Source organism: Hibiscus syriacus, unplaced genomic scaffold, assembly GCF_006381635.1.
Source record: "Hibiscus syriacus cultivar Baekdansim isolate YM2019G1 unplaced genomic scaffold, ASM638163v2 tig00111097_pilon, whole genome shotgun sequence".
In the NCBI taxonomy this organism is placed as follows: Eukaryota; Viridiplantae; Streptophyta; class Magnoliopsida; order Malvales; family Malvaceae; genus Hibiscus; species Hibiscus syriacus.
Window position 1 is genome coordinate 554,844 of NW_024062982.1, and position 59,612 is coordinate 614,455.

At 34.6% G+C, this 59,612-nt stretch overlaps 2 protein-coding genes and 2 pseudogenes across 2 annotated transcripts; 1 reads left to right on the forward strand and 3 right to left on the reverse strand.

The window, feature by feature from the left end:
• Positions 1-5,997: 5,997 nt before the first annotated feature.
• LOC120153013 lies at positions 5,998-9,945 on the reverse strand (annotated as a pseudogene).
• Positions 9,946-21,727: 11,782 nt separating this feature from the next.
• LOC120153014 lies at positions 21,728-23,594 on the reverse strand (annotated as a pseudogene).
• Positions 23,595-33,118: 9,524 nt separating this feature from the next.
• LOC120153019 (pentatricopeptide repeat-containing protein At1g25360-like) lies at positions 33,119-35,487 on the reverse strand. The gene is given in 2 exon segments (XM_039165050.1): positions 33,119-33,873; positions 33,876-35,487. Coding segments are annotated over 2 exon segments (2,346 nt in total). The 5' UTR covers positions 35,467-35,487.
• A 631-nt stretch (positions 35,488-36,118) lies between these two features.
• On the forward strand, positions 36,119-59,147 carry LOC120153016 (transcriptional corepressor LEUNIG_HOMOLOG-like). Its single transcript, XM_039165046.1, has 11 exons — positions 36,119-36,534; positions 36,842-36,882; positions 37,017-37,114; positions 37,299-37,408; positions 46,711-46,991; positions 47,097-47,172; positions 47,310-47,421; positions 47,960-48,009; positions 48,101-48,343; positions 55,104-55,108; positions 59,021-59,147. Exons 2-11 carry the CDS (start codon positions 36,851-36,853, stop codon positions 59,145-59,147), a joined length of 1,134 nt encoding a protein of 377 aa, XP_039020977.1. The 5' UTR covers positions 36,119-36,534; positions 36,842-36,850.
• Positions 59,148-59,612: the final 465 nt, after the last annotated feature.

Below are 59,612 nucleotides of genomic sequence, written 5' to 3' on the forward strand. Positions count from 1 at the left end.
CTATAAATAGATATAAAGAATCTTTTTTTGAAAGCTAGCTTCGAATGTCAAAGAAAACATTCGACCAAAGGAGATGTGGAAATCAATTTGAGTATCTAGAACTAATCCAAATTATTCTAATTGCTACTATTCCTCGGAAATTGAAGTGATTCTTCTAGGCTTCTGCCATATTCAAACTGCTAACACTATTTCTTGGAATAAAAGGGTTGTTTTTGCATTAAAATGTCACAACTCGATATCACATTCATACCTCAACTTTCCAATGTAATGTTGTTTGAACTTGAAATGTTGTCCGCATTCATAGAAATGATATACTCCGTATCAGTAGTCTACGAGTTTTGCAGAAAGAAGGAATTTCCCATCTCAACTAGCAGGGCTGCAAAACAGAACAAATACAAGTTCAGAACGGTGATCCTACATGCAGTATTACCTATTAATGGTAAAAACAGAAACAAAAGTGTTAGGTAACACTTTTTCACTTCGAGGAGCTTAAACATTCAAACTGAAAGATCTAAAAATGCAGGAAACTCTACTGTACCGAACAAATACAAGTTCAGAAGAGTTACTTCAAACGGTACCTAGGAAGGATTCAACGGAAGATTCCCGATTGTAGCTGAAATTCAAGCGCTTAGGGCTTCAGAGATGCTTCTGCGGTGAAAAATAGACCATAATTTTTGAATGAAAGCAAAAATGGACCAAACAGTAGGGAATTTAGGGATCGGCAGGACAAACTCGGGGGGGTATGTGGACGCTCGAACAAATGGGGAAAGATTTTGGGGGTGTTACAAATAAGTCAGAGCAAACGGTTTGTTTGGGTAAACGTTAAAATTTGCGGCGTTTATGTTTAAAAATGCATTTAAAGAATACATTTTTCGCAACGTTTTGATAAAAAAACGCCGCTAACGTAAAAGTATTTTGCGGCGTTCTTCGAAATAACACCACTAAAGATTACATTTATTGCAGCATTTTTTAGAAAAAACGTCACTATAAATGAACCTGCGACGTTTTTTAAAAATGCCGCTAAAGTACAATCTATAGCAGCGTTTGGGTTTAAAAACGCCACTAATTTATGACTCTATTGCGGCGTATATTCAACCACCGCTAACAAACCACTTTGTACAACGAAAATGCCACTCTAGATTTTATCCTATTGCAGCATTTATATTAAAACGCCGTTAATGTACAATTATATATCGGCGTTTGTTCGAAAAACGCCACTATGGAGGAACCTATTGCGGCGTTTTTGGATAAAAATGCCACTAAAGAAGAGTTGAAATGATTTAGGAATCGACCATAAAAAAGCATATATTTATCATTTGGCGGCATTTTTTCAAAAACGCCACTAAAGTACACTCTATAACAGCTTTTTTGTTTAAATACGCCACTAATTTAGACTCTATCATGGCGTTTATATTCAAACGCTGCTACAGTACAACTATGTAAAGGCGTTGTCTAAAAATGCCCTAAATTACAATACATTACGACGTTTGTTGATAAAACGCCACTATAGATTTTACCCTATTGCGGCGTTTATATAAAAAAGCCCCAAAAAGTTATGGATATAGCGTCGTTTTTATCAACAAAACGCCGCTAATTACCTTATTTATATAAGTTTGCTTCATTTTAAATATTCTATTATGCTCTACATAAACTAACTTTACTATTTACTTACCTAATTAACAACAACCATACATTTTTAAGCCAGAAGTTATGCATAAAAATACTTAACACAAAAGACATTAAATTTAGAAAAACATTAAAGTTATACATAAACAGTCTTTACCATATTATTCACTATAATTTAGTCTCATTGCTCCTTCGTCAGGAAATGACGTAGGAAAGATGTTTTCCTTGTTGACGATGCATTAAGTTTTTCCTCCGGGTAAACTCTATATGGAGAAACTCTTCATCCATTTCACCAAATAAATCCCCTACATCCGGTTCACCAAGAAGACTCCTTGGGTTGCTTTTGTAATTGAAGATTCTTTCAACGCCACACAGCTACCAAATTCGGTTGTAAACATCGGGTATTTATCAACTCCTTTATCATCATTCTGAATAAGCTTCGAACATCCTACATACGTACACTCTATGAAATTTTAGAGTATAAAATAAAAATATAGCGGCAGAAACTTTCAGCGATTATTACCTTCAATTAGGAGATCAGTCATGGAAGGCAAGTTCGGAGTTCCATTCGGATCATCATCTAGTTTGGACGGCAAGTTCGGACTGATAGCCTCCCAACGATAATTTGATCCTCGTTAGAGCAAATACGCCACGTGGACATTCCGACGATAATTTATCTTACTCAAGGCAAAACCTACTCTTTTTACCAAAGCTATTTTTTTCTATTCGAACCAGCAAAACAATGCTCCCAACCAGTAAACCATTAAAACATATGTATAGATATGGAAAACTATTATTTTTCAATTACGTTATCTTTTAATGTTATCCCCATTTTCATAATACTAAAACAATAAATGAAAAAATTCAGTAGTGAGAGAAGGATCAAACCATGCAACCGTGAGATAACTGTTCGTCGACGAAGACCCGATTTCGTCGTCGGAGAAGACAGAATACCACGTCGCTTGGAATCGTATAGTGTCGTTCTTGTACCAGAAAATCCCTTTTCAAGATAGCAGTGTTGAAATAATTTTAGGGGATCAGGAAAGAGAATAGGGGACCATATATTACCCTGTGGCGATATTTTTAATTTAAAACGCCACATAGTTATGTATATCGGCGTTTTAATAAAAAAAGCCACTATAAACAACATATTACGATGTTTATCAAAACACACCACTACAACTGTTTTATAGCGCATTTGTTACGCAAACGCCACCATATCTAAAATTTTTGCGGCGTTTTTCTAAAACGCCACTAAACACTACTCTTTTGCGGCGTTTCTTTCAAAACGCCGCTAAATTACTAGTTTTTAACGGCGTTTTTGAGAAAATGCCACTATAAATAAATCTATAACCGACGTTTGTGCCATAACGCCGTAAAATTACAACTATATTACGGCGTTTTTACAAAAAAATGTAAAACGCCGCTAAAGTATCATTTGTGGCGTTTACAATATAAACGCTGCTATATCCCAAAATATTATGGCGTTTTACTCTCCAAACGTCGCTAAAAATACCGCTACAGAACACTTTTGTTGTAGTGAATATCCCTTGAATTGATTTTTTATTTAATAATAGGTAAACTACGCATTTAGTACCTAAACTATTGGTTTTGGTCTGTTTTAGTACCTAAATTTCTATTTTTTCAAGATTATACCTAAAGTTCAATTTTATTTCATTTTTAATACAATGCCGTTAAAACTTAACATGTTTAGTATCTAAATTATCAGTTTTGGTTTGTTTTAGTAGCTAAACTTTCAAAATTTTCAATTTTTTAAAAACGTTAATTTGACATGATACTAAAATAAAACAAAAACTAAAGCTTTTAACACATGGTACAAAAACTAAAACTTTTAACGATATGGTACTAAAATGAAATAAAATTAAACTTTAGGTATGTTTTAAAAAAATGAAGTTTAGTACTAAATTGGATCAAAATTGATAGTTTAGATTCTAAATGTGTACTTAACCTAATAATATAATAAATAATTAAAATATAATTTTAATATATTGATAATATACCTCTTATGCATTATGAATTAGATATTTAAATGTTATTATTAAAATGAATTTTATTTTATATGGTATCATCTAGTTCATTATTATACATATAATTATACATCATCAATGTATCAAATTTCCAACTATTATTTGTCTGAAAAAAGGATACAGAGTAAATATTCATGGTTTGAGTTGACACAAACTTACATATTACATCAATATATAATGGGTCAAGATTTGAAATATGAATTTTTAAATAAATAAATATTTTTATTATAATGAAATTTTATTAAATAAATATAAACCGTAACTATTAATTTAATTTTATAAAATTTAAAATATTTTTATAATATTGTTTAAAAATATTTTATTATATTACTTCTAAATATGTATCACTATAATTAATTCCAAAAGTAAATAAAAAATAAACTATTTCTAGCTTAATATCCCAAAACAACTGATCGCCACTGCATGCTACTCTGCTTAAAAAACAGGTTTGAAACACAGCTAGCTAATCAAACCCTAAAATATTATGTCAGCACAGACGAGCTAACAGCTAATCACTCGTGTATACCGAATAACTTCACCGAAACTCCGAACAACACTACTTGGCCCCATGCAAGGGGGAGGGAGGGGGAATGGGTCTTTTCACCATTAAAACCAGAGGAAAGGCCCACACCTCAAACCATGTATCATCATCCCCATCATTCAAACACAACCCTTGTGGGGAAAAAAGGAACAGACGTTCAGAACGACCCACATTGTCTCTCCAATAATGTCAGTCCTTTTTTTTTTCGTTAACGTGGTGACCGTAATCGCTATTATGGTTTCACCAGCTCCATTAGCCGAGGCTCGAGCTGTCTTTGTTTCGGTGACTCGCTCGTCGATAATGGCAACAACAACTACTTAGCCACTACTACCGTGCCGATTCTCCTCCATACGGCATGGATTATCCGACGCACAGACCGATAGGCCCTTCTCCAATGGCAACAACAACTACTTAGCCACTACTATCCGTATAGTTTAGGTACTATACGTGTTAAGTTTTAACGGCGGGTACTAAAATGAAATGAAAACTAAACATCATGTATGATTTTGAAAAATTAAAAGTTTAAGTACTAAAACAGATCAAGACTGATAATTTAGATATTGAATTCTATTAGAGGATGTAATCGCACACTGTTAACTCTCGATTCATCCATCAATTCTAGTTTTTTTTACAGGTTTCGTGACATCAAAGGTAGCATGTTGTGGACAAGGACCCTACAATGGACTAGGATTATGCACCAGATACTTTTACGCCTTCTGGGACAGTTTCAACCGCAGTGAGAGAGTCAATCGGTTGATCGTTCAGCAGTTCATGGTAGGATCTACCGAGTACATGAATCCAATGAATTTAAGCACCTCATGGCCATGGATTCATCGACATGATGGATTGATTGGGGGGTCTCCTTCGAAAATTTGAATTTCTCATAATTTACGTATTTGAATTTTATAGGCCTGTCCACTAATTTAAAATTTTGTGTTTATCTCTTCATATATGTTTAGTATTAGGATATTTGATATAATGTCGTTATCTTATGTTTTATCGTGTCGTATATTTAAAATAATTTGTCATTATATAAAATTTGATGTTTTAATTATATAGTGTTAAGATAATATATTTGCATGACATGTTTAATAATCATTTTATTTTAATTATGGAAACGTGAACTAACTAAGAAATCTTTAGCTTGAGAATTGAGGTATGTCTTATAGGGGTTGCTGCTTTGGCTTTGTCAAGAAGTGAGGCTTTTCTTGTTTTTTCTATATACCTTTACCCACTCAAGTCATGCATCCATTTAAAGATGGTGTGTATAATAAAGTATAGGGTAAATTTACGAATTGATCACTTTCTTTTATATTTTATTTTTTTATTCACTTATATTGTAGATTGTTATGTTTAGATATGTAACCTAACTATTGGGGGCCATGCCCTCCCCCACCCCCAATTTAAAATAATATAATTTAAACTCTTGAGATTTTCAAAAAAAATTAATTTGTCCCCCTCAAAATTTATAGAAATTTATATTAAACTTTATTTTTTTAATTAACTCCCTACTATAATATTTAAAAATACTCATTAAGTCTCTCAAAAATTAAATTTTTTTAGTTAGATCCTAATTTTTTAGAAAAAATGTAAACTAAATCCTTAAAAAAATTTAAAAATTTTAATTTAAACCTTTGAATTTTAAAATTTTTTAAGTTACCCCAAAATTCTTTCATCAAGTTACATTTCTACTTATACAATATAAAATCAACTCTAAATTCGATTAAAATCTCGTCATAAATAACTAAACAAAGGGTTGAGTTAGACCAAAGTTCTGAGAAACTACCAACGTCCAATCGCTGAAAGCAAGAAATCCCCGGTACCGCCTGGGGGTGGTGGGGGGGGGAACCGCCTTGCAACCTCCACCTGAAACGAAGGGACAAGCCGAAAATCCTATAACCACACATGGAACGACAAAACCTTCTTACGCTGAAACCCTAGCAGGGAGTAACGCTGCAAACCAGTCTAGTGTTTACACGGACGAAGAGGATGACTTCGATATCCAAGACGAAGACATATAACCAGTTGTGTTGATGGTATACCAGCCATTCAATTTACCCAATGAGCCTACAAACTAATAGAACAGAGCATGACTAATACGATGTGCTAAAACTCCTAGGGCGGAATATCGGCATTAACGCACTTTCTGGCAGAGCATACGCACTGTGGAAACCAAGCAAATCGTTCAACCTAATGGACTTAGTAAACGGATATTTCCTGGCAAAATTCAAATCAATCGATGACTATGAACGAGAAATAGCAGAGGGTCCCTGGATGATCTACGGCTAAAATCCACAATCCAACCATGGACAACACAATTCAACACATCTCAATCGTACCCGGAAATAGTAATAGCCTGGATTCGTCTCCCCGACTTACCGAAATATATGTACCGGAAGAAAATTCTGAAAAGCACCGGAAACCTAATCGGATAATTAGTCAAGCTAGATTATCACACCGATAAAGCTATGCACGAAAGATTCGCAAGTATGGTAGTAAATGTCGATCTGAACTAACCCCTGACATCCAAAATCATAGTTGGCAACAAAGTACAAATCGTGGAATACGAGAACCTGCCTTTCTTTTGTTTTACCTGTGGACGCTTCGGACACCTTAAAGACTCTTGCCCAACTACACAATCAACTCTGAAGCAAGCCATGACCATAGATCAGACACAAGCAGATAACAATACTGATCATACAACAACACAATCGATCGGTTATCACACAAGGAAAAGGAAGCATGCAGTCGGAAAACAAACCAGAAGAAAAATACGGACCGTGGATGGTTATGGAAAAGAGAACAAAACGACCATTCAAACCAAGAACAACCAAACAGGAAGCAATCACAGGGAATATAGCTTCAAACTCAAGATTCTCGGTATTGGACAATGAGGAACCCAACCAGGAACCAATAAACTCCAATCCATCAAAAACCAAGCTACCTGACGATAGAAGCGCATCCTAGGGAGACACCCACACAAATGACCAGACAGGGAGGACAGCTACAAATAATCTCAAGAAGTCGTTTCTAAACTTGGATTGACAAACTCCTATCGTGTAGAAGCAGAAGAATTCTTCGACTAAATTTGGCTGCTATGGAATGACTCTATCTCGGTTGATGTTCTAGCAACCCGAGCGTAAAAACAACAGAATATCTCTCAGGTACCATTACATCAAACTCACAACCTTAGTTACTAGCAGGTGACTTCAACTCCCTCTTAGAAGATAATGAGAAAATAGGAAGCCACAGAAAAGGTGTCAGATGCAAAAACTTTTCAAATTTCATGGACTTCCATAAACTATTTGACACGGTATTCACAGACCCTAAGTTTACCTGGAAAAAAAGTATAGTTTTGGAACGATTAAACCGGATGATATGCAATAGTGTTTGGCTCACAATGGCCCCTATGTCTATTGTACACCATCTTCTTCGTGTACAATCCGACCACAGACCCCTACTCCTTAAAACGATAGAAAACAAAGGTAAGTCTAGCCCTCGCCCCTTTAGGTTTCTTGGCCCTTTGGATGGCCGGTCGCGCTTAGAGAAGAAGGAAAAGAGGTTTGTCCATTTCAAATATTTGGGAAAATCACGCAAGTCCCCCTGGTTTAGCGTCCTTTCACATTATAGTCACCTGTTTTGTGGGTTAATCACCCATAACTCCCCCTACGTTTTCCTTCTTTTTACACTTTAGTCACTAGGAGCCTCATTCGATGCTTGTTTCTGATTATGTCATTATGTTTCGTGTGTTTCTATTTAATCACCACGTATGCTTTTGTGTTTATTTTAAGTTAGTTTGCTGATTTTATTTTATTTTATTTTGGTCACTGATTCTTTAATAATTATTGCTTATTAATATTCGAATGTTTATACGACCTTGTGGTGACCCGATCCGGGTACGATCCACATTATTATGGTCCAGAATCTATTAACTCCTATTTTTTTTTATTAATTGTTTGAATTATTATATGACCTTGTGGTGACCCGATCCGGGGTACGATCTACATTATTATGGTCCAGACTCTACTAACATTTCTAACACTAACCGTTAATTACTAACATCTAACAACTAACCACTAACTGCTAACTTTATATTTATTTATTCATTTTATGTTCGAACTATAGTATGACCTTACGACGACCCACCTCGGGTATAACTCACATTATTTACGGTTCGGGTTAAATATTAAAAATTAATCACTAACATTTTATTTTATTGCTCTTTTATTTTTGTTATTTAAATTTATGCACATTTAATTTTCTACCCTTCGTTTTTTATTTATTTAATTTCAATCCTCTAATTTCATTACTTTAATTTTCTATTTTATATTTTTTCCTTTAATTTTCATAACTTTAATTTTAGTCCTTTAATTATCGTACTTTATTTCATGTTTATTTCATTTTAGTCTCTTAAAATCTAATTATTAAAATCTTCTGAAATTTCCTAATTTAACTTTAATTTATGTTTTCTTTTATTAGTATGTTATTTTACGAAATTACCGATATTCAGTTTATATTCAATTTATGCCAACTTTGGGGAGGCGTACATTTCTTGTTTAAAGGAGAAATAGATGAGATAGACTTCTCCTTGGAGGATGTGCAAATCTCGCGATTTCTTCTCAAATCAAGGAATGTTCTCCAATAATTAATTCGAAACAAATTATTCAATATTCAATAAATGGATCACACTTTAAATATTGATTCGAATTTTTTGCTTTGGGCATTGTGAGGATTCCGCATGTGAAATTATTAACGACTTTCTTCATTTATCCCTATATATATGTATTCTTTCAATTATCCCTATATATATATACATCTCTTATTGTCCCCACTTGAGCCTGTAGTATTTAACCGTAACCAAAGATTACCCTCCAGACCAAGGGTAAGATGAAGGAAATCTGCTTACAAGAATGAAAGCCATCAATCCATCTAACATAATATCTACAACCATTTGGTCCATCAGTCACAATAAGCAACTTGAAATTGTCATTCCATAAAGATATAACAACATTATCCTTTTGAGGATCTCCTTTGGTGAGAAATTCTAATTCATCGTCACTAACTTGAAATTAAAAACATCAATTTTACTAAATATACACAGTAATGTATCAAACATAAACATTGAAATCGATTACCTTGACAAAATCAGCTTCATTCCATATGCTCTTGATTCCTTCTCTAGCAGCCTCATGGGATGGCCACAAAGGCAAGCGAACGTTTGGGTCATAAGAAAGCAAAACGCCAGCCTGCTTAGCGGCTTTCATGGCGGCCAAGTGAGCTGATTTGCATGGCTCTGATATCAGACTTGTGGATCCGTAATGGAAAATCTTGGCTTGCCTGATGAGATCTAATTTTAACTCCGACTCTTTCAACAACATGTCGGCACTAGGGTTCCGGTAGAACATGAATTCTCTTTGCCCGTCTGTCTTGAGTGTAACGAAAGCTAACGCGGTCCTTGCATCTTTTTCGAAGCAAATTCCTTCGTTGTTCACTCCATTCTTCTTCAACAGGTTCGCCAACATGTGACCAAACACGTCGTCTCCGACCTTGCCGATGAAGGCAGCGTTGCCGCCGAGCTTAGCGATGGCACACACAACATTAGCGGGCATGCCACTGGGAGCTTTGATGAAGGCGTAGGAGTCGGCCAAAGAAACACCGGCAACGTCAGGCACGAAATCAATAAGCATACGAGACGATCATAGGACTCTTTTCTGAATTGTTGTTGTTCATCTTGAATACTAATTTCAAGTTTCAATCTACGTTTGATGTTGAAATTTTAACTTCACACACACTAATTTATAGTTTCAACCTATATATGTTTAGAGTTTGACTTCAAGTTGAGATCTTATATTATTATTTAAAAAAATCATCCTTAAATCTTGTAAATCTTTTCAGTTATTTCTTTTATTTTCAATGATTTTTTTTAATCCAATTTTAGATATGTAATCTTCTTTTGCTTTAACTTATCTACCAAATCAACATTGTTATTATTTAGTTATCTTTTATATCCACTATTGTCATAATTATCTGTTTTGATTTATATATGTAAATGAATTATTTATTTTCAAAAACATTTAATTTTTGTAAATATTTTTTACTATTATATTATAATTATTTAATCTTTAAATTTGATTATATAACAATAAATCATCAATGAATCTGTGATGTCATTTATTAAAAATAAAACTATTATTTTTTAAATGATGACATTATCTGATTTAATGATAGATATAAAAATTTATGTAAATCGTTTTTTTTAAATAAATCTTAATTAAAATAAATAAATAATACATATACTATTGGTGTATGTATCAATAAAAAAAATTGAAAGTATTTTCTGTTTCTAGTTGACATTCTTAAATAATTTAAATTTTAAATGGTATTAGTTTTTATAAAAATTAATCATAAACTTTAAAAATAATTTAGTGACAAAAACATATTAATAGTAGAAATTGAGGAGATTTTTACGAAAAAGAAGAGGAAGTGGATAGTCTTTAATTTAAAAGTTTTAATCTCAACCATTAAACTTAGTCGAGATAATCTCATTTGTTACATTTGTTACTATTTTTAGGAATTATGCTATTAATGTCTGTATCTTTTTCTTCTTCCATTTCTTTCTATTGTTTTCTTTTTGCAGTTTAATCATATTGTATTTGTGCATAATAGGTTCTTACTACTGCTTTCTTATATACTCCCTTTGGCAGTACAATACATCTTTGACATCATATTTGCGGAAGAGAAATGCTGATTTTTATAGACAACTTCTGATTCCCTGGTGTTGTTGAAGTGGTATTACGGCCGAAGCCTCTCGGTTTTTGTACATTAGCTAAAGGAATCGTTCTTCAAGTTGCACATTGCGGGGAAAGCTGTGGTCTTTGCAACCTGAACCATAGCGAGATATAACTTATAAACACCAATGACCGAATGCCGAAGATTTCTCAGAGCTTCGGGTATGGGTAGATTGAAATGTTTGAAAGGAACCGAACTGCAGACACAAACTTAGCACATGTTACCGAACAGCAAGTGCAAGTGCAATAATGAAAGTTGCAATTTTCACAGGCAAAAGCAAACAGTACAACTTAAAACAGTTTGTACTGAGCTTCATTGCCTACTTCAGATTATTATTTTTTTCTTAACTACGTTGATAACTTGTTTTATTATCAAAATAACTTGGCTTTTGCAGCATGGCAACCAGTATTCTTCCATGCAAATTATCGTATGTTAATCAAAATTAGACCTTGAAGTTTATCTTGCCTGTAGTCTTCAAATTGATCAAATTCCAATGGTAGTTTAAATAATCTTGGATCATTTATTTTAGAGTAAATATTCAAAGGTCATTAAACTATTTTTGGTCTTTACATTCTATGAAGTTATAAAATAACCATTAAATGTATCAATTATTATTATTATTGATAAATTTAATGATTATTTTATAATTGTTTGATAAAATTTAATGATTATTTTATAATAAATAGATAAAATTTAGGGTAAACTACTGCAATGGTCACTAATATTTGGGTAAGTTTTCGTTTTCACTATTGATGTTTCAAAAGTTACAAATCGGTTACTAACGTTATCATTTGTTATAAATTGGTCACTCGTCGTTAACAGGCGTGACGGAAAACACACGTGGCCTGTTAACAGCAGTTAACAGGCTTACCTGGATGGTATAATTAGACAAATAGTCCATGTTATTTATATACTCTTTCTATTTGATCATAGTTTTAATAAATTAAAATATATTTTATTTTTAATTATTATAAATAATGATATATTTTTATACAAAATAATTAAATGGTTTTTAGTTATAAAAACAAAAAAAAATTAACGTTGATAAATATTAAATTACTTTTCAAATTTTCATTTATCCATTCAACAAATATATAAATATATTTTACTATTTTATAATATATAAAAAAGTAAAAATGAGTATTGTTAATCAAATTTATATCTAATTTTATTTTTAATTAAATCTCAACCCAACCTAACCATAAACAAATTTATTACGAGTGAGAATATGTGATCAATGGTAGGTAGGCGGAAGATTATCATTGAGTTCAGATGATGTTGTTGAAATAGATTTGATAAATTTAAACACTCTTTTGAAAAAAATATTTAAAATACGAACAAGCGCAAGAGAAAATATTTTATTTAACGTGAATGGTTAAAATACTTAAACATTTGATATTTTAAATACAAATATAATAAAATTGAAATTATAAATATGAAATCAATACAAATATATGAATGGATCAAATTTCTTAACAAGATCTGATATTTTTAATAACGTCAAACAAAATGTTAAAAAGAAACATGTGTTATGAGTTGAATAGTTAGGAGTTAGTTTGCTGTTATACGGTTAGTTAGATATGGTTATGAGTTATGAGTTTGATTAGTTGTTCAATTTCCTCTTAGGGGCCATTTGGATGGGGGAATATGAGATTCTCCCGGGAATGTAATCCACGTTCCCCCGTTTGGTTTGGCCGGAATGTCATTCCGGTAATGTTTTATTACCAATAGTGGACTTTTTGGGATATATTATCGGGAATGTCATTACTTCTCTTCCCTTAGGTATTGTAACATTATCGGTGTTTTGGATTAAAATGCCCTTAATTTTTTTTTTCAAAAATATCATTCTTCTGTCATTGAATAATAAAAATTCTATGAATGTTAAATTACAAATTTATCTTTAAACTATTTTAGATTTACAAAAAAAAGTCTATAATTAAAATTTTATATGAAGTTCAGGGGTTAAAATAAAATTTTACCATATCATTAAACCTTTTTTTATATTTTTAATTTTGTAAAAAAATTATATAAAATTTATGAATTTAATTTTTTTTAAAGAAAATATATAAATATTTTCCAACTTGTAATATTATACAAATATATAATAAGGACAATTTGGTCAAATATACATTCTAATAATCTTTTATTTTTTAATCAAACACGGTAATCTTATATTCCTGCTAAACCAACCAAACATAAAATACAACATTCCCAGTAATCTTATTCCCTGATAATCTTTTATTCCCACTGGTAATTTTACATTCCGTGAACCAAATACACCCTTAAACTTATTAATACAGTGATAATTTTTAACCATTCAACTATTTTCTAACTTTTATTTTGGTCTAAATTAATATTAATATAATATCGCACTATTAATATAATATAACATATCATATTAAAATATTAATATAATATATCACATCATATAAAAATAATAATAAAATAATTTGTCATTGTAGAATGATCAAAGCAAAAGCAATTATAAAGATAGTGATTAAATTGAATATTTTTAAATGTAACTGACCAAAATAGGAGTGATGAATAGTATAGGATATATTTTTGGTCATAAGGAGACACTGATGGCATAAGACTTATAGCTGAAGGAAGAATAAATTTAGCTTTATCTACTATAGTACATGGTTGCAAAAGAGCCAAGTTGGTCTAGAGTATTGTTGAGTTTGACTTAATTTGAAAGATTTATAATTGACTTTGACTTGATTTAAAAACTCATGTGCTTAAAATTACCAATCTCGCGAGCTTAAAATTTTTAAATTTGACTCGAGCTCAAAAAATCTTTAACTCAAAACATTTTAAGACTTAGCTCAATTAAATCTCAAACTCGAACTCGAACATGAATTAAGTACAAGAAAGACTCATATTGTATTTTTTAAAAGGGTAATATATGTCAAATGCCACTCATCTTTAAGCTCGGACTCGAAAATGCCATCGACGTTTCAATTTTTCCAATTTTAGCACTGATGTTTATGTTTCACTGCAATTTTGCCACTCCGCCGTTAATTTATTAACGGGACGATGACATGACATCTTTTTTCCGTGACAGCGATGACATGGCTGTAACACCCTCAACTCATATCCGACCCGGATACGAGTCCAGGATGCCACATTGACTAAACAAAACAATACTTAAAAAAACCGATAAAACATTTGAACTTATTTTATTAAAAATACAATAATATACATATATTAATACAAGTTTATCAAAATACTCAGAGCATACACAACTTAACCCTTTAGTTACATGCCAACATCCATTTCCATAACAAAATGACCTACTGATTAAGTTGCTTCTGATCTGATAGTTGCAGGAGTAATGTTGTCCAGCTGCTTAACCTCGATCGTCTACTTTATCGGATCCTACGTGTGAAACACTCACACGCTAAGTCATCGACTTAGTGAGGCAATATAATATCAATAAATATAAAGGAATTGCCAAAATGAGATGGGTTGCAATGATAAGATGTATGTAAACAATGCAATAACTAGAACCATGTTTCTTACACATATACTTATCAAATTCACATTCATAAGTTCACCTTATTAAGTTCATTAGACCATGGTACCGTACTGAGAACCTAAGGTATGTGAGTATTGTGAGGTTGTGCACTATGATGTCACCACAGCTCGTATAATTGCATCGAAGTGCCACGTAGAATTGCACCGGAGTGCCGTAAATAAAACAGCACCGTAGTGCCATATAATAATGTCCATAAGGACCACATATCATTCCTTAAGAATCATATACATATACTAGGGATCAAGTATGTGTCTCACAAGACTTCACACATGTTCCAAAGAATATATATATATATTCCGAAGGACCGCGTAGACCCTCTACCCTTGGCATGCCAACTATACCTATAGTTCTTATCTACATAACATGAGCTTTCACAATTCACATAATTTGTATAATTCATGTCACATAATGCATATAGTATGAATTCATGTCACATATCATAATATGAAACGCAATCATGTATTAAAATATTGAATCTAGACTTATCACAAGTCTAGAACTAAATAGAATACATATTCATGTTATGCATATGCACTGACCTAGATTTCTTTGTCTTTCCCTCGATCAATCCTACTTGTCGATTGTTCCAGAACTCGTTTAGGCTCGATATCTTTAGCTTGGCTTCACGGCAGAGAAGGAGAAGGAAAAAGAAAGAAATATCCAAAACCTTGTTTCTCTCGTTAGCTTTCCACGTGGTTTATTAAATATCCTTAAGAAACATTTAATTATTTCCTTGTCAAAAGACTCATTTGCCCCTTTAGTTCCCCATGCTTTGCTAATTGATCCTACACCAAATATTTCAATCAATTCCTTCAACTTTCAATTTATCAACTTTGATCACTAAATTTTAAAATTTCATAATTTAATCACTAACCCGGTATGGGGGATGTTACAAATCTCCCTCCCTTAAGAAAATTAGTCCTCGAATTTTCATTGTACGAACAGATGGGGATATTGAAGTCACATATCTTCTTCACGTTCCCACGTGGCTTCTTCTACCTTGTGATTTCTCCAAAGAACTTTGACCAACGAACTGTCTTACTTCTTAACTGTTTGACTTCAAAAGCCAATATTCTCACTGGTTCTTCTTTATATGTCAGATCCGATTGGACTTTTACTTGTTCCAGTACATTGATGTGAGAGGGATCAGACCTATATCTTTGTAACATGGACACATGGAAGACGTTATGGATCTTCTCCATTTTCGGTGGCAAGGATAACTGATATGCCACGGGTCCTATTCTCTTAACAACTTCATATGACCCAATGAATCTATGACTTAACTTTCCTTTCCGACCAAAACGTAATACTTTCTTCCAAGGATATACTTTAAGGAAACTTTATCTCCAACCTCGAACTCAATCTCTTTTATTTTAAGATCAGAATAGGACTTTTGCCGATCAGAGGCCACTTTGAGGTTATGCTGAATTTCTCAAACTTTTTTTTCTACATCTTGAATTAAATCCAGACCAAGAACACTTCGATCTTTGAGTTCATACCAATTTAATGGAGTACGATATTTCCTCCCATATAATGCCTCATATGGGGCCATCTTTATACTAGACTGATAACTATTGTTGTAAGCAAACTCTGCCAGTGGTAAATACTTTTCCCATGATCCTTTGAATTCCATTACGCATGCTTTCAACATATCTTCCAATATCTGAATAGTTCTCTCTGATTTCCCGTCAGTCTGAGGATGAAAAATCGTACTAAAGTTTAAACGAGTTCCCAACGCTCCATGCAAAGATTTCCAGAATCTAGAAGTGAATCGAGGGTCTCGATCAGAGACTATGGAAACAGGCACTCCATGCAATCTAATAACTTCTCTAAAATACAGCTCTGCATACTTTTCCATAGAGAAATTTGTTCTAACCGGAAGGAAATGCGCTGACTTAGTTAATTGATCAACAATTGCCCAGATTGATTCTCTTTGTTTTGGAGTCAAGGGTAACCCCAAAACAAAATCCATCATAACATTTTCCCATTTCCATTGAGGAATGAAAAGCGGTTGCAATAATCTTGATGGAACTTGATGCTCAGCTTTGACTTGTTGACATATCAAACACTTAGACACAAATTCGGTGATGCTTCGTTTCATCCCTAACCACCAAAATCGATCCTTCAAATCCATATACATCTTGGTTCCACCCGGGTGCATTGTTAATGGACTGCAATGAGCCTCTATTAATATTTCTTTCTTCAAGTCGTCATTGTCGGGTATTACAATTCTTCCTTTACAATACAGATTTCCATCTGACTTAACCTCAAAGTCTTTAATCTCTTTGCTCTTTACTTACTCAATTCTTTTCAAACATGTTTCATCTTTACTTTGCAATTCTCTTCTTCGTTCCAACCATGCTGGTTTAAGTGCTAACTCTGCACAAAGACCACCGTCTCCCGTTAAATATAATCTTGCATCCATAGCTTGTAAAGTTGCAAACGTCTTTCTACTCAAAGCATCTGCTACCACGTTAGCCTTTCCGGGATGATAGTCAATTATCACATCATAATCTTTTAAGAACTCTACCCATCTACGTTGCCTCAAATTTAACTCTTTTTGAGTCATCAGGTACTTCAGACTTTTATGGTTTGTATACAAGTAACATCTTCTCCATACAGATAATGACGCCAAATCTTGAGAGCGAACACCACAGCAGCCATTTCTAAATCATGGGTGGGGTAATTCTTTTCATGTGGTTTCAACTGCCTCGATGCATACACTACCACCTTCCCTTCTTGCATTAATACACACCCCAACCCGTTATGGGATGCGTCACTGTATACTACAAAATTCTTGCCAAATTTCGGTTGAACCAATATCGGAGTTTCTGTCAGAATTCTCTTTAAAGCTTCAAAACTTTCTTGACATTCAGAAGTCCAAACAAACGGTACATTCTTTCTCATCATCTTTATTAAAGGCAGCACTATCATCAAAAATTCTTAACTAATCTTCGATAATAACCGGTAAGTCCAAGGAAACTCCGAACTTCAGATATATTCTTTGGAACTTCTCAGTCCATTATAGCTTTAACCTTCTGAGGGTCCACTCTAATCCCAACTGCCGAAATCACATGCCCCAAGAAAATTACTTCGTTTAGCCAGAATTCACATTTGGACAATTTCGCATGAGATTTTTATCCCTGAGAATTTGCAAAACTAACCTCAGATGTGCATTGTGCTCTTCAATGGACTTCGAGTAAACCAGTATGTTATCAATAAAGACAATAACAAACTGGTCCAAATAGGGCTGAAAATTCTGTTCATGATATCCATGAAAGCAGCTGGTGCATTCGTTACTCCGAATGGCGTTACGATGAATTCATAATGACCATATCTCGTTCTGAAAGCCGTCTTCGAAATATCTTTCTCCTGAATCTTCAATTGATGATAACCCGAACGTAGATCGATCTTCGAAAATGTCGAAGCTCCTTTTAGTTGATCAAACAAGTCATCAATGCGCGGAAGGGGATACTTGTTCTTGATGGTCACCTTATTAAGCTGTCGATAATCAATACAGAGATGCATTGATCCATCCTTTTTCTTAACAAATAACATCGGAGCTCCCCAAGGTGACACACTTGGTCGAATAAATCCCCCTTCTAACAACTCTTGCAATTGATTCTTTAACTCTTGTAATTCTTTCGGAGCCATCCGATAAGGTGCCATTGCAATTGGAGCGGTTCCTGACATTACTTCAATTTGAAATTCTACCTCTCTATCTGGAGGTAATCCTGGCAACTCAGCCGGGAAAACATCAGGGAATTCTTGAACTATTGGAATCTCCTCTAGCCCTTGCTCTATAGCTCTTAAATCTATCACATTTGCAAGAAATCCTTGACATACCTGTAGCAATAGCTTCTTAGCTGACATTACATTTGCTAAAGGATTAAACATTTCACTGCTCACACTTATCTCTGTTCCTCCTAGACTTTTTAGGGTTATCTTTTTCAATCTGTAATTAATATCTCCATAGTAACGGAACAACCAATCCATTCCCAGAATCACTTTAAACTCGTCAAAGGGTAATTCCATCAGATTAGCAGGGAATTAAATTCCCTGAACCTTTATGGGACACCCCTTACAGACTTTATTCACCTGAGCACTATGACCTAAAGGATTTGTTACTATAATCTCATTACTCGTAGCTTCTAAGAGAACCCTTAATTCCTTTATTAACTTACTTGCAATGTAAGAATACAGCTGAAAAGTACATGCTATAATATCAGGGTCATCACGGTCTTCACTTGTCTTTAGATTGTACACCCGTACGGTTGACAGAACTTCAGGTTGAGCAGAGAATTTAGACTGGTTCCTTTTTTGCCTCTTCCTCGTCCTCTTTGTGAGGAAAAACTAACTCTTTCAGATGGTGCAGGCTTACCAACCACCAATGGATAATCCCTGATAAAATGTCTGGCATCTCCGCATCAAAAACAAGTCCCAGCAGCCATCCGACAAGCCCCAGAATGGTTTTCCCACAGTGCTGACACTGTTTCGCTTGACTCGGAGTAGATCTCCCAACACCAGATCCCACTGACTGCGTCTGTCTAGGTCTTGCATGACTTGCTCCCCTAGCAGACGATGCAACTGATTCTGATCTAGCTTGTGATCGAAATCTTGAGTCTCTTCCCCTTTTTGATGGTGCTGAGCTAGAAGAAGCACCCGTTCTCTTTGATGTATGAACTCTAAAATCCCCGAATCTCTCATTCTGAGCTCTTTCAAGAGCCTTGGCACGATTGATCACCTCTTGGAACGAGGACAAATTCAATACTATCAGCATCTCTTTCAATCTAGGGCATAAGCCCTCCACAAACCATTCACAAGCCTCTTTTTCAGTAGGCACAAGCTCGGATGCAATCCTACTCAACTTGTTGAACTCACATTCATACTAATATACAGAGCGGTTCATCTATTTTAAATTCAAAAACTCCTACTTCATCTGTCGAATAAATTGATCTCCAATGTACTTGTTTTTAAATTTATCTAAGAATAAAGACCAAGTCAACTGGTCACTGGGCATCCTCATGGTGAAGTTTGTCCATCATATTCTCGCCTGACCCCTCAACAACGAGACAGCTCTATCTAACTTCTCTACTTCAGAACAGTGGAGACCATCCAACATGATTTTTAAATCATTTAACCAAAGATCCACCGCAACCGGACCTTCTTCATCTTCTCCCTTAAATTAGGGAGCTCCTAAACCTCTCAAATCTTTTGCTACATTCATCATTTAAGTTGGTGGAGCAGGAGGTTGAAGACGCGTCAGAATAACGTCTAAGGTTCTGAAGAACGTATCCTGATCTTGCACAGGCACTCCTTGAGATGCCTGTTCTTCACCTTGCCTGGCCAGGGCAGGTGAATTACTGCTTTCAGTAGGCCTATCTTCTCCCGCTTCACTTTGGGAGCTATTATGTCTGGACATCTAATAAGAATAAACACATTGTTCTATTAGCAAAACATCATACTCATACTATGCCAGATCAGAAGTTCTAACTATTTGTTGGCATGTATTCCATTTAAAGTCTCTATAGACTCTGGTTTATGCCTAGAATCGGCTAAACCATAGCTCTGATACCATTAAATGTAACACCCTCAACTCATATCCGACCCGGATACGAGTCCAGGATGTCACATTGACTAAACAAAACAATACTTAAAAAAACCGATAAAACATTTGAACTTATTTTATTAAAAATACCATAATATACATATATTAATACAAGTTTATCAAAATACTTAGAACATACACAACTTAACCCTTTAGTTACATGCCAACATCCATTTCCATAACAAAATGACCTACTGATTAAGTTGCTTCTGATCTGATAGTTGCAGGAGTAATGTTGTCCAGCTGCTTAACCTCGATCGTCTACTTTATCGGATCCTACGTGTGAAACACTCACACGCTAAGTCATCGACTTAGTGAGGCAATATAATAATATCAATAAATATAAAGGAATTTCCAAAATGAGATGGGTTGCAATGATAAGATGTATGTAAACAATGCAATAACTAGAACCATGTTTCTTACACATACTTATCAAATTCACATTCATAGGTTCACCTTATTAAGTTCATTAGCCCATGGTATCGTACTGAGAACCTAAGGTATGTGAGTATTGTGAGGTTGTGCACTATGTTGTCACCACAGCTCATATAATTGCACCGAAGTGCCACATAGAATTGCACCGGAGTGCCGTAAATAAAACAGCACCGTAGTGCCATATAATAATGTCCATAATGACCACATATCATTCCTTAAAAATCATATACATATACTAGGGATCAAGTATGTGTCTCACAAGACTTCACACATGTTCCAAAGAATATATAAATATCCCGAAGAACCGCGTAGACCCTCTACCCTTGGCATGCCAACTATACCTATAGTTCTCATCTACATAACATGGGCTTTCACAATTCGCATAATTTGTATCACGTAGACATATTATTTTCATACCTTTATCACATAGCTCATACACCTTTTTCTTGCATATTCATGTCACATAATGCATATAAATATGAATTCATGTCATGTATCATAATATGAATCGCAATCATGTATTAAAATATTGAATATAGACTTATCACAAGTCTAGAACTAAATAGAATACATATTCATGTTATGCATATACACTGACCTAGATTTCTTTGTCTTTCCCTTGATCAATCCTACTTGTCGATTGTTCCAGAACACGTTTAGGCTCGATATCTTTAGCTTGGCTTCACGGCAGAGAATGAGAAGGAAGAAGAAAGAAATATCCAGAACCTTATTTCTCTCGTTAGCTTTCCACGTGATTTATTAAATATCCTTAAGAAACATTTAATTATTTCCTTGTCAAAAGACTCATTTACCCCTTTAGTTCCCCATGCTTTGCTAATTGATCCTACACCAAATATTTCAATCAATTCCTTCAACTTTCAATTTATCAACTTTGATCACTAAATTTTAAAATTTCATAATTTAATCACTAACCCGATATGGGGGATATTGCAATGACACTCTCATCAAAATGACGTCGTTTTGGCATGATCGTTTTGATGCTTAAAAAGCTCAAAACGACGTCGTTTTGTTGATAAAAAATATGTTTTTCATGAGATTCGAACCGTAAACCTTTAGAATCCAAATCTAAATACCCAACCACCAAGCTAACTTAAGAACTTGGTATAACCTTAACAAAACTATTATAAATGTTCATCAATACCACCATCACCCTCATTATCTCCTCCTGCAACAATTTCTTGTTGTAATTCCAAGAAGGAACTCTTCATACATTTGATATTCAACATGTTAAAAGTAAAAACACAAATCCAATTCTTACTTTATGATCATGGCAGTATTTAGCTAAGCAATAAAGGCATTTCACAACTGTCATGGCGTTAAGCCCTAGCATCTTTTAATGATTTGACAAACTTCGGGATGAGCCCCTTCCTTTGCAGCTCTTACAGTATATTGAGGGGTTTACACGAGAACCTGCATATCATCCAAGGCTTCGTTTTTCCTCAGATGGTCATCGAAGTTGATTCGGGAGACTGCTGCTTGAAATCTCCAATCCATATCATTTTTTTCCATTCTTCTATTGAGGATCGAAGGTTAACATTTGGTGTTAGCTCCAAATTTTGAAGCTCTTCTTTGCAAGTAGGACAATCCTTCTTTCCACTCTAGAAGTATCTCCATATCGCTTTCCGTTCGAAGCAGTGGCCACAAATGACTGCAACCGGATCAACCATCATCTCATTACACAAGAGGCATGTGAAGGACCAATATGGTATTGCTTATGATATGTCAGGGTCTCCTCGCTTTGTGGACTCGAAATATTTTGGTATTATACAACAACTGTATCAATTGGGAAAGCTGAAGTGCCTCTGCTTGTTTCTTTTGAATTTCCATCTCTTCTTTTTTCTTCTTCAGAAGTGCCAATTCATTTTGTACCAAAGATGCATTAGCATCAGCACCAACGACTTCGGCGATCTTCTCCAGAAGCTTTACAACATTGTCTCAGTTTCTACTGCTTTGGGATACCGAATTCTCTATTTCCGCAGAAATCATTTCGGTCGCTACTGCCACTTGAAACTCCATCGTATTCAGCTTATCAATAACCTCATCATTAATGCTCTTCAAGTTCAGTGTCATATCAAGATTAGCCAGCTGCAACTAGGAAATGGTTGAGGCAATATCTTTAGCTAGACCTTGTATATGTGAAAGCACCAAATACGAGTGAAGCAAGAATCGAAGACAGCTACCGGACTTATAATCATTGATTATCTTGGAAGTTTTTCGTAACAAGCCACTCAACTTCTCCAGTGCCGCCTTGGTAAAGTCCGATCTCCTGGCAGCTTCTATTTTCCATACACTTAATGACCCCAAAAGCACGTCCAGCTCAGAAATACTCCTCGAAAACTCTCGAAATCTGTCATTCTCGATCATCACATCCCTCGTTTCCCTGGTGAGCTCCACCGTCTGAAGCGCCACACGGTTCCAGAGTTCTTAAGTTCTTAAGAGAATATAATAAGGAAGATAATGAGGGTGACGGTGGTAATGATGAACATTTTATAATAGTTTTGTTAAGGTTATAGCAAATTCTTAAGTTAGCTTGGAGGTTGGGTATTTAGATTTGGATTCTAAAGGTCTGCGGTTCGAATCTCATGAAAAACATATTTTTCATCAACAAAAAGACGTTGTTTTGAGCTTTTTAAGCATCAAAACGGTCGTGCCAAAATGACGTCATTTTGATGAGGGTGTCATGTCATCGCCGTCACGGAAAAAAGATGTCATGTCATCGTCCCATTAACGGATTAACGGAGGAGTGGCAAAATTGTAGTGAAACATAAACGTCAGTGCTAAAATTGGCAAAATTGAAATGTCGATGGCATTTTCGAGCCCGAGCTTAAAGATGAGTGGCATTTGACATAGATTACCTTTTTAAAATAACATATAAATGTTAATATTGTTAATAATTTAATTTTATAAAATATAATAATTTAATACATTAATTTTCGAGTTACTCGTGAGCTTTTTGAGTCGGATATCAAGTAGTTCGCTTTGGCTCATTAAGAGTTTGAATTTAATTCAAGCTCGAATCTAATATTAATCAAATTTTAACTGAATTAATTTTGAATAATTTATGATCTATTTTGTCTCATTTACATCTTATGTTATACTATAGAAATTAATGACATTTGGCATGCAACAAAAAAATATCATTATATATATTCAATATATTTTTATTTTGCTGCAGCTGGTTGAAATTATATGGCATGTAGTATCATTGCTTCTTTTTATTATTTTTCATTTCAATCAGAAAGACCAATGATGCCAGTAAATTGTGGTCCAAGCATGCTTAAACTTATTGTTGAATTATATTTTGATATAACAATTTATGGCAAAATGTTTTTGGACTTGAATTGAATTTATTCAAAGTTTTTAAAGTTTTCAAAAGTAATTCAAAGTCCATTTAAAAGATGAATTGAGCAAAAATTACAGGTAGTATCGATAATGTTCTTTGCAGTATCAATACCACATGAATGGGTATCGATACCCTACATGTAGTATCGATACCTTACGCAAAGGTACTATCGAAACCATCAAGGTAGTACAGATACTACCATGAAGGCTCAAAACATCGAATGCAAAATAGGTACCGATACCACTCAAGAGTATCGATACCACTCAAGAGTATCGATACCATAGTGCAAAGTAGTACCGATACCCCTTAGGCGGTATTGATACTACAAGGCTCCAACGGCTAGTTAAATTTGAAATTAACAAAGGTATTACCGATACCCTATGAAGGAGTACTGATACTTCCTATTCTGGACATCATTATTTTGCAGAAAATTAATCCCCAACGGCTCCAAAACATCCCCAACGGCTATATACGACTTCAAACTCATTTCAAGCTATAAAAACAAGCTGAGGACACTTGAAGAAGTAAGAGAACAACTATATAAGCAATCAAACACAAGAGAAAAGTTTTTCAATCTTATTTTATATTTCTCTTGTAAATATTTTGTTCTTGTGAGCTTAATTCTTGTAAACACCTACCTTAGAGAGGTTTTCTTGTTTACATTTCCTTTCATTGTAAAGGGTTTTTGGTTCTATCTAAGCATGCTAAAAGCTAGGGAAAAGGTTCTAGTTTATCCCGTGAAAAACTAGGAAGTTTGTAAAGATTATCTCTTTGTCCAGTAAAAAGAAAGAATAAATTAGTGAATTTGTTGGAAAATCCTTGGTGAGAAGCTAAGGTAGTGGATGTAGACTTGGTTGAGAAGTCAAACCACTATAAATCGCTGTGCAATTTTCTATCTTTAAATCTCCTTACTCCCTAAACACAAAAACTGACCCAACCCCTCTTGGCGAACCCTTTCGGTTATCGATTCGAGCTTCCACAAATCCCAATAATTGGTATCAGAGCTTGACTCATTAGAAGGCTTCACATCCTTGAGATGATCCTCGAAGAAGCTCTACCGATTCCCAATGCAACCGACAAAGAAATGGCTTCAACCTCCGGTGTCTATTACATTAAAGATTCACTTATTATGGATTCACAACCGATCAATAAGCCACCCTTCTTCATTGGAGCAAATTATGCCCAATGGAAGAATAAGATGATGTTCTTTATTCGATCCTACAATCTAGGAGCTTGGAACTCAATCATGAAGGGTTACTCCACTCCACCCGGTGAGATAGATGATTGGGATGATTGGAGTAATGAATAGAAGAAAACGTTCCAACATAATGCCAAGGATATGCACATTCTCTTTTGTGCTTTAGACCCAGATGAATATGGAAGAATCTCATCTTGTTCAGTACCAAAGTGATTTGGGATAAGCTCCAAGTCACTCATAAAGGAACCGACGAAGTGAGGGAAACAAAGATGAGTCTTCTCAACCATAGCTACAAGAACTTCAAGATGAAACCCGATGAAGATATCAAAGCTATGACGGATAGATTTTTCGTGATTGTTAACGGTCTCAAGGGATTTGGAAAAGTAATCCCTAATGAGAAGCTTGTGAGGAAGATGATATACTCTCTTTCTAAGTTGTGGCAATCGAAGAAGACGTCCATTATCGAAGCTAGAAACCTAAAGTCTCTCACTCTCGACGAGCTAATTGGTTCCCTTCTCACCCATGAGATAATGTTGAAGGAAGAAGAAAAAGATGAAGAGAAGAAAAACAAGAAGAAAAAGGAGGTAGGCATTGCCTTCAAATCCACCAATGAAAGCTATCAAAATTCAAGTGATGAGGTGGATGAAGACGATGATGAACAAGAAGATGAGATGGCCAAGCTCTTCAAAGAGTTAAAAAGATTCATGACTTCCAAGGAAGTGAAGTATGAATCAACCAAAAAGAAGATTCCCCCGGTGTGCTTCAATTGTCAAAGAACGGGGCATGTTAAGTATGATTGTCCCCTTCTAAGAAAGAATGGATCATCTAAGAAGAAGGCATTTGTTGCAGCTTGGAGTGATGAAGATGGCTCCAATGATGATGATGAAGTAGTCAACCTATTCCTTATAGCCAACGAAAAAGAATCTGAGGAATCTTCTAACTCAAATGAATTAAATTCATGTTCTTTTGATGAGTTATAAGATGCTTATAATGTGTTGTATTTGAGATTTGAGACCATGAGTTCCAAATATAAGAAATTAATTTCAAAACTTAAAAATGAAAATAATTTGGTTTTGAAAGCAAAAGTTAATTTTGAAAATCAAAATGAAATTTTGATAAATAATTTAGATCTCTCAAAAGTCAAAATCAATGTTATAGAAAAGAAAATTTTGATTTAAAATTAAGCTTGAAAGCTTAACAAAAGAAAAAGAATTAATTTCTAAAAATAACACATTATGTTTAAAAATGGCAAAATGCTCACATTTATATTTTCATGGTCACAAGGAACATACTTGTCCTTTGAAGAAAGGAAAACGTTTTAAAATTATACAAGTAAATATTCCCAAGGGAACAAGGGGATTTGAAACTAACGTCCAAGGATCCAAAACAATTTGGATACCAAAATCAAAATAAATGTCTCTTGTAGGTGTGTGGGAGAAATAGTGATGAAAGTGAAGATATTCAAATGCTCAAGCCACACATGAAAAAGAAATGGGTAACCTCTAAGCGTAATGTTTTTGTTTTGGTTATTTGGTAGCTCATTTAAGTTTATACATGCATGAGTTTTGATTTTAAATGATTATGCATTATTTTAATCTCATGTATATTGAAAAGTGCTTTATGATGAACATTTTAAAGTTTTAAAGATTTTTCATAATTTTTAGTTCATCATAATGAATTTTGGTCAAAATTGATTTTTAATGCAAATGATATCTCTCTAACAATTGATATCAACTTTTTCAAATACTTTGATTTTACGAATTTTAAATTTTTGACCTTAATTTTTAAATGTTTATGCATATGATTTAAAAAGTAAATGATATCTCTCTAACAATTGATATAAAATTTTCAAATGCATAACATTTTTGGAAAGCTTTATGCATAAGCATTTAATTTCAACAATTGGTATTGCATAAAGTATTTTAGACTTGGATATATTGAATTTCATGTGCTACTAACATGTTTGTTATTCTTTGTTGGAATTCAATCTTGTTTAAGTGTCAAGATTTTAAAGCCAAATTTTGTTTGGAATGCAATTTTTGAGGGGGAGCTTTGATTTTTTAGATGATTTTTTAAATGTCAAATTTATCACTTACTCTTCAAAGTTATTTTAGAACTTTAAATATGAATTATTTTTTATATAACAAAAAGGGGGGAGAAGTATGGTTTGAAAAAATTAATTTCTTAATGAAAAGGGGGAGCTGAACATTTTCATATATTTTCCAACAATTGGTATCTTTTTCATTAAACATTTCATTAAGGGGGAGTTTTTGCTTCTTAATGAAAAAGGGGAAGCTGAACATTTTCATATATTTTCCAACAATTGGTAACAATTGATATCTTTTTCATTAAACATTTCATTAAGGGGGAGTTTTTGCCAAAAACAATTTTTCAAATGTTTTGTTATATCAAAAAGGGGGAGATTTTTTAACCATATTTTGAAATAACAATTTATGGCAAAATGATTTTGGACTTGAATTAAATTTATTCAAAGTTTTTAAAATTTTCAAAAATAATTCAAAGTTCATTTAAAAGATGAATTGAGCAAATATTACAAGTAGTATCGATACTGTTCTTTACAATATCAATACCACATGAATGGGTATCGATACCCTATATGTAGTATCGATACCTTAGGCAAAAGTAGTACCAATAACATCAAGGTAGTACTGATACTACCATGAAGGCTCAAAACATCGAATGCAAAATGGGTATCGATACCATGCAAGGGTATCGATTCCATAGTGCAAAGTAGTATCGATACCCCTTAGGTAGTATCGATACTACAAGGCTCCAACGGCTAGTTAAATTTGAAATTAACAAATTTAGTATCGATACCCTATGAAGGAGTACCGATATTTTCTGTTCTTGACAACCTTATTTTGCATAAAATTAATCCCCAATGGCTCCAAAACATCCCCAACAACTATATACGACTTCAAACTCATTTCAAGCTATAAAAACAAGCTGAGAACACTTGAAGAAGTAAGAGAACACAAGAGAAAAGTTTTTTCAATCTTATTTCATCTTTCTCTTGTAAATATTTTGTTCTTTTGAGCTTAATTCTTGTAAACACCTACCTTAGAGAGGTTTTCTTGTTTACATTTTCTTTCATTATAAAGGGGGTTTGGTTCTAGCTAAGCCTGCTAAAAGCTAAGGAAAATGTTCTAGTTTAGCCCGTGAAAAACTAGGGAGTTTGTAAATGTTATCTCTTTGTCCTGTAAAAAGAAAGAACAAATTAGTGAATTTGTTGGAAAATCCTTGGTGAGGAGCTAAGGTAGTGGATGTATACTTGGTTGAGAAGTCGAACCACTATAAATCGCTGTGCAATTTTCTATCTTTAAATCTCCTTACTCCCTAAACACAAAAACCGACCCGACCCCTCTTGGCGAACCCTTTCAGTTATCAATTCTAGCTTCCGTAAATCCCAACTTAACCGACAAAGAAATGGCTTCAACCTCCGATACCTATTACATTGAAGATTCACCTATTATAGATTCACAACTGGTCAACAAGCCACCATTCTTCAATGGAACAAATTATGCTCATTGGAAGAATAAGATGATGTTCTTTATTCGAGCCTGTAATCTAGGAGCTTGGAACTCAATCATGAAGGGTTACTCCACTCCACCCGGTGAGATAGATGATTGGGATGATTGGATTAATGAAGAGAAGAAAAAGTTCCAACATAATGCCTAGGCTATGCACATTCTCTTTTGTGCTTTAGGCCTAGATGAATATGGAAGAATCTCATTTTGTTCCAGTGCCAAAGAGATTCGGGATAAGCTCTAAGTCATTCATGAAGGAACCGACGAAGTGAGGGAAACAAATATGAGTCTTCTCAACTATAGCTACGAGAACTTCAAGATGAAACCCGATGAAGACATCAAAGCTATGACGGATAGATTTTCTGTAATTATCAACGGTCTCAAGGTATTTGGAGAAGTAATCCCTAATGAGAAGCTTGTGAGGAAGATGATATACTCTCTTCCTAAGTTGTGGCAATCGAAGAAGATGACCATTATCGAAGCTATAAACCTAAAGTCTCTCACTCTCGACGAGCTAATTGGTTCCCTTCTCACCCATGAGATAATGTTAAAAGAAGAAGAAAAAGATGAAGAGAAGAAAAATAAGAAGAAAAAGGAGGTAGACATTGCCTTCAAATCCACCAATGAAAGCTATCAAGATTCAAGTGATGAGGTGGATGAAGACGATGATGAAAAAGAAGATGAGATGGCCAAGCTCTTCAAAGAGTTAAAAAGATTCATGACTTCCAAGGAAGTGAAGTATGAATCAACCAAAAAGAAGATTCCCCCGGTGTGCTTCAATTGTCAAAGAACGGGGCATGTTAAGTATGATTGTCCCCTTCTAAGAAAGAATGGATCATCTAAGAAGAAGGCATTTGTTGCAGCTTGGAGTGATGAAGATGGCTCCAATGATGATGATGAAGTAGTCAACCTATGCCTCATGGCCAACGAAGAAGAATCCGAGGTATCTTCTAACTCAAATGAATTAAATTCATGTTCTTTTGATGAGTTACAAGATGCTTATAATGTGTTGTATTTGGGATTTGAGACCATGAGTTCCAAATATAAGATATTAAATTCAAACCTTAAAAATGAAAATAATTTGGTTTTGAAAGCAAAAGTTGATTTTGAAAATCAACATGAAATTTTGCAAAATAATTTAGAGCTCTCAAAAGTCAAAATCAATGTTTTAGAAAAAGAAAATTTTGATTTAAAAGTTAAGCTTGAAAGCTTAACAAAAGAAAAAGAATTAATTTCTAAAAACAACACATTATGTTTAAAAATGGCAAAATGCTCACATTGCCATTTTCATGGTCACAAGGAACATACATATCCTTTGAAGAAAGAAAAACATTTTAAAATTATACAAGTATGGATTCCCTAGGGAACAAGGGGCATTGAAACTAACGTCCAATGATCCAAAGCAATTTGCATACCAAAATCCAAATAAATGTCTCTTGTAGGTGTGTGAGAGCAATAGTGATGAAAGTGAAGATATTCAAATGCTCTAGCCACACATGAAAAAGAAATGGGAAACCTCTAAGTGTAATGCTTTTGTTTTGGTTATTTGGTAGCTCATTTAAGTTTATACATGCATGAGTTTTGATTTTAAATGATTATGCATTGTTTTAATCTCATGTATATTGAAAAATGCTTTATGATGAACATTTTAAAGTTTTAAAGATTTTGCATAATTTTTAGTTCATCATAATGAATTTTGGTCAAAATTGATTTTTAATGCAAATGACATCTCTCTAACAATTGATATCTCTCTAATAATTGATATCAACTTTTCAAATACTTTGATTTTACAAATTTTAAATTTTTTACCTTAATTTTTAAATGTTTATGCATATGATTTAAAATGTAAATGATATCTCTCTAACAATTGATATCAAAATTTTCAAATGCATAACATTTTTGGAAAGCTGTATGCATATGCACTTAATTTCAACAATTGGTATTGCATAAAGTATTTTAGACTTGGATATATTGAATTTCATGTGCTACTAACATGTTTGTTATTTTTTGCTGAAATTCAATCTTGTTTAACTGTCAAGATTTTAAAGCTAAATTTTGTTTGGAATGCAATTTTTGAGGGGGAGCTTTGATTTTTCAGATGATTTTTTAAATGTCAAATTTACCACTTACTCTCCAAAGTTATTTTAGAACTTTAAAGATGAATTATTTTTTATATAACAAAAAGAGGGAGAAGTATGGTTTGAAAAATTCAATTTCTTAATGAAAAAGGGGAGCTGAACATTTTCATATATTTGAAAAATTCAATTTCTTAATGAAAAAGGTGGAGCTGAACATTTTCGTATATTTTCCAACAATTGGTAACAATTGATATCTTTTTCATTAAACATTTCATTAAGGGGGAGTTTTTACTTCTTAATGAAAAAGGGGGAGTTGAACATTTTCATATATTTTCCAACAATTTGTATCTTTTTCATTAAACATTTCATTAAGGGGAAGTTTTTGCCAAAAATAATTTTTTAAATATTTTGTTATATCAAAAAGGGGGAGATTGTTGAACTATATTTTGATATAACAATTTATGGCAAAATATTTTTGGACTTGAATTGAATTTATTCAAAGTTTTCAAAAATAATTCAAAGTCCATTTAAAAGATGAATTGAGCAAAAATTACAAGTAGTATCGATATTGTTATTTGCAGTATTGATACTGTTCTTTGCAGTATCGATACTGTTCTTTGCAGTATCGATATTGTTCTTTGCAGTATCAATACCACATGAATGGGTATCGATACCCTACATGTAGTATCGATACCTTAGACAAAGGTAGTATCAATAACATCAAGGTAGTACCGATACTACCATGAAGGCTCAAAATATCGAATGCAAAATGGGTACCGATACCATGCAAGGGTATCGATACCATAGTGCAAAGTAGTACCGATACCCCTTAGGCAGTATCGATACTACAAGGCTCCAACGGCTAGTTAAATTTGAAATTAACAAAGGTAGTACCGATACCCTATGAATGAGTACCGATACTTCCTATTCTGGACAACCTTATTTTGCAGAAAATTAATCCCCAACAGCTCCAAAACATCCCCAACGGCTATATACGACTTCAAACTCATTTCAAGCTATAAAAACAAGCTGAGAACACTTGAAGAAGTAAGAGAACAACTATCCAAGCAATTAAACACAAGAGAAAAGTTTTTCAATCTTATTTCATCTTTCTCTTGTAAATATTTTGTTCTTGTGAGCTTAATTCTTGTAAACACCTATCATAGAGAGGTTTTCTTGTTTACATTTCCTTTTATTGTAAAGGGGTTTTGGTTCTAGCTAAGCCTGCTAAAAGATAGGGAAAAGGTTATAGTTTATCCCGTGAAAAACTAGGGAGTTTGTAAAGGTTATCTCTTTGTCCTGTAAAAAGAAAGAACAAATTAGTGAATTTGTTGGAAAATCCTTGGTGAGGAGCTAAAGTAGTGGATGTAGAATTGGTTGAGAAGTCGAACCACTATAAATCGCTGTGCAATTTTCTATCTTTAAATCTCTTTACTCCCTAAACACAAAAACCGACCCGACCACTATTGGCAAACCCTTTCAGTTGTCGATTCGAGCTTCCGCAAATCCCAACACTTATCATCAAAGGAGTAAATGTAGAGGTTACATGTAGAAGTATATATATATATATATATATATATATATTAATTAGGTTCAATTAAATTCTTTCTACAGTTCAGGATGGTGTAAATATTTATTTTCAATATGTATGTATGTATTTTTTTAACTTTTTTTACTTATATAACTGTTAAATTAAAGGTAAAAATAATTTTTGTAACTTTAATTTGAAATAAGAAAATAAATAAATAAATAAATAAATATTTATAAAATTATATTAAATTAATATTAAATCATTCTAAAAAATTAGATTTATAGTATTTACTTATGATAAAAATATAAATTTTAAATTATTTTAAAAAATTATATTCTCTTAAAAATTATATCATTATTAATAAGAATTAAAAATAAATATATTTTAATTTATTAAAACTAGGATCAAATTGAAAGAATATATAAATAACATGGGCTCTTTGTGTAATTATTCCATCCAGGTAAGCCTGTTAACTGCTATTAACAGACCACGTGTGTTTTCTGTCACGCCTGTTAACAGCGAGTGACCAATTTGTAACAAACGATAACATTAGTGACCGATTTGTAACTTTTGAAACATCAGTGGTGAAAAAGAAAACTTATCCAAACACTAGTGACTATTGGTGTAGTTTACCCTAAAATTTAATGATCTTTTTATGAAGATAAATTTAATGAATATTTTTGAATGAACTAAAATGATAATTTGAATATATTTATTAGGGGAGAAAATCAAGGACGAAAAGTAGAACGTTTTCAAAATTTTAAGGATTCAGTCCTTTCTCATTTGTAGTGTTCAAATTTCACTAAAGTTGTGCCTACCAGTAATCACCACAAGAGCACTCGCAATCTCTAAAATGATGAAACCTCTTTGCATCTCTTACAATAATCTCCCTTCCCACCACTTTTGACATAAACTTGAATGCATTATGGCAATCCCCACAAATCCTAAGGTTCTTGAATACCCTCACGGTGGCTCCACGAGGAAGCCTCATTAGTGCCAAAGCTACGGCGAACTTCTCACTGTGAGCCGACAGGACACGTTCTTTCTGGTCCGACTCTATATCGTGCAGCACAAACTTTGTGTCTGGAACATAACCCAATCTTCTCATTTCCGCCACCAATTTGTTAAGATAATTGTAAACTGCTTGCACCTCAGGGTGCATTGTGTCATCAACCAAGAAAACATGGACTTTGTTCTCAACCTCCACCCAACTACACCCAGGTTCCTTGCGTACTCCTCTGTCTCTCATTAGTTTCCGTGTGTTTGCAGCATCGTTCCACCGTCCAGCAGTAGCATACATATTAGACAAAAGCACATAGCTTCCGTCATGTTGCGGCATCAGTTCAATTAGTCGTTCAGCGGCTTGGATCCCCAAATCTACGTTTCCATGAGTCCGGCATCCAGCAAGAAGAGCCTCCCAAACTGCAGCACCTGGGTCAAAAGGCATTGATGAAATCACATCCTTTGCTTCTAGGAACTTTCCAGCTCGACAAAGCATATCAATGAGACGGGTGTAATGATCTTCACCTGGGGTTATCCGGTGAAGCCTATGCATTGAATTGAAATAACTAAACCCGCATGGCTACAAGCAGATAGAATTGTAAGGAAAGTAATCCGATCAGGTGATATGCCTGCACCCAACATCTGCTCAAAAAGTTCTAATGCTTGTATTCCATGCCCATGCTGGCCGAGAGCTGCAATCATGGCATTCCAAGAGACTGAATCCACATATGGCATTGTAAGGAACAGCACATTAGCAGCTTCCACAACACCACACCTTGCATACATTGTAATCAATGCATTTCCATCTGAAAGGCTGGAATTGAGCCCCAAACGAACAAGCTGAGCATGGAGTTGACGTCCATTCTTCAGTGCTCCTAACATGGCACAGGAAGGTATTGCTCCTGCAAATGCATAATCACATGGCTGAAAACCCTCTGATTTCATCTGGTTAAACAGCTTTAAACCCTCCTCTCCAAACCCATTTTGAGCTAATCCTGATATCATTACGGTCCATGTCAAATGGTTCCTCTCTGGCATCTTCCTAAAAAACAACCTGCCTTCATCGATTCGGCCAGCATTCACATAGCCAGATAAGATTGCATTCCACGAAACAAGGTCTCTTACCGGCATGCTATCAAAAATCTGGCATGCCCAATCCACTTTATAACATTTCCAATACAATATAACTAATGCATTATTCACAGGCAATGAAAATTCAGGTGTAGGCTTAGCTTCTGTCTTTAAAACATAGCAATGCGCTTGCTTTCCGAGATGAAACAATCCGGCATGCGCACAACAACTAATAATGCTAGTGTATGCAAATTCATCTAGTTTAATTCCCATGAAATACATCTTCCTAAACATGTCCAGTGCTTCTTCATAACGTCCACAATGCACATACCCTGAAATCATTGCATTCCAAGCAACTTCCAACTTTTTACTCATCCCATCAACCAACTCCCTTGCTGCATCGAGTTCATCGTTCTTAAGATAACCAGTAACCATCGTCGTCCACGACAACTCGTCTTTCTCATTAATCTCATCGAACAACTTCCTAGCTTCGAACACCAATCCGCAGTTAACGTAAACAGAAATGAGTGCATTTAAAACCGAAGTAACAAACCCTGTCCCCGACTTCAAAATAACACAATGGAATTGCTTGCACTGCATTGTTCTATTGACAACAAGAGCCAATCCACCTAACACAGAGGTGAAAGTGAAATCATCAGGCCTAAATTCATCACGTAACATGCGGCGAAACAGTTCGATACAAGCATGGCCATCTTCATTGCGTGAATACCCCGTGATCATCGCGTTGTAGAAAACGCTGTCCCGGATGCTCAGAGGGGTTTCTTCAAACATTTTTCGCGCTCTTCTAATGTCGCCCGACGAAGAATAAGCTGAAACCAAAGTCGTCCTTGAAACAATATCTTGTTCAGGAATTTTATCAAACAGATGGCGAGCGTAGGTGATCCTTGATGATTTGCTGTATAGATCGATCAGACGGTTGAGAATGTGGCCACGGGGGCTGAAACCAGAAGTTACCATGTGAGAATGGATGGTTTGGGCTAGGGAGAAAGAGGCAGAAGTTAGGGGGTAACATAGTTGCAGCTGGGAAGCGTAACGATTGGCTACCCTACGGATTAATTCTGGAGTCATCACGTCGTAGACAGTCGATTTTCATGGTTTTTGTAATTACGCGTTACTTTAATTTCATATTTCATCTTTACGTAATCAGGGTTTAAAACTTTATTTAATCCATCAACGGACTCAAATAATTAAAAGGGAGTGTTGTGTTATTTTCTCTCAAATAATCAAAAGAAATTTAAGAAGGAAAATCGGAACATTCGGCCATGGTGGAGGTCGGGGCGATCCAACGATCGACGATTGGATAACCAATTTTCTAAAACTTTTAATTAACGTTACTAATTAAAATGAAATCCTAAAAAATAGAGGACTAAATTCCATAATTTCAAAAGAGTTTGATGGCTACTGACGCAAATTATCTAAAGAAAAGATGAAACTCTTCTTCGGTCAGCACTACGTTAATTTCATTCTCATGACAGAAATACCCTCCAAACTATCCAAAATTACACACCCACTGCCACTCTTTAAACCTCCAACACTTCGTTCCCCTAATTCGAGCGTGTGCCATTAACGCCCCTAATTTTCACCACCGAACTTGCTCGACAAATAATCCACGGATCAACCCCACCGGGGACCGCCTCGGCCCACACGAACCAACTAAAGCTCGGTTACTTTCCATTCCGAACCAAACTCCGAACTGAAAACTCTCTATAAAAAGGAACAGAATCTAACCACGAACCGCAGCTGAGGTTTCTTCAGAATAAGCCTTTTTTTCCACTGAAAATATCTGCAGACTACATGTTCCCCGATTCTGCAAAAAAATCTTTTTACTGTTAAAGTTCGAGCTGTTCTACTTCAGTTACACTAAAAAGAATCATTAACAGTTTTCTTAAGAAATATTTTTTTACTTTGGCTGACATAATTAATAGAATTATAAAAACTTTCTATGATTGTTTATGTGTCTATGGCTACAGCTTCAGATCGCTTTAAGCTCCGCAAATTCAGTCAGTGTCAAAAAACAAAGATCTTAACTGTTTTTTGCTGAATTGGAGATTTTTCTTAAAATTGTTTAGCTTGAATTGGAGTTTGTGTGGTGTAGATCCTGTCGAAAGGTTGTCTAAGCATTGATCCAGTTCGCCGGTAATTATTTCATAGATTAATTGTGAATTACATTGTTGAATTTCGAGTTTTGGTTTGTTTGGCAGCTGAGAAAAATAATAACATAGTGAGTTTTGAAGAAAAAATTAGCCATTATTTAGATGAAAATGTAAACCTCAGTTTCAGTAAAGTCACGCTAAAAACAAGTTGAATTATCTTCTATATATTTTAAATTATTTCTTAATATTTACTTGCTTTTTCTGATAAAAACTCTGTTTCCTTTAGATGACTACTTATTAAGGAAAGATCTAATGTCCTGGATTTTTTTTAAAAAAATTCTTTTTTGCAGGAAAAGAAAATGGCGCAGAGTAATTGGGAAGCATACAAGATGTAATAGTGATTGTTTACTTCGTTGTCGCTGCTTTTGTTGATAATTAGTTTATATAACTTTGAACTTGTTTCCTTTCAGTAGATTCAACAAGAAATAAGTGATTTTTTATTTCATTTTTTGGTTCATGCTGCAGGCTTGATGTTTATATTCATGATTATCTGTTGAAAAGAAAGTTGCATGCTTCGGCAAAAGCTTTCATGACTGAAGGAAAGGTTGCCACAGATCCAGTAGGTAATATTTACAAGCATATTCATGCATAATATGGCGAGCTCTAAGCCAAATGGCCTGAAATGTTAGATGACTCTGATTCTTTGTTGATACTTCGACTATGCGAGCCATCTTTTTGAATTGTCAGTTAGTGGCAGTATCACCTATTTTACATCTGTCTTAAGCTGTCTGTTAATTGTTTCTGCAGCAATCGATGCGCCTGGAGGATTTCTGTTCGAGTGGTGGTCTGTCTTCTGGGACATATTTATTGCTAGAACAAATGAGAAACATTCTGAGGCTGCTGCAGCCTATATAGAGGTGTCTTTGTTTTGTTATATAAAATATTGGCGGATTTACTTTTTGCTCATTTCTCGTAGATATAATTCTATATGATTGTCTCAGGAAAGGCGAGTTAATATACGGCGTTACCGGATACATTGAAAGATATTTAATAAATTCGGTTTAGCGCTACCGGAAATATTGACTAATAATAATGTAGTAGGTCTAAGTCATGAAGAAATATTAAAAAATTGTGTAACCGGCAAACTTAACTTGTCGGTTCATGTCAATCCAAATTAAAAATGTGTCGATCCAAAACGATATAACAGGTAAAACTATGACAAAACCGGTATTGAAATGATAAAACCGGTAAAGCGTTACCGGATACATTTAAAGTGTCGGTACTTTAATATAAGGATCGACACTTCGTGAATTTAAAAGAGAAGCAGTTTTAAATCCTATAAAGTGTCGATACTTTTAAAAAATGTGTTGATCCAAAACTGTAACACCCCCAACCCGTATCCGACCCGGATACGAGTCCGAAGTGTCACATTGTCTTTTCAAACATTTATTCATATAAAATAATGAGTAATTTAAAAACTTTCATTACATTGAACTTATTCAAAACGTTTACAAAACTATTCAGAGCTTATACAATATATATTCTTTTGATTACATGCCAACTAAAACTTTATTTATTAAAATACGTATTATTCACCTCTTTTCTAATCTGACATTTGGTAAGGAGAACTGACCGGTCTTGCTCCATATTGCTCTTTACTCTTCTCGAAACCTACGTGTGAAACAATCACACTCTAAGTCGTTGACTTAGTGAGGCATATAAACATATAATAAAAACCATAGAACATTTCATATAACAAAACACATACCTGTACAAATACTATCAATCATTAACATATCTATCATATAATATCATACATTTTTCCAATCAATACCCATTTCATCCGATGAATATGTATTCTAAATATTTCATCATGACATTTCAATATGCATGTATCTATTACATGATAACATATATAATCATATCATGCACATACGAAACTTACCTTCTTGTACCACTTTCACTTTAAAGTTTGTATTTCAATTGCCCATGTATATTATTGAGAATAGAGGTATGTGAGTACATTGAGGTTGTGCACTAATGCTGTCACCACAGCTCGTATAATTGCACCGAAGTGCCACATAGAATTGCACCGTAGTGCCATATAATAATGTCCATAAGGACCACATATTATTCTTAAGAATCATATACATATACTAGGGATCAAGTATGTGTCTTACAAGACTTCACACATGTTCCACAGAATATATATATATCCCGAAGGACCGCGTAGAATTGCACCGTAGTGCCATATAATAATGTCCATAAGGACCACATATTATTCCTTAAGAATCATATACATATACTAGGGATCAAGTATGTGTCTTACAAGACTTCACACATGTTCCACAGAATATATATATCCCGAAGGACCGCGTAGAATTGCACCGTAGTGCCATATAATAATGTCCATAAGGACCACATATTATTCCTTAAGAATCATATACATATACTAGGGATCAAGTATGTGTCTTACAAGACTTCACACATGTTCCACAGAATATATATATATCCCGAAGGACCGCGTAGAACCCTCGACTCTTGGCATGCCAACTATACCTATAGCTCTCATATCATATACTATGGGCATTATTCTTATGTTTCATATCACTTGTTCCTTTTCTTCGGTCACATACCATATGTATGTGTGAACGTACATCTCATATCATATAACCTTTATCTCAAGTGCATGTAATCACGTATTACATGTAATAACGTAGATCATTTCATATGGATTATATCATTTCTCATTTTTCATGTAAACACACATGTCATATCTTATTCACATATGTTCATATATACATCATATATCACATAGAATAACATATAAACTTATACATATATTCATGTACATACTTTCATATAGTTCGTATATCAATGCCCTATAACTTATCTCACATTATTTATATCCTAGTTTCATATATTTACTTAATTCAATTTCACATAACTTGTTACCTATATATATTCTTATAACTTATCATCACATAACTCCCATAACATCTTCCTATAGCTTCATAGATCTTTACTATATGACTCATATATTATATATTCATTTAAGCCCATAACTCTTCCCATATAGTTTATCTTACATGTTCATATAATCACTTCTGTCAATGTCTCCTAATTTATATATTATTTTCATATTGTCCTATAGGTCAATGTTATTTAACTTGTCTCACTTTTCATTTCATCTCATAAGTTGGTTATACTAATTCTCATATATTTAACTCGTGTAATTTATATCTTGTTATTATATCTTCAACTAGACCTATATCCACATGTTCATAATCACATAACTTATATTCTTTTTCATATAATCACATATGTCTATGTCATTTAACTTATCATTTATATCAATATCATATATATTTTATATCATTTTCTCTTGCTATCACATAAGTCCTTGCTATTTTTACATAGTTCGTGATCCTATAGTCAATTATAATAGCATATGTTTATCTTATCTAATATCATGTAGTTCTTTAACTTATGTCCTATATCACATATTTATATTATAAACTTATATAATCACATATACTATTTAAACCCGTTCACATAACTTATCACACTAACATATATTCATTCAATTCATGTAACATATGCAATACATATAACATATGTACCCATTTTCATGCACTCATGCAAACATAAGAATCACAATTCAAATAACATTTTTAGGAGTCCCTTCTTACCATAGTGACTCCATCACTGGCTCATCGCAAGCCAATGTTTATTTGATACATAAGTACAATTTAAATTGCACTCACCTGGGCCTCGTTGTTTGAATCAATCTTAATCCTTAGTTTGTTCCGGAACAAGCTTTCATTCTATATCTACATAATAATACATTAATACTTATCAGTATACTGATTGATATATTTGAAACTATCACTCCTTAGGCTCAGAGAAAAGCCAATTTCATCTTTTAATGAAGGTATGCATCGATGCACAACTGATGCATCGGTACATAAAATGCATTCGATGTTGTATTATTATTGGGATGCATCGATGCATGCCTTATGCATCGATGCACTAATTGCATTCGATGTTTCTATTTTAAAAGAGTGCATCGATGCATTACCAATGCATCGATACACCTTCAAGAAATTTCTGGGTTTTAACCTTGATGCATCGATGCACTATGAATGTGCATCGATGCACTCTGCCCAGAATCCTCTTTTATGCCCGAAAATCCACTCTTTTCAGCTTAATACTTCATATATCATCCCTTTTCTTATTTTTAACTTACATACTCATATTCAGACTCATTCCTATTCATTAATCACCTCTTTAACATCAAAATCCTATCCTCCATATGAAATTCAAGAATTACACTAAATTTTCAACATGTTCCAAATTCAATTCTATTGCTTCTAGCTTTTTAATTATACCTTTGACAAGTCAAATCCATCTTTAGAACTTCAAAAACCTTTCTATAACAAAATTTCATTTCTATACCCTTCATATCATTTCCTTTCTAATTCTCTATTCTTGATGTTTAAAGCTTATATAAGCTTTCCTTAAGTTTATATAATACTCCAAGAATCAAAATCAACTTATAAATCCAAGAATTAAACAGCTGAAATTAAACTCACCTTTAAATGAGGCTTACGGGAAGAAGAAGAAGCTGGAGAAGAAGACTCTGGATAATTCTCTCCTTTCCCACGTGTTTTATAACCCTAAAAGAAAGATAAAAATCTTTCTGGTCAAATGACCAATTTGCCCTTTATTTCCTTTAATAATTACTGAATAACCTTCATCATATTTCTAATAAGTCATTGAACTATTCAATTATCCTACTTTAATCACCAATTTCTGAAACTTTATAATTTGGTCACTAACCCGGTATTGAGGATGTTACAAAAACGATATATCAGGTAAAAATATGATAAAACCGATATCAAAATTATAAAACCAGTAAAACGTTACCGGATATATTGAAAGTGTCGACACTTTATATAAGGATCGACATTTTGTGAATTTAAAAGAGAAGCAGTTTTAGCGCCTATAATGTGTCGATACTTTAAAAAATATATAAATCCACAACGATATAACAGGTAAAAATATGATAAAACCGGTAAAACGATACCGGATATATTGAAAGTGTCGATACTTTCGTAAGTACGTGTAATAAATTATCGACACTTTCAAAGAAATAGGTAATTATCCTTTCGAAAGTATCGACACCTGAGATAAAAGTATCGACAATTTTGTATTTGTATCGATTATATATAAATAACACATCCGATGAAAATATAAAGGCCATATCTAAATATCCTCTGAAAATCGATAGAACGGACGAGTTTTTGAAATCGAAGCGTAATTGTTGCTGCATTTCAGAAGGCGTTTCTAAAGCGATGTTTGTTTGTTTGTTGATGCAGTCGAATCGAAAAGTATGTTGTCGAAACCCTAGTTTTTTATTATTACAGTAATCACGAATAGGGTTTTTATGTGTTGTTTGGGGTTTTGGAGTAAATAAGCATTTGGGACCGATTGCAGGTAGAAAGTGATATTGAAGGTAAAATATAAATGTCGATGCTTTTATTAAATATTATAGGTAGAAAATGATATTATATGTTGTATAAATGAGCTGACACATTTTGTAGTGGCCATTCAAATTCTTTTGAAGAAAACCGTTTTACCACAAGAGTAGTTATCTATATTTGTATATATGAATAAAGTGTATGTAACAAAATATTTTGATTTGCGTAAACTGATATATGAAGGAAAAATGGAGTCAATGGGTTGGAAAATTGTTGGTGGCGCAGATGACTTTGAAATGAGGTCGAGACTCGAAAGCAACCAAAGGGTGGATATATGTACTTCTAGTAAGTATCAATGTCTTTTTGTTATTATTGTTGAAATAGTAATTGGATTAAAGTATCGATAAACTTTAAATTGATTACAAATTTTAAATGTTGACAGTATGGCCGAATGCAAAAGGATGAAGGAAGATGGCACACAGAGCGGTTCGGTATGTAAAATGAAATTGACATTGAGTAGTATTTAGTGTTAATGTATTGATTAAGAAACGTTTATGTTTAATATTAGGTGACAAAAGATGTGAGGTCCAAATGGAATTCAATGAGTGATGCTGAAAAGGAACCTTACATCACACAGTCAAGGAATGATAGTAAAGAATACAAAGAACGGAGGAAAGCACATGAAAATAAGGTATTCATTAAACTTGTAAATACGTTGATACAAAATATATTAGAACTATAACATTATATATTGTTAAAAAATGTAGGAAGTGTCGACAAGATGCAGCATTAAAAGGGTGAATTCATTAATTAAACACCTTAAGGAGAAGGGCCAGTTGAATGTGCTGGGAGAAATAGGTTTTGGATCGTTGGTAGGAGTAAGGGATCGACCTATTCAGAGGGAATTGTGTCGATCCTTGATGGCGCAATTTGATGTCAGACAATGTATTGCTAAGTATGGTGATTTTTCATTTCCTCTCGGGATCCCATGTGCTGCAATCATATTGGGGGTAGAAAATGAAGGCAAAAGTGTTGTAGAAGTCTGTAAGAGTAAGGACTGGTTTTTCTTCCTATATCGACACTTTTTAATATTGTGTCGCTAATTTTAAGTAACGCGGTTTTTCTTTCTTCATTCAAAATATTTATATGTACATGTTTCTTATACACAATAGGAGTCATGTTGATACTTACGATATATGGAGATCGTTGTCATTCCATTCCGTCTTCAAAAAAATCAGTTGATGTAGGCTGTGTGCTTGTACTCAAACTGAGCTTGACTTGAGGACATGTTAGTTTGTTATGTCCCTCACCGTTGCAGTACCCACATCGCCTAATTTTCTTCTCGACCTTGTTCTTCTGCACTTCTTTTCGCTTGCGTTGTTTTCGTTGAGGGTCACGAACGTTGTTTACTACAATGCTCTGGTTGACTGAATCATCCAAACCAAACGAGTTTTCTAATTCTTCTATTAGTTTTTTCATCTCATCTCTTGCGGTTTTGAAAGACTCGTCTGTCTTTGATGCAATGTAGCATAACCTACTTGACGTTGAACGTAGAGCAGCGAACCTTGCCATTTGCATCACTTCTGGAGACACATTCAAATCAACATAACTGGGTGCAGAAGCCTTCGCATCATTAGTACACCTACTTTGAATCAAAGTCCCGGGCAAATATGTGTAGTCCAAGTGCTTCTAAATGTGAAGTTGATGGCGACACGGAAGTCCAACGGTCTCGAATTTTTTGCAGGAGCAAATTAGAGTTTTCGTACGAGAATCAAAACTAATTTCAAATTTCCTATTTTTTTCTGCGTACTTTGACAAAATATAATGTTAAACATTCATCTGATAAGGACTTAATCTCTGCCTCAATCCGGTACAATATCTCCCGTATAAGTTCATCTTGGAACACGCGAAAAGATTCGCGGGTAAAAATCGCAGCGGCATGGCTTTCAAGGTCGACCAGTTTTGTGATCTGGAAGGGCTTCGTATGGGAACTTAAGTAATCCGCTTTCAACTCGTTCATACGCATTCTACTAATTCCATCTTTAATTGCACGAATAACATCTAAATATGTCTTCTTGTGTTTCAGTGCAATAGCTAGTGAAGCATTCATAGACTCGCACCTTTGTGTTGAGCGAATATTGGCAAAGAAATGACCGGTTAGATATGCTTGTGCCCATAAGTGTCGTGTATTTCCCTTCTCAATCACCCATGGATGCTTTTGGACGTTGAATTATGAAACAACCGAACGCCATTGAATATCAAATTCCTCGGTTGTCCACCAGGAAGCCATGCATTTTGAGAATGCTGCTGTAAACTTTGGGTCACCAATGTTAGCTTGTGCATTGCGAGAAAGATGCCAAGAACATAATCTGTGCTTAGCATAAGAGATAACAGATTTGATAGCCCTCTGCATTGCCCTATCCCCATCGGTGACAACTGAAATAGTTGATTTATTTATCATGGCTTCTAAAAATTCTGTAGCACCCACTCGAAAGATTGAGACGTCTCGTCAGCGATTATGGCAGTGGCAAACACAATTGTGTTATGGTGATGATTGACACCAACAATAGGCATAATTGGTCGACCATACAAATTATCTTTGTACGTTGTGTCGAACGCAATTACATCACCGAAGCATGTGTAATCCGATCTCGATGTAGAATCCGACCAAATAAGATTATACAATGCCCCCGATTCGTCTACCGAGTATGTCATAAAAAACCCGGGATCATCATGTTTCTTATAATCAAAGTAGGCAATAAGCGCATTCACATCCCAATCGACGATTTCCTTTACTTTACCTCTTTGAAGTGCATTGTAGAGGTCTTTATGTGTAAATCCAACATTATGATAGCCCCCTGCCTGCTGCGTTAAATAGTTCATTACTTGTGACGTACCAATACCGACCTCTTTCAATGTTGTTGCCTCATCGATATCAGCCTTACTTACAGCTCTATTAGAACGCATAAATGGTGTCATAGCAGGTGTGCACAATGCATGATTATGTTTCTGATCAGACTTACTTATAACCCACTGATCGTTTGTATTTGTTGTTGTAACTACGACTCTAGCCTTACATCCTATTCTTGTGACTGGCGTATGAGCACGTTGACGATCAACAGTATTGACTTTTGATACTCGAAACCCTTCTTTGGAACAACAAAATTCTTGTGTCTTCACATTCCCTTCCACGTCAAGCCGTGTTGTTCCCTTACGTGCACTAAACCCATGTTCCCGTGCGAATCCCTTGTAAAAGTACCAAGCTTGATCACGTGAACAGAAGAGCTGACCAACCAATCTGTCAGATTCATCAACATTATGTACTTCATGGCATTCCTCGGTTGGCTTAACATTGTCTACATCAGTATTATCCATGGCAAAAATTTTGTTGTGCAAGTTCAGTGGTCCAGGAGTTAATGGAGATGTAAGCAAAGGTTCATTTTGAACATGTTTCAGTCGTGCTGCTTTCAATAGGATGTGGTATTGGTAGTGGTAGTTAAAGGGTGGGTACAAAATTAAATTCGCAGTATATATTTAGGTATGTACAATAACTACAAGTATCGACCCAAAAAACATCAAAACCAATAATTATAATGTAATAGGTAAATTAACAATGTAACAAGTATCGACCCAAACGAGGTGCACGCATAATATATTAGGTCAACATAAAGTATCGACACTTATTAAAAGTATCGATCCCGAAAACATCGAAACCAATAATTATAATGTATTAGGTAAATTTACAATGTAACCGATATAAATATACCGGTTTTATGCTAAAATAGGTCAGCATATAGTATCGACACTTGTTAAAGTTGTGTCGATACTTACGGTCTAGAATGAATGCCAAAAAAGGTGTACCCTTAAAGTGTCGATACATTTATTAAAAAAGTATCGATCCCTAAAACATCGAAACCCATAAGTATAATGTTCAATGAAACCGATATAATTATACCGGTTTTATGAGAGAATAGGTCTAAATCATATATTGATACTTTTTTAGTTTGTGTCGATATTTTTGTCCATAATGAAATATTAAAACCAACGAGGTGCAAGCATAAAGTGTCGATACTTACGGTCTAGAATGAATGCCAAAAAAGGTGTACCCTTAAAAAGTGTCGATACATTTATTAAAAAAATATCGATCCCTAAAACTTCGAAACCCATAAGTATAATGTAATAGGTAAATGGTCAATGAAACCGGTATAATTATAACTGTTTTATGAGAGAATAAGTCTAAATCATGTATCGACACTTTTTTAGTTTGTGTCGATATTTTTGTCCAGAATGAAATATTAATGCCCAACGAGGAGCAAGCATAAAGTATCGATACTTTTATAAAAAGTTTCGACACTTTATGAAATATCGAAACCGATAATTATAATGTAATAGGTAAATTTGCAATGTTACCGGTATAAATATACCGATTTACTTATAAAATATGTCAATATAAGCGCTACCTATTTCATTATATAAGCGCTACTTAATATGTTATTGTACTTGATAATATTTCCCGTTAAATACCTATTTTATTATATAAGCGCTATCTATTATTATATAAGCGTTACCTAATATGTTATTGTACTTGATAATATTTCCGGTTAAATAATATAACATAACCGGTCTAAATTTTAACCGGTCACTTATTTAACCGGTCACACCGTATATTAGCCATTTTTTAGGCGCCGCACCGCAGAACTACCATAATTCTATCTGTTTGTGGTTTGGAAAAACAGTCTCAACAACTTAAAGCAAAGGAACAACAGCAACTGCAAATGCAGCAGCTGCAACTAAATGTGCATTTGCAACGTAGGGATCCAAGTCATCATGCTCTTGGTGGTTCTGTAAATACTATTGATTCTGAAGGAATGATCGGACAGCCATCACCCAGTGTTTTAGCCACGAAAATGTATGAAGAACGTGTGAAACACCTTCATTCTGCAGATTCAGAGACATCATCAGCACTTATTGATGCCAACCGGATGGCCCTTTATAAAACTCAGGCCAATAATCAAGGGTATGATTCACTAATCCTTATGTGCTCTTTACTTCCTAGTTGAAATCTGTATGTTCTAATTGGACCAAGTCTTTTATTTATTTCTACCTTATTTTGTTTACACAGCCAACTGCTGCAAGGTAGTCCTGGAAATATGTCAGCGGCTTTTCAACAAATCCAGTCACTAACACCACTGACCACTGTAACTGCCCGGATTAGATGCTTTTCAATCATTTGAGCTACTGTTATATGTGTCGTTTTTTCCTTATCTTGCTTGTTTTGTCATTTCTTTCTCTATGAACTGTATAATTTATGTATTTCTACTTCTACTACTTCTAGGATATCAAAAGCGAAGTTAATTTGGGTGGAAACCAGAAAAGCTTATCGATGGATCCCTCATCCATCTACGGTCAGGTCATTTTACAACCTAAATCAGGGCTAGGTGGTGCTGGTAATGACACCTATCTTTCTACATTAATTACATGTATTTTAATAGTACGTTTTTGTTTTATTTTTCTTTTGTTTATGGACGGTGCATATCGATTAGATTTTAAATCTTAAATTACCTATTCTAGTCCACCTGTAAGATTGAATTTTGTCAGATGCTTGGGTTTACGGGGCAAATTTAGTTTATGTTTTATTCTCTGAAAATTTGATAAGTACTACCTTAATGATTTAATCTGGCTACGATGTTGGGTAGCTAAATACTTGCATAATATGAAGACTAGATAGCTCAGCCTGAGATGAAGATGCATGCTACTGTCAGTATCTGGTATTCAAGATACATAACAATAATAAGATTGAGGGACAAATTGCTGCGAGCTTGACACAAAAAAGTGCCTATTAGTTATGTAAAGCTGAGATATTCCGCATGGAGAAGCAGTTACCTTTGCTAACGGTACTATCTTTTAAGAATTTTGGATTTTCTAGAGCCTATTTGACCTCCCCTTCCTTCGTTTAACCCATCTTTCTCAACTTTGTGCCCTCAGTATTGAATCAAGGCGTCTCTGGTCTCCCGTTAAGAGGCTGGCCTCTAACTGTAAGTTATACTCACCTTCTCCAGTCCTTGTTTTTTGTTTTCTTTTAATGCAAACCTAGATATTTTATACTCGAATGGAACTTCCATACAGGGGATAGATCAGTTACGACCGAATTTGGGCAAACAAATGCAAAACCCTAATCTACAAACTCAAAATCAATTCCTTTTGACATCACAACAACAGCACGTTTTGGCACAAGCTCAGATGCAAGGCAACTTTGGAAACTCAACGAACTTTGGGGAAATGTCAAGGGGTAATATGAATACAAAAGTTAGTCCGTCTGTTAGGAATGATGGATCGATATGCTTCCCAGTGCAATCAAGTTCTCCAAAGGTTTAAACCTTTTTCTTTACATCTTTACTTTGAAACCTTAAGATACGACCTCGTTTGTTGACATGTGTGCCGTCACGGCCTCATGAGTGTTTATTTGACCAATTACAAATAAAAGGTCACAATTTAATGAGTTTTCATTGATCTTTTATGTAATTTTGAAAAATTAAAAAGAAATTGATGAATTTAGTTATCTTTTGAGTTTATGTAGTTTTTTTTTATATAATTACCAAAAAGGTTGTAGCTTCTTTTTAATATTTGTTTCAACTTTTTGTGGTTTTTTCTAAATTATATATATAAATAGATTTTATGTTTTTCTATTCTACTTTATGAAATAATAATTTTTAGATTATGAAAATTATCAAAATTGTGGTTCCTTTTATGAAATTTTTTGCACTTGGAAAATGAGATGGTAGAGAGAGTAGTTATAGGGAGAAACTGAAGCTTTGGGATAGGGCAAAATAATATATATATATATATACACACACACGAGAACATGTACGGTTGTACACTAACAAAGTTGAAACTTAATAATATGAGAAAATAACTTCAGTGACCAAAAATCCCATATAATATACGATTTTAATCAACTTTTTCCGGATTTGCCAAAATGACCAACAAAATCGCAATGCGATCGCTAATTCGTAACGCGATCTCCATTATCGCAAATTCGCGTTGCATTTCGCGTTGCGATAGTTGAAAATCGCGTTGCGATGGTCTACAGTGTCGTTGCGATTTTCCCAATTCGCAATGCGAATAAGTAAATCGCAACGCGAATTGGGAAAATCGCAATGCGATACTGACTATCGCAATGCGATACTTACTATCGCAATGCGATAATACAAAATCGCAACGAGATACTGACTTTCGCAACGCGATTCTGACTTTCGCAACGCGATAATACATAATCGTAATGCGATTTTCAAAGCGCCATTAGTATCCTGGCCAAGTATTTTATTTTTAAATTCCAAACACGAATATTAATATATTGGAACACTGAACCGTCTACAGTATATCCCGTAATCACAACTCATAACCTAAAACCTAAAATCACAACTCAGTCTCATCTCCATCTCTCACTCTCTCACCCATCTCCGACGAAATCCGTCCCCATCTCCGGCGAAATCCGTCTATCTCCATCTCTCAGAGCCACCCTCACAATCAGAAATGGAAAATCAACCAAATCAACCAACGAGGGTTAGTTTTTTTAATTATTTTCTTTTTGAAATTTTTACATTATTATTAGGTTTTTCATATTGAAATTGATGATAAGTTTACTGGTAATTTCAATAATAGATTAACCATTTCACTTAGATTGCTTATTAAATCAACCGAGAATCGCAACGCGATTTTAGTTTCGCGTTGCGATAGTCATTTTCGTGTTGCGATTTTCATTTTCAGAAACTATTCTTCTTCTGCAAATTGAAACTTGAATGAATTTCATTACTTCAACCAAAAAACAAATACAAATACGAAATTTACAGTGTTGCAAATTTAAGTTTGAAGAATAAACTACTACTCTTTATGTTTATTATTGTTTTTGGTATATCTTCACAGTGTAGTTTTTGGTATATCTAACTTGATATGTTTATTGTTTTTGTAGAACTTTTATTTGGCTCAATTGACCTTAAGAAATAAAGTCAGCCTGGCCAAAATAATTGCGTCGAAGCTTTCACCTGCACAAAGAAAAATGTTTGAGGATACATGCTTCGGGCCATGGCTGAAAGTACAACATCCTGGTGGAGATGCGATATTGACACACCTGTTTCTTCAAACCATGACTAGCGATCTACCAGAGACTATAAAAACGTCGTGATGAAGAGATATGGTTTGATTTTCCACCGGCGTATACGTGTTTTGGGCGGGAGGAGTTTTGCTTAATCACCGGTCTACGCTTCGGACACGATGATGTAGGTCGGTACACTAGACACATTACCCGCCCATCATGGCTATCCTGGGTTTTTCTTGAGCTGGAGAAGCTGAATCTACACGTAGAAGACCTGACAAGATTGTTGAATAAGAAAGATGGTTTTACTCGGATGGATGACGTCGACGTTGTCCGAGTATGCCTTCTAATTCTTTTGCATACCGGCTTTTTAGGCAGAGAGGCCAGACAACCTATTCCAAATGATCTAATCAAATTGGTAGAAGACCTAAATGCGTGGAACCTGTTTCCGTGGGGCTCGTATTTATGGAAAGCTACATGGAATAAGTTATCGTCTGCCTTGGATGATCGAAAAAGTTTGCATGGCGATGGTTCCAAATACACTTTGACAGGCTTTATTTGGGCCTTTAAGGTAAGAATTTTTATATAATGTTTCCAAAATTATAAGTAATTATTTAACAATTACTAATGTTTGTTATTATATTGTTTGTAGATTTGGATATTTGAGGTCTTTCCCGCCATGAAGACATATGCAATAAAAACTTCAAATGATATTCCCAGGGCTATTTCCTGGAAGAGGAAACGGACCTTGCAATGGGAAGATTTACTACGGTATACGACAATAAATAATGTAAGTTAACATAAATACTACCATATGTTTATAAACAAGTTATTACTAGTACACGTTTAACTTTGTTTGAGCTTTTATATTGTTAGGAGGCCAACACTCCTCTACAGAGGCTGACACCCACGGAAGCTGAGCTTGCCACTGATTGGTGGCAAGCTAGTAAGCGTTTTTTTGATGGAACGGTTGATGAGAAGCCTCCACTTCGGGATCCATCACCTCGCCCAGAGCTATCACCTCACCCAGAGCCATCATCTGATCGACCCGACTATACACCTCCACAACGACAGCCATCACCTATTCTGTCACATCATCGAGCCTCTTCTCCACCATCACCGCAAGATAGGTGACCGGTAAAGATGCCACGACGTTTATCTCCCTACTCTCCACCTCCACCTCAACGGGATGAGTTAGGGGAGTTACGTGATGAGGTCAATGCCTTGCGTGAGGAGATCGGTACTTTACGCAAAGACGATGGTGCATGGCGTGTTGAGGTGTCTACATTACGCGGTGAGGTAGCCGCTCTATGTGAGATGGTAGCATCGTTGTAGAATGAGGTTCATACTCTACGCAACGAGGTAAGTTTAAGATTTTTCATACTTGTAATTCATTCGGTTGCTGCCAATACTGCTAAACTATTTTTGTTAGTATTTGTTTTTGGTTTTGTTTTTGTCTTTTGGTTGAAGTAATGCAATCCATTCAAGTTTCAATTTGCAGAAGAAGAATAGTTTACTTTCGCAACACGAAAATGACTATCGCAACGCGGAAATGGCTATCGCAATGCGAAATGAAAATCGCAACGAAAATCGCAACGCGAAATGAAAATCACAATGCGATTTGTGTTTCGCGTTGCGATTTTGTCGTTGCGATTTCATTTCGCATTGCGATTTTGTCGTTGCGATTTTCATTTCGCATTGCGATTTTGTCGTTGCGATTTGTATTTCGCATTGCAATAGCCATTTCCGCGTTGCGATAGTCATTTTCGCGTTGCGATTTTAAGTTTCGAGTGGCGAAAGTAAACTATTCTTCTTCTGGAATGTTTATATATGTTGTCCTTTTAAATGTTTATATAAGTGCTTACTTCTGGAATGTTATCTGAGCATTTTGTGAACTATGATATAATAATGACTTGGGTGAATACAATGCTAGTTTGAAACATATTTGTCTTTGTTTAATATCATGTCTGTTTATTTACTGATTTATGTATTAATTTTTTTTAGTGGCCCGATAAGGTGGATGCTTTACGTCGGGTTTTCCTTACACGACGGAGTTCACGCATTAGACGGCGTGGACGTGCTATTACGTCTCCGTTCACCCCAATGGTGTGAAGACTCCGCAAGAAGAAGCCCGACTCACCTGTCATCCCTCAAGAGTCCCCTCCAATCGTTCAAAAGGCCCCTATCTTCCCTCAAGAGTCCCCCCATCGTTCAAGAGGCCACTGTCATCGTTGAAGAGGTCCCTCCCACCATTCCAGAGCCCGATTCACATGGGGTAATATATCGAAGTATTGAGAAACCCCCACCGGTTCCGGACATGATGGATGAGAGTTGGCTCTCGTATGAGTTACCGGCTAGTACCCTTCCGGTATCTGAAGTGGAGAGGAGACAATTACCGGAAATAATTGTGGATAATACCCTTTGGGCTAAGACCGCAGTTGATTTTTATCTACATGAGCGGAGCCAAGGGTGTTACACTGACATAAGCAAACTCAACGATGAAATGTTTTTGTTGCTTGATCGGTCTTGGTGGGGTGTGCTATTAGGGGTTGAAGACAGTGGATATTTCGATGGGGAGGTAAGTCTTATATTTGACTTATATATGATTTTGATTAATTTTTTAAAATTAATGTAATTCACTAATATATGTCTTTTTTCTGTAAAACAACATATTGATGCGTGGGTGTCACGTCTTCTAATAATAAGGAAGCTTAGGAAAAATAAAAAAAAATTCGCGATATACAATAATGCTGGCGGCTTTTCACGCAGTTCACTTGAAGAATCAACGAGATGAATCATTTTCGTTGGGCAACGGACAAGCTAAACTTTATCCTGCATGGTGGGAGGTCGATAAGGTTAGTGTTTATTTTTTAAATTTTTTAAAGGTGTTCATAAATAAGTGCGCAAATAAATGAATTATTACTTATGATTGCAGGTGTTTATCCCTGTTTTGGAACGTCGTCATTGGCTTCTCGTCCAACTTCAGCTCCCATCCCTGAAGATAATAGTATATGACAGCATGATAAATTACATATCACTGTCTGATTTGAGAGATATTATCAAGGGATGGAGCTCTCATTTGGCTAAATTCTTGGATGGGATTAATTATTGGACTCATTCTGGACACAAGAAGCCAAAGAAGTTCAATGTCACAGTTGTCGGAGATGAGACCGTGCCACAACAATCGCCGGGAGGCAGAGGGGATTGTGGTCCTCTCGTATGCATGTGCTTGGCACGTTTGACGACGAGAAGCACAGAGTTTCTACCTCCCACCGATAGAGATAGAGCTGCAGTAAGCTTATGGTTTCGGCATTATATGGCTAGAGCGATATATTCTAGACGCTGCCTACCTGCATCCACGTTATGAAAGTATCCATTGTTAATTGGTAAGTCAAATGCAAGTTTTGTTAACATATATACTCCTTTTGGTTTGAAAATGTTTGGTTAAGTACCTATAATTCAATAATTTGCTATTTGTAGGTTTTAGATGTGTAGGAAGTCTTGTTTGAGCAAATGTTTGGTTTTTGCAGTTTAATCCTTAAGTGAGCTGCGTGAAATGGATGTACGGGTGCAAAAGTTGATTCATTGATTCAATAATTGATGAGGAAATAAGAATTATTATTATTATTATTTTTTGATTGTTTAATTGATTTGTAAAAAATGATTTGTAAATGTTGATTTGTTTAATTGGTGTGTACATAATTCTTATTTGTGCTTGTTTAATTGATTGAAATGTAATAGTTGATTTGTTGATTTTCAATATGCATTATGTTGAAGGCAAAACCGACTATCGCAACACGAAACTGACTATCGTAACGAGAAAATCGCAATGCGAAATGAAAATCGCAACGAGAAAATCGCAATGCGATTTTCATTTCGCATTGTGATTTTCTAGTTGCGATAGCCATTTTCGCGTTGCGATTTTTCATTTCAAATTGCGGTAGCCATTTTCGCGTTGCGATAGCCATTTTCGCGTTGCGATTTCCCCGTTGCGATAGTCAAATGAATGTCTAATAAGTGATAACAACTGAACAGATCATAGCAATGTTCAAACTCAAGTTACTAATACATGCCTAACTGAAAATGTTAAAAGTGCACACATAAAATACACATAATACAACGTTTGCATTTAAAAATCACCTAAGTTAACAGTCCCAAAAGGTGAAGCCGGTTGTGATTGGGATTTTGAAGATGATTGCGATTTTCAGAATCTCGTTGCGAAAGTCAGAATCTCGTTTCTATTTTGTATTATCTCATTGCGATAGTCAGTATCGCATTACGATTTTCCAAATTCGCATTGCGAATTAGGAAAATCGCAACGCGATACTTACTTTCGCAACGAGATAATACATAATCGCAATGCGATTTTCAAAGTTTGCAATAGGTTTTAGTTTCGCAACACAAATTTTTTGTGTATATATCTACGCAGAAGCAACAACTCATAACCTAAATCCCTAAATCGCAACTCATTCAATCTCCATCTATCACTCTCTCCGGCGACATCCGTTCCTATATCCGTTCCTACATCCTTCCCCATCCGGCAACAGGTCTTAGTTTCGCAGCTCGTTTGTTTAGTAAATTAATTTACAACCATGAAATCATCTAATATTGATCATGTTTGGATAGATTTGTGTTTTGGAGGGTCATGGGAGAATGTTCATTGTGTTTTACAATATATGCCTTTACCCATGAATCTTCAACTAAAACTGTCATTAAAAAAGTTAACTTATGAAACTATAATGTTACGTGTTTCAAAGAAATTAAATTTAGAGCCCCTAAGTGGATTTAGGCTATCTTATCAGAGGAATGGTAAAGTTTATTTGTTAACCGACAATGAAGATGTTGAACGATTCATTACTTACATTAGTGTTTCTAGTGATGATGTTACATTGTATGTTGTTGAACCTAGAAGTAGTATTGTTGGGTCAGTAGCGGGTAGTAATCAACTAAGTTTTTCTCAAAACCCACAACCTTTCTCTAATCCAAATCCCAATCAACTTTCAGCACCAAATTCTGGTTTTCGTATTGACCAATTAGATGATGATGAGCTAACAGAAAAAATTGTGAGTACTAGTCAGTATTCAAAATTTGATCTTAGTCAATACCCGGACTTTGATATTGGTCAATACTCGGATTTTGATGATGTTTCAGAAGAAGAAACAGACCCTGTGTGTAATGATTTTGATATTGGTCAATACCCGAATTTTGATGATGAAACAACCGTTGCCGAGGAAGATGTTGTTGATGATAATGAGGAGGAAGTGGAGGCTGTGAATGAACATGTTGAACATCCATTCTGTAATTCATATAATCCTGAAGAAGAAAAAAAAGAAGAAAAAGAAGAAGAAAAAGTCCCCGAAGAAAAGAAAATGCCACGGGAGTATAACTGGAATATGCCAGAATTACTTCAGATACCGGAAGAAGAGTTGGTAAAGAAAGCAGTTGATTGTTACACAAAAGTTATTCGTATCAAGAAAGATGATTGTTTTGATACAAAGGAAGACTTGAAGATAGCTTTGTATACGAAATGTGTGGAAGATCAACTAAAAGTTAACAAATCAAGAAAAGATCGTTTCGAAACAAGGTGTATGATTGACAAAAACTGTACGTGGCGTATGATTGCAAAGAGGATAAAAGATTGCGAAATGTTTCAAGTTAGGACTTTTATTGATAAGCATACATGTTCAAGAACCCAAGTTTTTCCTCACCATAGACAGGCAAACAAAAAGGTGTTAGGTGGTTTTCTGGCTGAGTTAATGTTTTTGAATGGCAGGGTATATTGGGGACATGAAATTATGACTGACATGAATGCTCGGTTCAAGATTAGTATATCATATTCTCAAGCTTGGAGAGCCAAATGTTATGCCTTGGAATTGTTGAGGGGGTCGCCAGAAGTATCGTTTGCCCAACTGCCGGCTTATTGTCACAATTTAAAGCTGAAAAATCCTAGGTCGGTAACTCATATCAAAACAGATAGAGATGGACGCTTTGAGTTGCTGTTTATCGCCATTAGTGATGCGGTTAGTAAATCAATATAATTCTGTTGACTCATTTCTGTTAGTTACATGCATTTCACATTTAAATGATTATATTTCTTGTGTATATTATTTTGTAGATTCGTTCGTTTATTACTTGTATGCACCCAGTTATTATAGTTGACGGAGCACATTTGAAAGATCGATACCTTGGAGTAAACTTATTAGCAGTAGCCATGGATGCTAACAATGGGATATTGCCAATAGCTTACGGGGTTGGCAAATCTGAAACCTCTGGTTCATGGACATGGTTTATGGGGCATCTTAGGGATTGCATAGGTCCTATTAGCAATCTGACAATCATATCCGATAGGGCAAACTCAATTGACAACGCTGTTAGAAGGTGTTTCCCAGATGCTTTTCATGGACTTTGTGGTGTTCATTTGTATTTGAAATCTAAAATCAAGGTCTGCTGGTATAAAAAAAGCACAAATGGACATACTGGAAGGCTGTAAAATCTTATCGGGAAGTGGATTTCAATAAGCATATAAATTGTTTAAGACGTGTTTTGCCTCAGTGTGCTCAAACACTAGAAGATGTCGGGTTTGAAAGATGGTCAAGAGTACATCAACTTGGAGCAAGATATGGTTTCATGACGTCTAATAGTGCAGAATCAATCAACGCTCTAAGTCGTCATTCCCGGAAATTACCCATTACTATGTTAATGGAGTTTTTTCGAGCCTCTATTCAACAGTGGTACTACAAGAAAAGAAACCATGCAGGTATTATTTCTTTGAATTCGTAACTTATCATATATTTTACTAAGTATTATTTATTTAAATTTACAGGAACATTGGAACATCGTGTTACACCATGGACTGAAAAAAAGATAACGAAACGTGTTGTGAAGTCAACGTCATGGAGAGTTGAACCATGTTCAAATACTTTTGCATCTAGGTGTTGGAAGTTGATGAAGTAGAACATTGCTAAATGCTAATCTTTATTATTTAATTGTTTTGAAATAAATTATGCAGGTGAAAATAATAGTTGAGTTTTGTTCCTGCAGATGTCTCCAATAATTGGGGATAGATACAGATGCATAGATTGTACAGAGAAAATAGGATTTGACCTTTGTGGAGATTGCTATGCTACTCGACCTAAGCTTCCGGGCAGATTCAATCAGAGACATACCTCTGAACACAGGTTTGAGGTCTTACAAAGCTCCGACTCGAACGTGCTCCCCTAGCGGTAGAACCTTTACAGTGCCTTTGTCTCAAGTTACAAGGATGGTGGTGTTATTTGGACTGAAGTAAGACTGCGAACATGTGTGTATTTTGTATGTATGTGTGTATTTTGTATGTATGTGTGTATATATAGAAGAAAAATAAGCTCCATATGATGAACGTAAAGTAGTGGTTCAGTTTGTCTACACAACATGTCGAACATTTTTGTTGGCCATTCATGTTTGATTCATCTAAATTTAATACGAGTCTTATATTTGTCACTGATCCGGTTAGGATTTAAGGAATTTTTATCTAATTCGATTTTAGGGTTTAAATCGCATCCATTTTGATTTTTCGTATCTTTTTTTTTTGGCTATTTTCCTTGAATAATTAAAGAATACATCTTTCTATAGTATTTTCACCCTAAAAAGCTCAATCTGGTCGTATTCTTTAAACAAAAAGGTTTACCTGTTTTTTTTAAAAAAAATTGATTTTATAATATTAGGTTGGATCGAAATCTATTGAATTTAAATCGAATATCCATCCGTATTTATATTCAAAGTAAAAGAAACATCTAATAAACTAGAAAATAAATTAGAAAATAACATTATATAATTATAAAATTATGTCAGCAATTTGATTTATTTATTTTAAATTTATTTTTTGCTTTTTTCTAGGTTTTGAACATTAATATTGTCTTTTTTGATAGTCGTTAGTATCTTTTATTCTTTATCTTTGTGATTGACGGCGTCACCAACTTCAATGTTATTTGTTGAATGTCAACCTTCATTATTTTTCTTTATTTTACTATGATTTTTTAATTTTTAATAATTATATCTTTATGACATGTTTTCTCTACCTTTTATTACGTTTTTGGTTTTTCGGTTGTTATTTTTTGTTCATTCATTTTCTCATGACTGGATTTGAATTGTCATAACTAATCAAGATAACGTTTATTTATTATCATCTTGATATTCCTTTCTTTGGACTTGGATTTTAATTTTATTTATAGATTATCTTTCAATAGTTTGTGAATACATTTAATTTCATCCACCGTTATTTATATAATATTATATTATATAATTATATACATATATATATTAACACATATTTACATTTTATTTCACAGGACCAAGACCAAAGAGCCCAGCAGCAGCCCGTTACACCCAACAGACCAAGCCAACCCGTGACCCAACAAGAAACCTTATGGCAAATTAGGGTTTTAGTTATTCCAGCAGCTGTCGCCTCTCCCCACCGGCGCCAAAATCCTCTTTTCGCATGCCTTCCTCACGCCTCCAACAGCTCAAGTCCCACGCCGGAGATCTCGGCACCCACAACAAACGCAAGGATCTCGCAAGACTCATCCATAACCAACACAACAATAATATTAGTGTTATTTTTGGTTTTAAACACCTAAAAATAGGATTTTTAGTCCTATAAATTCATGTAAGCAACACCATTTGTGGGACAAGAGTTGATACGAAATAAAAAGAAAAATATTTAGAGCAAATTGTAGCCAAGAACAGTGATTTTTCAAAGGAAAAAATAAAGAGAAAAGGTAAAAGCTCGTACCTTTATTGCTTTAGACCATTGCATATGTGTTGTTCATCTTTTTTTTTCTTCGAATCAAACCCAAAAAAGAGTCTTGGTCGATGACCGGTGGGGTTATTTTGTCGAAGCATTTTTGTTAGATCTATGACCCCCCGAGGCTCGTTTTAAAAAACTAGTTGGATTTTTGTAATCTACACAAGAATAGCTTTCGGAAAAAGTCTACCTTTTCGTGTTTGGCCGCCGATGAACGACGGCCGCCGTCGCTCAACGGCGACGGCAAGGCAGAGTGGTCGCCGGAATCTGAAATCTGCGACCGTTGTTCATCTGGTTAATGAACATTTGAGAGAAAGTTTAAAAGAAGGGGGCTCTCTCGTTTGAAAGGAAGAAGAAATGAGGATTATAAAAAAAATTAACTTAAATACTAAGCCCGTGGAGCCCCGACCATGACTCGACCCATTTTCCCTTGGATCCAGGCGTTTTGTAAAAGAAAGGGAGTAATCTGTTTTTCGTCCCTCTATGCTTTTACAAGCTGATTTTGGTCCCCAATCGAGTTTACATCTTGGTTTTATTTTGAAATTTGGCCACTCAATTTGTTGTAATTTCAATTTAACCCTTTTGAAATTATTTTTATTATTTTTATTCCTTTTGTATAACTATTATTATTTTTTTATTATGTTTCTTATTTTATATATATATTCATTTTGGTTTTCTATTTATTTATATTTTATTATTATTATTATTATTATTATATTGTATATATGTATGTATATATATTTTTTTATTTTTCTCTTTATTAT

Excerpts from the sequence above, each read along its gene's own strand:
- LOC120153016 (XM_039165046.1), top strand. The coding sequence starts at position 36,851 with ATGGCGCAGAGTAATTGGGAAGCATACAAGAT. Across the intron at positions 36,883-37,016 it reads AATTGGGAAGCATACAAGAT|GCTTGATGTTTATATTCATG; the intron begins GTAATAGTGATT and ends TTCATGCTGCAG. Across the intron at positions 46,992-47,096 it reads ACTCAGGCCAATAATCAAGG|CCAACTGCTGCAAGGTAGTC; the intron begins GTATGATTCACT and ends TTGTTTACACAG.